The following is a 72089-nucleotide window of genomic DNA, read 5'->3' on the forward strand; positions in this document are numbered from 1 at the left end:
TTCCTTTTTGCTAGATCTAAGGTTTTATGCATATTTATCCAAGATCTTAAGAGTTAGAGTGTTGGGACTCCATAAAGTTGGCAACTTGATGGGTCCTTAGGGTCCCTAGATGCTTATGTATCATGGATCAGAAGTTTGAATGATGTTGGAGTTCATGCATGAGAATTTTGTTGGATTAGGTGTCTAAGCCCATAACTATAATTGGTATGTACTTGACCCGAGAGTAGCATGGTCCATTTCGGGTTACATATCACCTGGACAATTTGATAGGATGGATATTTGAGTAAGAGGTTATTTATGATTTACTAATATATTATAAGTATAATATATTAATGGAGAAATCATATTATTTAATTAGTATTGATCAAGAATTAATTTGGAATTAATTTAGTGATCAAAAGAGACTAATTAAATTGACGAGGACTGATTATGTAAATCAGTGATATATATTGTTTGGGTTATTGATCCATGATGGGCTAAGTTTATGTAAGTATCCATGAAGAGTTAGCCCACATGAGATATGGATCATAACCTAAGTGTATGGATTAGGGTTTACCCATGACTCTTGGATTCCTACACTATATACATAACACCCCTTAGCCTAAAATTGGTGACACTAGTGTTCTTGGAGTTCATATAGCCGATTTTGTGCCTAGTAACCTCTCTCTCAAAGTCCTCCTTTGTTCATGGTGTGTTGTGAACCGTTTGAGGCATCACACTTGGGGTGCTATGTTCTTAAAGGCCAAAATTCAACAAGCTACAACAAGAGGTAATCTTCTAACTTACTTTTATGGTTCATATGCCAAATTTTATGCTAATTGTAGGCTTCATGCTTTGGAAATTTTATTGCACATATAACTAGAGAAAACTTAGATCCAAAGCATTTAGGGTTGTATGTGCACCATAGGATGTTGTAGTATACAAAACCAACAGTGGTATCAGAGCCATGGGTTGTTTTCTGTTATATTTGATGAATGGCTAATTGATAAAAGGTGGAAAAAAAATGAAATTTTGCACTCTGCCAGGGTGAACTCGGCGAGTCCGCTCATGAACTCAACGAGTTTATTATGAACTCGACGAGTCCATTATTCGACTCGACGAGTTCTGCAGTCTGTAGGCAGATTTTTGGTTTTTTTATTTTGCCAGAATTGGATTTGGATCATTACCATAAAACTGTTTTGTGTCATAAAATCTATTTTTTTGTGATATGGTAATGATTATCCCATCCAATTAAAATATAAATTGTTAAATCTTGAAATTATTACTAGTTTATATGATATGCTAATTGTTTGTAATATTTTGATTTGAAGTTATCTTGCTATAAGAGTTGCATTATGTCAAATTTGTAAAAGATAAAATTATGATTATTTTATTGGTTTTAAAATTTGATCTAAATGTTTTTAGGAGTTACAAAACTTGCCATCAGGTTTTGGAACTCAAAAGTTTTTTATGGAGTTACAAATCTTGTCATCAAGTTTAGAACTCAAAATATTTTCAAGAGTTACAAAACTTGCCCTCAAGTTTTGAAAAGTTGAAAAGTCACATTTATGGAATATTGAAATGTTTTTCAAAAGGTGTAACTCGGGGGTTCATAACTTAAAAAAATTAATTAAATAGTTTTAATTTTGAGTTTTTATATTTTGAACCTTAATGATTTTCTTTTGAATAGTTCAAGTTAACTCTTATGGATTGTATTAAATTGATTAAGTGTTTAATTAAAAGAGAAGATTAATAAATCCATAATAACAACATGGTTTAAGTTTAATTAGATTAAGAGTATAATTTATTAATAGAATTAAACCACCAAGTATTTTAAAAGTTTAAAATACACCCTTATGCTATATAAAATTAAAATTTGAATATATTATATATGTATAAGTAAAAGGTCAGTCTTACCGTTTGTAGGCCCCATTCACAAAGCCGGTCTATAAATGGGATATAAGGTTACTGCCTATAAAATGGTGGTTTAATGGGTGTCCACTCTCACCACCGCTTCCTTGACTGGTGGAGGGTCGTTAGCCGAACGGGTAGGATAAGGCACTAAACCCTCATTAAAAGTATAATGAATTATCAAGTAACTAAATATTTTATAAATTACCAATCTTAGTTACTTTAGGAAAAATGTGAATTTGATGCTAACCCATGAAATTGCACTTTGCACCTTGCCATGTCGTTAGTGGAGCGTGTGTGGTTAACCGACACACTAACTTGGACTAACAAGGGTGGCAAAGGGTAGCTCGATGTTTGTCATAGATCAATGGAGCGTGTGTGGTTAACCGGCACATTGATTAGGTGAAAAATGACATCGAAAGTACCAAGCTAATTTGCATGGTTATTCACACCTTGTTTGTGATCCTCGGCTTCCGAGTCACAAACCTGAAGGGCACAATCGAGATTTAAACATGCCATTGAAAAGTTCAATGAATCTAAAAAGAATCTAGGAATTTCAATTCATTTAAAACTTAATAATCAATTTAGTTTTTATGGTGGAAATTGGTAAATCGTCATTTACCTACCTTCAAATATTTTGCAATTGGATTACGGTATCCTTCTTCCAATCTGTAGAATATTGTGTTGGGTCCTAGCCTTAATATTTCATTTGGGTGTTATATTAAGGACTTAAATAAACTAAACTTGAATTTCTCCCTTGTAGATGCCTAGTTCAGACAATTATGGTCTTTCCGAATCTTTTGAAAATAGATTTCCTTATAAAGATGATATTCCACAAGACGATCGAGGTGAAAGATTAATCCCTTCTTCGTGTTGTAGTGGAACTTCTCTTCCTACACCTCCTCTAATGATTGTCCCTGGCCCACAAGTTCAAGGTCATTCAAGCCCTATTGGCTAGCAAACACTAAGATGGAAGGTCTGTGTGTGCACATGTCTTGGAGAAGAAGTCAGACATTGACAGGCTGGGAATGTTGGGTGTCGTTGTTTCAAGGAAGTTGGCTATTGACTTGGTTTTTCAATCACTTCCTAAGTCATATAGCGGGTTCTTTAAGGACTACTATATGGGAGATCACGTCAAGACCCTTATTGATCTAACATATTTTCTTGTTGTTGTTGAATCAACAATGATTTGGCGCACTGGTAAAGCAAATTTGATTGGAAGATCTACTTCCCAAACTTCCATGGACATTGACAATGGAAATATTCGAAGTCCAGAAAAGTCTTCTCTTCCCAATGGAAAGGGATCGGCCATGGTCAAGTTAATTGACCAAATGGTAAAGAGAAAGGCTAAGTCTGAGATAGTCTCATGTACCATTCCCAAAGAGTCCATATGTTTCTATTGCCAAGAGAAGGGGGCATTGGTTGCGAAGCTGCAATATTTACCTAAATGATCGCAAGGATGGTAAAGTCAAAATGTTTGACTCTTCTTCAGGTAAGTCCACTATCTAAATCCATTAAGTCCTATTTGGAGATTCTTAATGCATGATGTAATGTAATTACATTTTGATGTTTTGTAGGATCAAAGAAAAGAAAGGAAGCTTAAAGGAAGAGTAAGCTGATTCGGATCGCGAAGAGATGGATTTCGATCGCATGGTTCGATGATCAGAATTTTGAGCTGCTGCTTAAGAGTTATGATAGATTGCTTAGGCATAGATAACAACATAATAATTGCATTGTAAGGAAAAAATTTTCCGCAATTTTATAAATAAAAGAAAAAATTTTGATTTTATCTTATTTTAAGTTTCTTTGCAATGGCATTTGTGAAAATTGTTGTTTATGTGTTTCCATTGATAGCAATATTGGAAAATGGATTTGATTCTTTCATTTGTGGTAGCGTCAAGATTTACCAAATAAGGAAAGATTCTCATCACCCAAGTTTCAGTTGGATAGAAACTTGGAATCATGCAACTTGTCTTGTGTGATGAATGAGAACCTTCGTCTTTGGGAAATTAAGACTAATTCCTTGTTCACATTTATATGTGAGTCAAGTGAAGGACTAGGGGATCGGGTACACTTGGTTGTGCACTGGTCAGGTCCACCACAAAGAACGATGAGACTATTCGTTATGATTTACTAAAAGTTTAGTAAACATGGTTATACATATAAGATTAAGTGTAATTTTGAATCATTGGAAAAGTTTCAATGTGTGGCAGAATGAATAAGAAGAATCAATTAGGCAGAAAGATAAAAGTTTCTCCAATCTGATAAGAAGGGAGAGTACTTTAGTATCGTGTTTTATGATCATCTTAGTGATTATGGAACCATATCACAGTTGATCCTCTAAGTGCACTTATATGGCTAAGAAGAGGAATCGGGAATTGTTGAAATGGTTAAATCAAAAGGTGAATCATACTTCGTTCCAAAATCAAGTCTTATAGTCATACTCCAAAATTGTAACTTGAGTGACATAATCTTACGAAGGGTTTATAACACTTATCAAATGTAGAGTAAAATGTTTCTTACTCTTGTACATTTGAAATTGGTAAGTTGTGATGTCTTGGATAAGACAAAGACCAACTAAGACCAATTGTGTGAAGTGTTTGTCTCGATAAGAAACCGCACTAACTCTTGAATATTTGTTTGTTAAGGAATGATTCTTAACAAGGGAATCTTATATGTCAAGAGGTCAGTGGGAGTCTTAAATATCTTGAAAAGTTTCAATAATTAATCAAGACTAACCCTATTGTTAATTACTAGCCCACGACTTGAGGGTTGTAACCTATCGTGTTGACATACTCTTGTTTCTGTGCCCATTCTAGTTAAAGTTGACTATGCATGCGAGTTCTATGAGTGCTCAATTGTTTGCATAACAACTTGGAAGAAATGGTAGGCCCCTGAGCTGCCACGTGGCAAGAAATTGAACACATACACCATAAAATCAAAGTGTCATAAGGTTTCTCTCCAATTCATGAAAATGATTGTGAGGAAACGCTTTCACTAAGTAGATTTTAAGGAGATAGCATTTGTGATATTTGCATTCTCAAATTCGATTATGATTACAACATCCCTCTTCATAGTTCGAATTGTGAGAAATTGCAAAAGGTCTAAACATTCGGGGCTTATTACTATAAGTTCTGAAATTATTTAGACACACATGTGAGCTATCTAAGGAAAGGTGTATGAGTTTGAGGAGCCTAGATAAAGTCATATCGAAGCATCTTGTATCATAAATCTGAACTTTGGTAAGAAAGTCAACAAGTATTGATTTCTAAAAGTCCAACTGATTTCTGGGTACATGTCAAAGCTAGTGGGAGCATAACTGTTATGCCAGTAAGATAATAATTATTATGCTAGTGGGAGCATAATTATTATGATAAGTGTTGCAATTTAGCAATGTTAAATATAGAAAACAAAAGTTTCAATTCGCACAGTTGCAGGGATTGAAAAGTTGTTTTGCTATAATTAAGGGAGAGGAATTCATACTTCATTTCGAATCTAAAAGCTTAGATTGAGATTTTAATCAAATTTAGTCATGGACATATGTGAATCTTATGTAGAAATGATTCAACATAAGGAAATTCTATATGTGGAAATATTATAACGAAAGACTGGTAAAGTATCATGTTTCTATGTGAGACATTATGAATCGTATTCCATATGCTTCGGATATAGGATCGATTACATAAGCTGTAATATTAATCTGTTCTAATTTTCCATATGCCCAGGCATTATGAGGGAAAAAGGACTAGAACGAGATATAACTAAAATGGTTAAGCAATTGTCGAGGACAATCTGACGTTTACCAAAGATTGGTTGCTCATGGACAGTTGGAAGTAAAGTGTAAATTTTGGAACGACCATATTGATATGTTCTGAGAAGAGGTAACTCTTTTCCAGAAGTGATAATCAATATGGGAATATGGAAATGTTACCATAATTGGAAGTTAATAATAAAATCTATGTAAGATTAGAAACCTTAATGCAAGAAGGATGTTCAAAGGAATGTACTTTGAATATGAGACTTCGCTTCCATGGAATTGGTCCAGTAACCAATGTCCAAAGGGAATACTTTGTAATATCATTGGCATAGTCTTTGTGAACTTTGTGCATTGACATTACAAAAGGATTATTGCATTTAATTTTCAAATCTAACAGATTTTAGCAAATGGCATGAATTTGGTATTCTTACATTTACGATAAGGATTTGGAATTGTGAAATGAGCATCATTGAAATGTTGTCCATTGATCTATTTCACAAAGAGAGGACCATAGGCAAATGTAGTGTGCATGTTTGGAGCATGGCATAATTATTGTTATAATTCAAGTATTAAGTTCATTAATCGAAACATTATACAATGAATAATGTGTAATCAATATGGTGATTAAATAAAAGGTGTTTTATTTATATTCATATGTTCTGAGACCATATTAGATTCGATTATTCTTGTGTTTTACTTTGCATGTTTTGACTTCCAGAATCATAAGATTATTCAAACTATCGACATTCGATCATACTTTTGACGTAGGTATTGAGGCAAGACTATCATGAATCTGACTGTAGATTGTCTAGGTGTTTTAGACATAGCACAAGTTTGCTGCAGTGTTCATGAGTACTCCTGGAATAAGATTCAAGTATTGGATTAAACCTACGCTCATCTGAATCACTTCATGGATTTTATCACGACTGATTGTGAGACGATAATATCTTATATTCTTAAAACAGAGACGTGTGAGTTATAGCTTACAAATCAGTTGCACATTGATGATGCCTAAACGCACCAGTAACTTGGTGTTATAAAACGCATTGTTATGTGTGATTTGATGAGTAAATATAGCAAGAATATGAGTTGAAGTTTATCCATTCCTTTTACCCTTAGAGGGATAAAAGTGATATCGGTGGGGCCCTCGATGATTTAGTGATGACACCCGAAGTGCTTGGCCAAGCCTGGACTGATTTGATTTGTTCAATTAGTCAGTTGTCATAAATCGGAAATCGTGAAACAACAGATGGACAGAGAGAATGATTATAATACATATCTCACTCCATATGATATCTTGTAGAATGGAGGAATATATGATCCCTTATCTAATGGACGCGTCACTGACTAGGTCAGAGTTCGACAACGGCTTTTAAGAGCTACGATTTCTAGCCGGGTTGTGGAGTCGTACTAGAAATAATAGTTATTAGACTTATCCAAGTGGGAGACTGTTGGATTAGGTGTCTAAGCCCATAAATATAATAGGTATGTACTTGACCTGAGAGTAGAGTGGTCCATTTCGGGTTGCATATCGCCAGGACAATTTGATAGGATGGATATTTGAGTAAGGTGTTATTTATGATTTACTAATATATTATAAGTATAATATATTAATGGAGAAATCATGTTATTTAATTAATAATGATCAAGAATTAATTTGGAATTAATTTAGTGATCGACATAGACTAATTAAATTAACAGGGACTGATTATGTAAATCAGTGATATATATTGTTTGGGCTATTGATCCATGATGGGATAAGTTTATGTAAGTATCCATGAAGAGTTAGCTCACATGAGATATGGATCATAACCGATGTGTATGGATTAGGGTTTACCCATGACTCTTGGATTCCTACACAATATATATGTCACACCCCAAAACCGGAACGGCGGAAACGTTCGGGGGCGGAGGACGTCATGTACAGTATCACAACAAATCATAGTAGTAAACAAGCAACAACATCATCCATTGCATTAATAATATAATTTAATACAAGTGTGTTCTGTGAAGTTTATACGACACCAAAAATGTTAATCAAAATAAGAGATGAGTCTTGAACGAGCTCCATCTTCTCAAAACCTGGCATCGGTACCTGTCTACTGATGACCTGAGAATACAAGTTATTTGAAAAGAGAGTTTATCAGCTTTAAAGCTGGTGAGTTCATAAGCATTTTAGTGTCATTGATTGTATGAAAATGTTTGTAAGTGCTTGATGTATAAGTTTGTAAATGTTTGTAGTAAATTTTTGTATCTCCTAAAAAATCCTATATTTTCTACTAAACGTAGCCTTCTACCAAGGCATCAAATGTTCTGTATGTTTGTTTCTTGTTAAAGTGCGTATTTTCCCAAGTGTGACTATCATTAACTAAAAATATAGTTTTTACATTACTGTTTATGTGAGAAGATCACAATGTGAATGCAATGGGGAAATAATAAAGTACTGTAGTGTTGTATTATAGTAACTACTGCTGTACTAACTACCTTAAATCAATTGTTAATTAAGGTATAATTTGATATGATTGCACCATACTATCGACTAAAAACACGACGATGAAAGACGTCAGAAGAAATGACATTTGGCACCCGTAGACTTGCAAGTCCCACTGTAGCGAGCAGCAAGGTGTAGGATAGTCAACCCAGTATAGATCTATACACAAATTCACGCTCTCCCTCCAGGAGACTCTGGATACAAAACGAGCCATGGCAGTGATGCCATGCCCCGAAACCATGGATCACATTTATGTTATAGTATTCTTGTATATGTATTGTATGTACTAGTGAAATGTATGTTCTCTCTGTCTAGTATGTAGTATGTTCTCTTTGTTTCTCATCATAGTATGTTCTCTTGTATAGTGTATAGTATGTTCTCCTAGTTTCTCATTATAGTATGTTCGTTCTGTTTCTCATATAGTATATTCGTTATGTTTCTCATATAGTAAGTTTGTTATGTTTCTCACATAGTACATTCGTTATGTTTCTCATATAGTAAGTATTGACTCATGTATGAACTGACTCTTTGTATGTTTCATTGTACTAGAAGTACTGAGTAGTGTTTTCCTAAACTATACCTATTATAGTTTACTAGTAAAGTTCTTTGTATGACTGAGTGTATTGAACTGAGATAAAAGCTTCAATGTCTTGTACATATATACATAATATATAACTAAGGATCAAACGAAAGTCGGACAAACAACAACGTACTCTATGTCCACAACCAAACAAGGAACAAGAAATAAAGTGAGTTATCAATCCTAAGTCCTTCAAACCTTACTTATATAACTATATATATGCATTAGACATGGTTTTGACAATATATAAGTTTAAAAGAGTTAAAAGAAAAGGTTTGGTATGTAAGAACAAGTTTGATAAAGAGTTTAACATGTAAAAGAGTTTGATAAACATTTTGAAGCAGTTTGTTTGATAAAACAGTTAAAAGTATGGTAAATCTATTTGTTTGATAGTTATTAATCGCATGTGATTGATATAATAACTATAATGTTTCAACTTGTATTCCCTCCATAAAAGCATTTAAAATCATTTAAAAGATAGATTAAGGGGTATGAACTCACCTATAGTGAGTGGTTTGGATGAACGATTGGTATAGGATGCTAAGTGCCAAGTGAAGACTTGAGCACACACACGGATCCTATTTATTATATAATGATACATATAAGCATCTAATTAGTGTTTAAACAACTAATTATGCAAGTAAAGACACCCTAGGACATGGAAAACACTTTGATTCAAGTGCTAGAAGTACAAAGGGTTGCATCTAAGGGTTGTAGGGCCTCACATAGGAGTTTACGACCCAATGGCAAGACCCCCATGAGTTTACGGCCCATGGGTTTACGGCCCAATGAGTTTACGGCCGTAAACTCATGGTAACTTGTACCATTTTGTGTGTTAAGGTCCTATGGTCTTCCATGAAGTGTTCTAGACTTAGTTCCAAGGCTTAAGAAGGAGTTGTGGCAACATTGCACCACAAATTAGGGTTTACGGCCCAAGGAGATTGCCTTGGCCGTAAACACCTTATGTTCTTGATGTTCTTGATGTTTTCAAGGTGTTTAACAAGTGATACAAGTATATAACAAGCTAAGGGTAGTGTACTTACGTATTAGAAGCTTGTAAGGGTGATTAGGATCCAAAAACACTAGTGTGTGTTCTTGGTGTTCTTGGTGAAATGAAGAACACTTGAAGATCTATCAAAATGAAGAGATTTCATGGATGAAATCTTGTACAATCACTAGATATAGAAGGATATCAACAAAACAAGGTAAGAAACACTTACAATCTTGAAGATCTAAGAGAAATATCGGATGCTACTTGAGAGAGAATGAGTTCTTTGGCTTGAAATGGTAAAAGTGACTAAAAATGACTAAGTGACATATATATAGCATAGAGTTTACGGCCGTAAACTCCATTTTATGGCCGTAAGCTCCAATTCTTTGCGTTTTGAGGCTTGAATATTGTACATTGAACTCTAGAGTATACTTCCTATAATTACCTCTTGAAGGTACTAGGCTTTAGAACACTCAAACAGACTCTAAACAGTGCTAAAAGTTAGCAGAAACAAGTCTGACTTTGATTGAAGTGAATGGTTGTACAAGATAGAAATTTCGGGTTGTCACAATATATAACACCTCTTAGCCTAAAATTGGCGACACTATTGTTCTTGGAGTTCATATAGCCGATTATGTGCCTAGTAACCTCTCTCTTAAAGTCCTCCTTTGTTCATGGTGTGTTGTGAACCATTTGAGGCGTCACACTTGGGGTGCTAAGTTCTTAAAGTCCAAAATTCAACAAGCTACAACAAGAGGTAATCTTCTAACTTACTTTTATGATTCATATGCCAAATTGTATGCTAGTTGTAGGCTTCATGCTTTGGAAATTTTATTTCATGTATAACTAGAGAAAACTTATATCCAAAGCATTTAGGGTTGTATGTGCACCATAGGATGTTGTAGTATACAAAACCCAACAAATTTATCTTCTTTTTCTCCATGAATGACCTAGTTTGAGCCCAAATCTCTTATTGTACATACAAGACCTTAAAGCATCAATTTTTATGATCCTTGGAGAGTTAGGAAGGCACCTGGAAGAGATTGATTAGTGGCTTAATTGATTAAGAGGTTTTTGATTCAAAATGACATTCAGATGGACCTCACGACGTGAAGAGATGCATGCCACGTTGTGAGGGTGGTCAGAATCAAGTATTTTTTCCTGTAGTGTCTCACGATGTGAGCCATAGATGGTCACGTCGTGAGGGTCTGCTAATCGTTGACTTTCGATGACCGTTGACTTTTTGACCAAGTTTGAATTTGGGTCAAACTTGAGGATTTTGGGCTGTTGATTAAGATTCTATTTGGTTCTGGTGTTAGTGGATTTGAGGGAGCAAGCAGTGCTGAAAAGGAGTCATATCACAATGTTCAGAGTTCTTTGATTCTGGTGAGTTTCACCTCATTGTACTGTGGGTCGAAGGCACCAATGCCGACCCACTAGTTTTGGTTATCTATCAGTAGAAGGATGCCTTAGGGACTGTATGTAGTCATGTAGGATAGACCGATGACTCTTGGTCTAGGCTCTCTTACCTGTTCCTTGTTTGGTTGTGGTTCTAGAGTAAGACCACCTGTCCGGGTGGCTATCTCACCTCTGAATATATACGGTCATGCATTCCTTGGATTGTTGATACTTAGGATGTTTCTATGTTGTAGTGATCTGTTAGATTGGTATCCTAGTATATAGAATGTTGCTATGTTGTAGTGATCTGCTAGATCGGTATCCTGCTTTGTAGGATGTTGCTATGCTATAGTTTACTGTTAGATCTGTATGTTATTTGTGCCTGCTGATTATCATCTAGTGGAGTGCCCTAGGGACTCTCTATGGTCATGTAGGCTAGCCTAAGAACACTTGATCTTGGCTTTCTTGCATGTTCCTTGTTTAGTTGTGACTCCAGAGTAGGATCATCTATTCGGGTGGCTATCTCACCTCTGGCTACTTATGGTTACACATTTCATGGAGGTTAGCTGGTAAAGGGACTGTATGCTGTGAGAGGACTAGTAGGCGGGAGTGAGCTGTATGATTGTTGTTTGTCTGTATTATGTGCCTACTAGATTCTTGTTTGTTTATATGTCGACATTGTTGGGTTTTAGTGTACTACAACATCCTATGGTGCACACACAACCCTAAATACCTTGGATCTATGTTTTCACTAATTATACATGTAAAGGAGTTTCCAAGGTATTAAACCAATAACTAGCATGAAATTTGTCATAAACAATACAAGATACTAGTTAGAGTAACATACCTTTTATGTTGCTTGAAGTCTTGATGTATTTTGGTGTTGCTTGAAACACTTTGGCCTTTAAGAACTTAGTGCCCCAAGTGTTGCACCTCAAATGGAATCACAACTCACCTAGGACAAAGGTGACTCTTGAGAGAGAAACTCCTTGCACCAAAAACACCATCATTCTCTAAGAACTTCTAGTGACGTTTTTAGGCAACGGACTACATATTTTTATGTGGGATTTCAAGAGTCATGGATATAACCCAAATCCATACCCATGGGTTTTATGATCCATGGTTCATGTGGCCCAACTCTTTATGTATCCATACATAAACTTGGTCCAACATGGATCATAAGCCCAACACATATAAATATAACTAATTACCATAATTAGTCCCCATAGATTTAATTAGTCTCTTTTGATCACTAAATTAACTCCAAATTAATTCTTGATCAATACTAATTAAAACATATGATTTCATGTTAATATATTACAACTTATAATATATTAACAAATCATATATAACCTTCCTCTCAAGAGTCTATCCTAAGAAATTGTCCTGGTGTTATGCAACCCAAATGGACCATGCTACTCTCGGGTCGAGTACATACCAATAATAGTTATGGGCTTATACACCTAATCCAACAGTCTCCCACTTGGATAAGCCTAAAACTATTATTGCGTATGGCTCCAAGATCCCGACTAGCAATCGTAGCTCTTAAAAGTCGTTGTCGAACTCTGACCTAGTCAATGATGTGTCCATAAGATAAGGGATCATATATTCCTCCATTCTAGATATCATATGGACTGAGACATGGATTATAATCATTCTCTCTGTCCATTTGTTGTTTCCCGATTTCTGATTTATGACGATGGACTAATTGAACAAATCCAATCAGTTCAGGCCCGACCGAGCACTTACGTTTGTCATCACTAAATCATCGAGGAGCCCATAAATATCGCTTTTATCCCTCTAAGGGTAAAAGGAATGGATAAACTTCGACTCATATGCTTGCTCTATATACTTATCAAATCACCCACAAAAATGTGTTTTATAACACCAAGTTACTGGTGCGTTTTCACATAATCAATGTGCAACCGACTTGTAGACTGCAACTCATATCTCTTGGTTTGAAGAATATAAGATATTAGCGTCTCATGATCACTCGTGATAAAATCCATGAAGTGATTCAAATGAGCGTGGGTTTAATCCAATACTCGAGTCTCATTCCAGGAGCACTTATGAATACTTGCATCTATGTCTAGGCCATCAAGACAAACTACAGATCCATTCATGACAGTCTTGATTCATACCTACTTCCAAAGTATGATTGACTGTGGAGAGTTTGAATAACCTAATTATTCGGGAAGTCAAAACATGCAAAGTGAAACACAAGAATAATCGAATCCAATATGGTCTCAGAACTTATGAATATAGATAGAACACCTTTTATTTATCACCATATTGATTACACATTATTCATTTCATAATGTTTCAAATAATAAACTTAATACTTGAATTAAAACAGTAGTCATGCCATGCTCTAAGCATGCACACTATGTTTATCCAAACTATTGTTATGCCATACACCAAGTATGCACACTATGTTTTTCTATGATCCTTACTTTGTGGAATAGATCAACTGAACATAATTTCAATGATTCTCATTTCACAATCCCAAATCCTTACCGTATATGTATGAATTCCAAATTCCTACCATTTACCGAAATCATATAGATTCTAAACTTATATGCATTGATCCTCTTGTAATGACTATGCACTAAAGTCACAAAGACTTGGCAACAGACATTACAAAGTATTCCAATGGAGAGCAATTCCATGGAAACGAAGTATCACATTCAAAGTACATTTCTTTGAACATCCTTCCTGTATTAAGTTTTCTAATCTTACACAGATTTAATGAATAACTTCCACCTATGGAAACATTTCCACATTCCCATTTTGACTATCACTTCTGAACAAGAGTTGCCTCCTTTCAGACTATGTCAATATGGTCCTTCCAAAATTAACACTATACTTCCAATTGCCCATGAGAAACCAATCTTTGGTAAACCTCAGATTGTCCTCGACAATTTCTTAATCATTTTAGTCATATCCAGTTCTAGTACTTTTTCCCTCTTAATGCCCTAGGCATTAGGAAAAATTTAGAAAGGATAAATATTTAGCACATGTAATCGATCCTATATCTGAAGCATATGGGACACAATTCATGATGTCTCACATAAAGACATGATCCTGCACCAGTCTTTTGCTACAATATTTTTTTTATTTGCCATGTTTTCATAATTCGACTATGAAGAGGGATGCCGCAATCATAATCGAATTTTGAGAACGCAATATATATATAGAATTTCCTTATGTTGAACCATTCCAACATAAAATTCATATATATATATATATATATATATATATATATATATATATATATATATATATATATATATCCTTGACTAAATTTGATTAAAATCTCACAATCTAAACTTTTAGATTTTAAATGAAGTATAATTTTCTCTCCCTTAATTATAGCAAAACAACTTTTTAACCCTTGCAGCTTTGCAAATTGAAACTTTTGTTTTCTATAATTAACATTGCAAAACTCAACATAATAATCATGCTCCCACTAACATGATAATTATTAGCATAATACTTATGCTCCCACCAGCTTTGACATGTATCCAGAAATCAGCTGGACTTCTAGAAATCAATATTTTATTGACTTTCTTACCAAAGTTCATATTTCTGATACGAGATGCTTTGATAAGACTTTATCAAAATCATACACCTTTCCTTAGATAGCTCACATGTGTGTCTAAACAATTTTTAGAACTATGAAAGGGATGTCGTAATCATAGTCTCAATTGTTTAGACCTTTGCCATTTCTTACAGGTCCATGTTAGTGTGCCGATTAACCACACACGCTCCACTAACGACTTTGAGAATGCAAATATCACAATTTCTATCTACTTAAAATCTACTTAGTGAAAGCGTTTCCTCACCATCATTTTCATGAATCGAAGAGAAACCTTATGACACTTAGGTGCTGTTTGTTTTTTGGAAAAAACCTCTTCAGACCTCTTATTGCTGCGCGGCGCAGCACACGCGCAGCACTTTTCATCTCGCAGCTGTTTGTTTTTCAGAAGTCTTCGGATTAAAAAACCTCTGCGCGTGCTCTTCTTGGCGCAGCACTTGTTTTGCCTCTTCCAACCTCTTCTTCTTCTTTTTTTCTTGATAAAATATTGATTATATATTATTGAAATCTTATTTCACATTTTTTTTTGTTTTTTTGTTTATTCTTGTTGAAATTTATTTTTCTTTTTTTTATATTGAATAATAATAATTTGTTGATGAAATATCATTATTTTATGCTAAAATATCTTTATTTTTTGTTAAAATATAATTATTATTTGCTGAAATATCATAAATTATTGCCGAAATGTCATACATTATTAAATTTTCGGTATTAAAAAACTATATTCGGATTATAAAATCAGTTTATTTTAATTTTTTAATATCTGCAGCAGTATGCAGATGTTAAAAAAACAAACACGCTTCTTATTACAGTCTGCAGCCGTTTGGTCCACCTCTTCTACTGCAGAGGGCTGCAGAGGTGGTCCGCAGACTTTATGAATTTTTGCTTCAAAAAAACAAACAGCACCTTAGATTTCTATGGTGTATGTGTTCCTATCCATGTGAACTTGTCATAACCGCAAGAGGAGGTTAGTGACAAATCAAAACTCATATGGATTGAACTTGTTTCAATCTTAACTTCTTACCACCTGGCAACACAAGGGCCTACCATTGCTTCCAAGTAGTTATGCAAACAACTGAGAACTCACAAAACTCACATGAATAGTCAACTTTTAACTGGAATGGGAACAGAAATAAGAATATGTCAACACGATAGGTTACAAGCCTCAAGTCGTGTGCTAGTGATAAACAATACCCTTGATTAGTTCTTGAAACTTTTCAAGATCTTTAGGACTCCCACTGACCTCTTGACATATAAGATTCTCTTGTCAAGAACCATTCCTTGACAAAACAAATATTCAAGAGTTAGTGCGGATTCTTATCAAGATAAACACTTTACTCAATTGGTCTTTTTTTTTATCCAAAACATCACAACTTACCAATTTCAAATGTACAAAAGTAAGAAAACATTTTACTCTACATTTGACAAGTGTTATAAACCTTCTAAGGATTATGTCACTCATGTTACAATCTTGGAGTATGACTCTAAGACTCATTTTTGGAACGAAGTATGACTTATCTTTTTGATTTAACCAATTCAACAGTTCACGATTTCTCTTCTTAGTCAAACAAATGCACTAAGATGTCCTTAGAGAATCAATTGTGATATGGTTTCATAACCACTAAGATAATCATAAAACAAGATACTAAAGTACTCTCCCATCTTTTCAGATTGGAGAAACTTTTATCTTTCTGTTTAATTTGATTCTTCTTGTTCGTTCTACCTTACATTGAAACTTTTCCAATGTTTCAGAATTACACTTAAACTTGTAAGTATAACCATATTCACTAAACTTTAGTAAATCATGACGAATAGTCTTATAGATCTTTGTGGTGGACCTTGACCAGTGCACAAGAATGTGTACTTGATCCCTTAGTCCTTCACTTGACTCACATATACATGTGATCATGGAATTAGTATTAATTTCCCAAAGATGAAAATCCTCATTCATCATACAATACAAGTTGCATGATTCCAAGTTTCTATCCAACTGAAACTTGGGTGATGAGAATCTTTCCTTATTTGGTAAATTATGAGACTGCCACAAACGAAAGAATCAAATCCATTTTCCAATACTGCTATCAATGGAATCACATAAACAACAATTTTTCACTAATGCCATTGTAAGGATATTTGAAATAAATAAAATTAAAACCTTTTCTTTTATTTTAAAACTTGCGGAAAAACTTATCCTTACAATACAAATGCATATGAAAACAATGTTGCTATTTATAACTAGGCAACCTATCACAACTCTTAAGCAACAACTCAAAATTCTGATCACCGAACCATGCGATCGAAATCCATCTTCGCGATCAGAATCAACATATTCTTCCTTTAAGCTTCATCTCTTTTCTTTGATTCTTAAAACATCAAAATGCGACCTAGTCACATCATGGAATAAGAATCTCAAAATAGGAACTTAATAGAGTTAGATAATGGACTTTACCCGACGTAGAGTCAAACTTTTCGACTTTACCATCTTATGATCTTTCAGGTAAATAGGGCAGCTTCGCAACCAATGTCCCTTCCTTTGGCAATAGAAACATATGGATTCTTTGGTAATGGTACACGAGACTATCTCAGACTTAGCCTTTCTCTTTACCATTTGGTCAACCGAGTTGACTATGGCCGATCCCTTTCCATTGGGAAGAGAAAGCTTTCCTGGATTTCTAATGTTACCATGGTCAATTTCCATGGAAGTTTGGGAAGTCGATCTTCCAATAAAATTTGGTTTACCCGTGCTCCAAATCATTGCCGATTCAGCAGCATCAAGCAAATAGGTAAGATTATTAAGGGTCATGTCATGGTCTGTCATGTAGTAGTCCTAAAGGAACTCACTATGTGACTTAGAAAGTGATTGAAGAACCTTGTCAACAACCAACTTCCTCAAGACCTTGACACCCAACTCTCCCGACTTGTCAATATGTGACTTTATCTCCAAGATGTGAGCACACATAGACTTTGCTTGCCAATAGGGCTTGAGTGACCTTGAACTTTTCATGAACTTGTGGATTAGGGAGAATAATTGGAGGAGGTATAAGAAGAGAAGTATGATTTCCATGATCCAACCATGGGACATCATCTTCATTAGGAAAGCTTGTTCCAAGAGATTTGGGAAGATCATAGTTGTCTGAACCAGACATCTACAATGGGAGAAATTCAAGTTAGTTGATTTAAGTCCTTAATATAACACCCAATATGAAATATTAAGGCTAGGACCCAACGCATAATTTTATAACTTGGAAGAGGGATGCCGTAATCCAAGCTACAAAATATTTGAAGGTAGGCGAATGACGATTCACCAATTTCCACCACGAAAAACGAAAAACGAATTTTAGGTCTTAAGTGAATTTTTCAATGGCATGTTTAAATCTCGATTGTGCCCTCTCAACTTTGTGACTGGGATGCCGAGGATCACAAACAAGGTGTGAATAAGCATGCAAATTAACTTGGTACCCTTAATCTTTATCACCTAATCGATGTGTCGGTTACCTACATGCGCTCCACCGATCTATGATAAAAATTAAGTTACCATTTGCCACACTTACTAGTCCATGTTACTGTGCCGATTACGCACACACGCTCCACCAATGACTTGGTAAGGTACAAAGTGCAATTTCATGGGTTAGCACCAAATTCACATTTTCCTAAGTAACTAAGATTGGGAATTTATAAGTGTTTAGTTACTTAGTATTTATCATTATTCTTTTCATGAAGGGAGAATTAATGTCCTGTCAAACCCGTTCGGCTAACGACCCTCCACCAGTCAAGGAAGCGATGGGTGAGAGTGGACACCCATTAAACTGCCATTTTATAGGCAGTAACCTAATACCCCCTTATAGACCGACTTCGTGAATGAGGCCTACTAACGGTAAGACTTGCATACTCTAATACATATATATAAATATTAAACCTATAATATTATAATAGTATAAGGGTTGAATTTTAACTTTTAAAATTCAAAGGGTTTACTTGGAATCAAAGTATTCATGGGGGGAAACTTTACAAATTCTAAAACTTGAGGGAAAGTTTTGAACAATTCAAAAACCTTAGATTTCCATAACTTATGAGTTTAAAGTAGTTTAATGGAAAAACTTTTCAAGTTCCATAACTTGAGGACAAGTTACAAAAACATATATTATGAACAACTTTTAGATCAAATTGAATCGAAAACAAATTATCACATAATTTTTCTATTAATCTAAACTAACTCATAAGAACAAGATAATTCAAATCATCAATCTTCAAGAAATTAGCATGAACATATAAACTAATACAAATCTTGAAATTATGACAATTATCTTTGAAATTGGATTAGCATGAACATTACCACATCAAAAATAGGTTTATAAGTTCAAAAACAGCTTAGGGTAATGTTCCTAGTCCAATTCTAGCCAAAAAAACTCGAATATATGCTGTCAGGGGCTCCAACTCGTCGAGTGCAAGAACAAACTTGACGAGTTCGATGAGTTTGTTCATTGAATCGTCGAGTCCCTCAATGGACTCGTCAGGTCCCCTGTCCAGACAGCATAAGACTTCGATTTTCAGTCATTTGCATCAAGTATAATTGAAAACAAGCCTTGGCTCTGATACCACTGTTGGGTTTTAGTATACTACAACATCCTATGGTGTACATACAACCCTAAATACCTTGGATCTATGTTTTCACTAATTATAATTGCAAAGGAGTTTCCAAGGTAGTAAACCTATAACTAGCATGCAATTTGTCATAAACAATACAAGATACTAGTTAGAGTAACATACCTTTTATGTTGCTTGAAGTCTTGATGTATTTTGGTGTTGCTTAAAACACTTTGGCCTTTAAGAACTTAGTGCCCCAAGTGTTGCACCTCAAATGGAATCACAACTCACCTAGGACAAAGGTGACTGACTCTTGAGAGAGAAACTTCATGCACCAAAAACACCATCATTCTCTAAGAACTTCTAGTGACATTTTTAGGCAATGGACTACATATTTATATGTGGGATTTCAAGAGTCATGGATATAACCCAAGTCCATACCCATGGGTTTTATGATCCATGGTTCATGTGGCCCAACTCTTTATGTATCCATACATAAACTTGGTCCAACATGGATCATAAGCCCAACACATATAAATATAACTAATTACCATAATTAGTACCCATAGATTTAATTAGTCTCTTTTGATCACTAAATTAATTCCAAATTAATTCTTGATCAATACTAATTAAAAATATGATTTCATGTTAATATATTATAACTTATAATATATTAACAAATCATATATAACCTTCCTCTCAAGAGTCCATCCTAACAAATTGTCCTGGTGTTATGCAACACAATGAACCATGCTACTCTCGGGTCGAGTACATACCAATATTAATTATGGGCTTAGACACCTAATCCAACATACATATGGTAGTGGTGGGTTGAGGCGGTCATGCTTTGTGTTGTAGGCCAAGATACGTAGTACGGGCCGGTTGTAAGTCGTAGGCACGGAGGCTCGGGAAGAGCGGTTGGGTTGAGGCGACACGCCAACAAACCCTGGGTATTCCATCGGTATGGCTGATTGGACCCGTTGTATGTTGGCATTACATTCCGAGGATTGATTGGGCCTGGGCATTCTAACCGGGAGGTTGTGGGCCATTATTGTCACACCCCGACCGTCGGTGGAAACACCGGGTAGTGTAACGTCATTTCTCGTATCATAGTTATCAACTTCCTGAAAACACATGCATTTAAAATACGTCAACATAAAGTTGGTGAGTCCACGGGTTTTGACTCCATATAAAAATAATACATTTTCCAAGTTCAAAAATATAGTTTTGAAAGTATTATTTTAACTTCCCAACGTTTAGTATATATATCCTAGGTATAATGGTTACTTACCAAATAAGTATATACCTATAAGTCTCATATATTATAAATATAAATGTTTGTAATTCCATACAAACTAAGTTGCTACGTATAAATCTTATTTCAATTCTATACGAGTAAAACCTCTACGTATAAATCTATTTCAATTCTATATGAGTAAGTAGGATAGGTATAGTGGTCTACTTAATATACAAGTGATATACCTACTAGATTCTTATACTTAGAGTATAAGTCTTTGGGAAACTTATACTTAACATTCATACTTGTATATCGACAAAGTATAATGCTTCTAAAGTTGTGCTACCATGAGTCTGTAGCTGCGACTGTATGACTTAGTTTTACACCTCTTATTATTATTACAAGGATCACACATTGCGGTAGTACAAGGATTACACCTTGCGGTGGTACAAGGATTACACCTTGCGGTAGTACAAGGATTACACCTTACGGTAGTACAAGGATCACACCTTGCGGTAGTACAACAGCTATAATTAGAATTAAAACCAAGTTTTATCTTGACATAAAACCAATAACAACAACATATAACATACCTGGTTTTATCTTGACATAAAACCAATAATAACAACATACTTATCAATTAACATACAGAACTTCTGAGTATAACTCTGGAACTATATCGCACACAACATATATATAGAATCCTAAGTATAACTCAAGATCTACATTAGTATACTACTATAACAATAACATGCTAACAACTTTACGATAGTTGTATACTTTCAGATACGAAATAACTATATCCCGGTTATTATAACTCTCTACGTTGATACTAATATACTATCATATAGACATAATAATAACGTATATATAATATTTAGAATGCGTTTTCAGTGGGGTCGTGAAACTCACCTTAGCAGTGTGATTTTATGTAATCTAAGCAGAAACGGTCAGCGTACAAGGTCGTCGGGATGCAAGAGGGCTTCAGCAAAGGAGAGAGGAGAAAGGGAAATGGTGTAAGGAAGTGTCAAGGTCGGACCTGCTATTTATAGGAAGGATTTTGGACCCTCACGACGTGAGAATCTCATTGTTCACGTCGTGAGTTTCGAGCTTATCTCTTCGTAGACTTGCCATCCGTCTTCTAGCTTCCGAAGGTGGCCATATGACTCCTCACGTCGTGAAATATCAATGTTCACGTCGTGAGTTTTGATCTTATCACTTTGTAGCCTCGTCACGCACCTTCTAGATCCGAAATGTGGCAAAATGACTCCTCACGTCGTGAGTTCAGTCAAATTAGGGTTTCTGACAGCTGAATCTTCGGAAGGTCGTAACTTTCGCATACGAACTCCGTTTTTGACTTTCTTTATATCCACGCGTAGGTATTCACGAGTACTACAATTATATTTTAGACTCCAATAGCTAATTGTAAGTCTATTTTTAATTCCTCTTATTATAGAGATTTATAGTGTTTGGTTTATCTTAACTTCTTCTCGCGAAGTCAGATTCAGACGTTCTCTATATTTTTTGAATCGTATGGACGTATACTTTGATTTATACTATAAAGTATGTATGAAAGTTCATATTTATATTAGAATTATCATGAAATACATAGTGAGTTTACTACATTATTTGTTTTGACAAAATCACATTACATGATTGGTATAATCACATGTGATTGTTATTGACCTAGTTTTGACTAGTGTTACATTCTCCCCCCGTTGGGGTAAATTTCGTCCCGAAATTTATTTTGTACCAGGTACCACCGGAGGGTCCTCGATAGTTTCCCTTCTTCCTATTATGAATTCCCTGCCACGGCCTAACTTCCTTGACTCCTTAACTTTGGACATTCCTTCTTGATATGTCCAATTTCACCACACTCAAAACACACTCTTCCTCCATCATAGCCTGTTCCAGTGTTTGTTCCTTGAGTTTCTGTTATAGGTGTTGTGCTCCTGCAGTAACTGGCAGTGTGTCCCTTCTTTTTGCACTTCATGCAAATATAACAGTCACCTGTATGCTGATGGTTGCATTGACTGCACCATGAACAGTTACCTAGGTGATGACGATTACACTGAGTGCACCATGGGAGTTTTCCAGCATACTTCCTTGGTTACATGGGTATTGTTGTTGTGGCTGCATAATTAGTTGCCACATCTTGTCTTTCCTCAGATGATTGTATGGGATTCTTCCCATTAAATTTGCGCTTGTTCGTTCCAGATTCGGGAGACTCAGCTATAAATCCCACTTGGATTTCTGTGCTGGTTAGCTGATGAGCTATACACTTTGCACTGTCATATGTTGTAGGCTTCGATGCGATCACCATTCCTTTGATTTGCGATGCTAGACCCCAGATATATCGCTCAATCTTCTTGTATTATGGGGTTACAAGTGCCAGACACATCACCGCAAGATCATTGAATCTAGCGGTATAAGCATTTATCTCTGAACCCTTCATGGTTAGGGTCCACAATTCTTGTTCCAGCTTATGTATTTCCTCCCTGGGACAATACTCCTCTACTAGCATCCTCTTCAGCTCTTCCCATTGCATGGAATTGGCAGCATCAATACCCGTTGTATTCACATGGCGGTTCTACCATGTAAGTGTTGCATCAGCGAAGGTACACGCAGCAAATCGTACCTTACATTCGTCCGGATAGAAGCTTATTTGAAATACTGATTCTGTCTTTTCAATCCACCGGGTCAAGCTAACAACCCCTTCCGTTCCATAGAAGCTCTTAGGTTTGCAATTCATAAAATCCTTGTAGGTACACATTCTGGCAGTCCCTACATTACATTCATTTCTAACTCCTCCTCTTGTGACATTAGCAAGAGCTGCAACGATTCTCTGGGCTATGATTTCTTCAAGTTCTACTGAACTTATTAGAGGGTTTGTTTCTTGTGGTGGTGGTTGCGGTTGTTGTTGTTGTGGTTCTGGTCGTTGGTTCAGGTTTAGACGAGCGCTACTTCTTCTAGGCATTTTGTTTAGTTCCTATACATTTTGGATCACCAAGTGTTTAGACTATCAAATATTACTCCTAATTTAAATAGTTCATATGATCTGATCATAATAAAATATAGTTGTACACCTACACCTAGTTGTGATAAGATCTATGCACATATGAACTTTAGTTGGAATATCTGATCTAAATCCTTGAGATCAAAACCATTCCGGGTATTTAGGTGTATTCTCATCACGGGTCTGAGTCTTCATATATGACTCTATATTTATTATTCGTTGTATTCATGCTCTATTAATTATTGTTTGTTACTTCAGGTCTAGCTGATAAGGCTCCGGCCAGTCAGGACAGTCGGTGGGCAGGATCATTTTAGCATATAGCCGTTCTGAAATCCAGCAACCCAAATCGACATGTCTATCCTTGCGGTACTACAAGGATTACACCTTGCGGTAGTACAAGGATTACACCTTACGGTAGTACAAGGATCACACCTTGCGGTAGTACAACAGCTATAATTAGAATTAAAACCAAGTTTTATCTTGACATAAAACCAATAACAACAACATATAACATACCTGGTTTTATCTTGACATAAAACCAATAATAACAACATACTTATCAATTAACATACAGAACTTCTGAGTATAACGCTGGAACTATATCGCACACAACATATATATAGAATCCTAAGTATAACTCAAGATCTACATTAGTATACTACTATAACAATAACATGCTAACAACTTTACGATAGTTGTATACTTTTAGATACGAAATAACTATATCCCGGTTATTATAACTATCTACGTTGATACTAATATATTATCATATAGACATAATAATAACGTATATATAATATTTAGCATGCGTTTTCCCCCGAAATATTAGAAAGTGGGGCCGTGAAACTCACCTTAGCAGCATGATTTTATGTAATCTAAGCAGAAACGGTCAGCGTACAAGGTTGTCGGGGCTCGGGATGCAAGAGGGCTTCAGCAAAGGAGAGAGGAGAAAGGGAAATGGTGTAAGGAAGTGTCAAGGTCGGACCTGCTATTTATAGGAAGGATTTTGGACCCTCACGACGTGAGAATCCCATTGTTCACGTCGTGAGTTTCGAGCTTATCTCTTCGTAGACTTGCCATCCGTCTTCTAGCTTCCGAAGGTGGCCATATGACTCCTCACGTCGTGAAATATCAATGTTCACGTCGTGAGTTTTGATCTTATCACTTCGTAGCCTCATCACGCACCTTCTAGATCCGAAATATGGAAAAATGACTCCTCATGTCGTGAGTTTCTATGCTCACGTCGTGAGTTTCTGTGCTCACGTCGTGAGTTCAATCAGATTAGGGTTTCTGACAGCTGAATCTTCGGATGGTCGTAACTTTCGCATACGAACTTCGTTTTTGACGTTCTTTATATCCACGCGTAGGTATTCACGAGTACTACAATTATATTTTAGACTCCAATAGCTAATTATAAGTCTATTTTCAATTCCTCTTATTATAGAGATTTATAGTGTTCGGTTTATCATAACTTCTTCTCGCGAAGTCAGATTCAGACGTTCTCTATATTTTTGGAATCTTATGGACGTATACTTTGATTTATACTATCAAGTATGTATGAAAGTTCATATTTATATTAGAATTATCATGAAATACATAGTGAGTTTACTACATTATTTGTTTTGACAAAATCACATTACATGATTGGTATAATCACATGTGATTGTTATTGACTTAATTTTGACTAGTGTTACAGTTATGCATGCTTGTATGTTTATCGTATGGGGGTATTTAGGATAAAATCACTAAGATTTGTGCTTAGCCAGTTGTTTTATTGTTTCAGGTATCATCGATCATCATGGGAATGGGAAGGCGTAACTGTACACATTCATTAGCAACAATGAATCCCACACTTTACTATTAGTCTGATTTTTAATAAATGTATCTGAATTAAATGTTTTCTTCATAATGGATTTTATAATTGGTAAGTTTTACTTAAATAAAAATGAAAAATTTTTGTTGTGAAAATGAGATATACTCTTGAGGTAAAGATTTCTCCTTTGATTAAGCTTTAAGTTTAAAAATCATGAAATTGCTAGATTGGTTGGAATGGTTGAATTGATCAACTTATAGTTTATCTATGATGTTATTGAGATTGTCTAGAAACTTAAATCAAGATTTGGAAGTGATTTCCATAGTGAAATACATCCATGGAAGGTTAGAGTTTGAAAGCCGAACTAATGAGAGTGGTAAATTGATGCAATAGATTAAAGTGAAATGAATTAGGTAGTATGAGATGCTTAATTCATTGGGTGAAATAGGTTTAGAAGTAGAAATGAGAAGATAAAATTATGATCCATTAAGAGGTCATTTTGACATTGAGAGGTCATTTTGACATTGAGAGGTAATTTGGACATTGAGAGGGATTAAGCTCTTAATAGGCTAATACATGTTCTAAGGGACTTGGCATGTTTTATGAATTGGCCTTGAGCAAAGAATATGGATCAATGGAAGAATGGAGCCGAGGGTAGTTAGTCTCCACTAACTAATAATGTGATTTATCAGACTCTCTCTCTCTCTCTCACTAGATTATGTATTCATGTTTATGTGTGTTTATATTACTATGTATGTATATTTATTATTATATGTTAGAAGGAAATATATTATGGTTATATGTTTAAAATCATGTATCTGAGCATGTACGTATATTTAGAGTATGAATGAGTCGTTTAAGATTTAGTATGTATGTATGCGTATATGATAATGATATTGTGTAGAATACCTATGTGTATGAGATGAAGATAAATATTAAGTACTTAATGAGTTAAGTACTAGAAGAGAAGTAGGAGGTCTCTTAACGAGAACATTATATAGAATGTACATGGGACAAGTGTTATGATAGACTATGGTGAGACCATATCATGCTTAAAGGAGAATTTGAGAAGAGTAGAAAGATGATTTCCTTCGGGAATAGGATTATAATTCCTTTGGGAATGTAGATAGACGATTCATGTGGGAATGAGATTGTGGTGGCTAGAAGAGGTAAAGGAAAGGTTCCATGAGTGGAACAAGATAGGATAGCTCTGTGAAAGAACTTAGATGTAACCCGTGATGGATTAAGAGTAAGGAATCTGTGAGGGATTTAAGAGAAGAAGAATGTTTAAGGATCCACAAGGGATCAAAAGAGAAGGGAGCAAGTCCGGATGAGTGTACCCAATAATATTAGTAGGATGCCATTTCCCTTAGATGATAGATGAGACTAACATATGATATTGAACCGTTGGGTCTAGTTGAGAATAGAGTGCTAAGGCATGCAGAGTTGAGAATAGTGTGGTAAGTGTGAGAAGAGTACGAAAAGGCATGCTAAGAATAAGAGTTCTAAGAAGAGCATTCGTGGGGTTTGAGAAGAGCAGAAAAGAGTAAGGGACAAGAAAATAGATGAAATGGGAAGAATATGAGAAAGGTAAAGATAGAGAAGAATTGAACATGAGAAGGATACGAGATGAGCTGATGAGAGGTGAGAATAGAGTATGAACAAAGTATCAGATGAGTCTGAGAAGAGGATAAGAAAGAGTATAAGATGAGAAGACAATATTAGAATAGAAGAGAATGTAAAGAGTAAGAATAGTTGAGTAAGCTAAGAGAAGCAAGAGATTAGAATTATAGAGTATGAGAAAGAAAAGAAAAGAATATTAGAATATGTAGAGAAAGAAATATAAGAAGAAGATGATGATTTACATGAAATCATATAGAATATAGCTCACTAGAAATGTGGTCTGATGTTGTAGATATTTTTAAATTTTTGTAGGTTCAGGTGTTAGCCGCTATACGACAGGAAGTAGGAGCACAAGGACTTAGATTAGGAGTAGTTTTTTTTTCTTTGTATATTCCTTGTTCCTATATATTATGTTTATGATTTTATTGTAAACCCAAATATTACCTAGGATGTAAAATGATTTTATGAATTAGAATTCCGCATTTGTTAGTAAACTCTAATAATTCCCTAGATAATTAGATGAGAAAAATTTTGGTCGTTACAATGTTGCCTTCTAAAAATCCAACGAAAAAATAAAATAAAATTGATACGAATCCTAATTAAGTCGGGGTTTATCAATAAAATTATAAATGCTACAAAATATTTGAATCCAAAAAAACACAAACTCTATATCTATCACAATTTTTATAAAACCAATTAAAATTTAGGAAAATAAACCTAGAAAATCAAACCCTAAGAAACCCTAACCGTTGGATACATTCTCGCCTCTCCCGTCATCGGTGATTTCGGCAAAAGTAAGTGAGAAACACTAGCTCCTTTCGTCTTGATATCTTGTTGAACATCATCTCTAGTTCTTGGCCTCTTGTTCTACGTGTTAGTTTGTAACGCCTGCAGATTCGGGCTAGTAAATTTAGAGATAATAAGCGTTAAAAATGACTTTTTGATAGAAGATTATTTCGGATAAATAATCTTAATCAAAGTTATAGTATATGTCACAAGGATTTCGTACATATAAAGAACGGTGAAATCTGACTTATAACAAAGAAGTTATGACCCGTTGAAGTTTCACGAATACACCCGACACGACTCTACGTATTGTAAAATGTAAGTTTTTGATTAATTAGTTTTTAGCCTTAGTAGTCTAAACGAAAGTCGTAGTAGTCGTTAAACTGAGAGCGTGTATATAGAGAACGTCCAAATCTGACTTCATTTGAGGAAGTAATGATTTTTCTAAGATTAAGCGTAGCAGTGTGCAACTTGGAAACTGAATTTTAGATCGGTCGATTTTAGCCCGAAACAATCTAAACGAGAATTGAAGATCTTATTAATAGGAGCTCAACGATATAAATACAGTCGAAAACTGACGTCGAACGACAAAGTTATGAATTTTTAACAGACTTTAACTATCTACGACTGTTAAAATATAACTTTAAAAATAAAGTCAAAATTAGCCAACGGAGTCTAAACGAAAGTTGAAGATCTCATCGACAGATACACGTGGATATAAAGAAAATCAAAAATGGATCTCGTATGCGAATGTTATGAATTTTTGAAGATCTGTAGTTTTACCTGCGTTTTTGCTTGCCGCCTACGCAAGGTTACGACGTGGCAAGATGTGCTACGATGTGGGGAGGCCCTGAATAGCCTATAAATAGACAATTTTACCTCATTTCTTCATCACAAATCACTCCCAAACATTCCTCTCTTTATAGATCCCATTTTCTGATGTTTTTGGGGTTTTGGAGTATATTAATGAGACTCTGAGGCGTCAGAGAGCCCGACAAATAGAAGCTCTCGAGTCGGAATTCTGCTAGTACAATTCGCGAATTTTCGCTAGTAACTTTGTAAGTTAAGCTACACTTATTATGCTTTAATTGTAACTTAAGTTTAAGTTCACTATCGTTATTATGAACCTATAAACAAGATTTATTAGTGACTCCAAGTCGTTATATTGATTGATCTACTTACGGGGATGATGTCTAGGCTAGATTTAGTGAGGTGCTTAAAGTGGAATTTCCAAACAATATACTTTGTATTCCAAATGGACCCTACCTCCGATATGATCCTACCTGGTTGTTCCTTATCAGCTATAGATTAGTAGACTTTGAATTAATGATAAATCTAAACTAATAATTAGTCGCAATAAATATTAGACTAAGACTTAGTGATAATGATACTAGGTTAAGTCAAAAGAAAAGACAGATGCTAGAAGCGAAGCGCTGCCTGAATTTTGAATCGTCACTTTAACAAGTGAGTGCATAGTCCCTTTCATGAGCATAATTTTAATACAATTATTAATTAAAGTATTAAATATCTATTAAAGAGTCTATGTATGAGATCTTTTCTATTGCCTGGAATACATATTAAGAACACATTTGATAATATATGATGATTTAGGACTTATAGAATATACCTAAATTAATTAAGATGAATATCGGGTAGTATCTCCTTACTAGTATGGGTGAGATATACACAGAGGGTAGAAATCTAACATTTTTCTTTGATCCGAGTGCATGGATTATACATAGTCATTTGTCTTTGATCCGAGAGCATGGATAAGACATAGACATTCATCGCTAGTCCGAGAGCATGAATTGGGCATAGTCAATTGTCATTAATTTGAGAGCATGGATTAGACATAGTCATTCGTCCCTAGTCCGAGAGTATGGATTGGAAATAGTCATTTGTCATTGATCTGATAGTATGGATTAGCCATAGTCGTTCATACCTGATCCGGGAGTATGGATTAGGTAAAGTCATTCATTTTAGATCCGAAAGTATGGATCATGTAGTTGTGAGAATCGATGGGGCAGGGTAAATTGCTTTTATGAGGTGAAATTGTATCTTGTGAGTTAATATATATATATATATATATATATATATATATATATATATATATATATATATATATATATATATATATATATATGTTATAATATTGTGGGATTGAAATCCCTACGTACTCGCCAGGTTTCCCAACCTGACCCACTCATTTTATTGTATCACAGGTAGCAATACAAAAGATATATTCTACCAATATATTCAAGGAGTATTAGGCCACTAGTTTAGTTACTATAAGGCTTGTAATATTTCGTTATGCTTATGTTTCTGTATTGACAATGACATACCAACGTTTTAATATAAAAAAACATTTATTCGGAAATGCTTTGATAATATCATTATCATATTTTTGGGAACAAATTCCGCAATATTATTCTTCAAAAAGGATACTCTGATTTTTAAGTAAGCATAAACAAATCTGTCTTTTCTGGCCGAGAAGTTGGGGATGTCACAGTTGGTATCAGAGCATTAGTTTAAGCAAACTAGGAATTTGTATGATTTCTAGACTTAAATTTAGAATGCTAAGAGATGATTGTGAGATGAGTGTCTGCTATATTTAGGAAATATACCTGAATAGACACGAGCACTAACTTTTTTTTTAGGAAAGATGCCTAAATTGCTTTTATGTGCTAAATGATTTATGTTATAGCTATAAGATACCTTATATGTCTTATGATGCTATTCTTTGATCAGATCTATTCTCTATTGCCGACCGGATCTGGAAACTTTATGTGTTCAGATTTCTAAACGTTTAATTACAGTATTAGTACTGGATGTAACTTTTCGAAGTGATAAGGAGATTTATATGTCCATCATAAATAAAGTTTTCCCTATCTTAATTCTAGTCACCATACACTAGACGTTTGATTTGGTGTATAGATCGACATGGTGAGAACCCGAAGCGGATTAGGAAACACAAACATGAATCAATAGCCTAAGCGATATATCACTGAGCATGCACCAGTCGTTGCCCCTACACCCGAACCTATCACGTTGGCAATGATACATGCAATGTTAGATCATCAGATAGAAGAGACAAGGCGTCTACTTCAACAGAATAGGGATGAACCTACTATGCCTGTTGTGCAACCCGAACTAAATGAAGAATTGTCAGAGGAGGGAAATTACAACCGAGCTGTGAGTCAAGCTGAACCTCAAGTGGTAAGGAGGAACGATCCGGACAGAGGGATTGACAAGGATGGCCGTAAGTATAAGAAATTCTTGGGTGCCAAGCCACCAAGTCTTTCTGGAAGCCCAAAGCCAGTAGAGATTATGGATTGGATCTCCGAGATGGAAATTGTATTTGAAAGCTACAACTGCAACAACAAGCAGAAAACCGTCTTTGTAGTTAGACAATTGAAGACTAGGGTTTTAAGTTGGTGGAAGTTGTTGGCAGATACAATGCCATAGGGAGAAGCCCTGAGGATGTCTTGGGAAGCATTCCTGGAATAGTTGAAAATGCAGTACTGCTCGGAGGTAGATCTGATAGACCTAAACAACGAGTTTCAGAACCTAAAAAAGGGAAGATGAGTGTAGATGAGTATGCCACCACATACACCGAGAAGATGAAACTATTACCCTACTTGGTGCCTACTGAACTCTCCAAGATAAAGAGGTTTGCTAACAGATTTCCAGCGGAATTTGGTCCAATGGTAAAAATGGAAACTACTTTGAAGACAGCCGTTAGAGCAGCTATGAATGTGGAGACCCAACTTAAGGAGAAGGGTATAGAAAGAGCTGGGGTGGGAGAGAAGAGGAAGTTTGAGGGGTATTCAAGATTCGGCAATAAAAATAGGTTACTGAAGACCAACCCCAAAAGCAAGAGGTATGGGGGTAGCAATGAAGAAAAGTGGTGTGACAAGTGCAGAAGGAAACACATTGGAAAATGCTCTAAAGATGTGACCTGCTTCAAATGCGGGAGGACTGGTCACTATGCCAATGAATGCACGACCAAGAGAGAAGTCTTCTTTAAGTGTGGTGAAGAAGAACATGTCAAGCAAGACTACCCAAAGAAGGATGGAGCTACAAAGCCAAACATACTGCCGAAGCCAAAAGCAAGAGCATTCCAAACGATCCTTGATGAAGCAGGTGACGACGCCAGGGATCAGGAGTAAGGATATATATATATATATATATATATATATATATATATATATATATATATATATATAAGAAGATCGAGATATAAAGTAGCCATATAGATAGTATCATGTGGTGTAGCCTAAAATAATAAGCATAGTATAGGGTGAGCTTGAATATCTATGTAATCGTTTCCAGAAATAATATAAACCTTAGTTATGTTATCTGAGGTGTTACATGACTATGTGAAATTCTTGTATGGTGACTTGGAAAACTAAAAGGCAATTCTTGGTATGAGTATGAGTAGGTGCGAAATGTAGCAGAGGCCTATACTACCGGAAGCACATGGCTTACACTTGGATAAGGGAAGTCACAAGGTTACCAAGGCATTAGTATTTGATTTCGTTTGGTTTATGTCTGTCGTTACCATCGTTTCGGTAATGACTAAGAAGATGATGGTTATTCCAACCCTAATGGTCGTATCAAATCGAGTCCGGCTAAGATAAGTATGTTACGTTGTTCAGAGAACCAAGTTTGATGTAACATCCGACACAAGCTAAAAGATTAAAGTAAATAATAATAATAATAATAATAATAATAATAATAATAATAATAATAATAATAATAATAATAATAATAATTGAAACGATCAATATAAGTATCGCGATCGCCGTTAAAGTAAGAAGCTTGTAGCTAGAAGTGTTACATGCTTGAATGTGATTATATCACATTAGAGCATGAAAGAAGGTATCTTCCATTATGGAATATGACTCAAAAAGACCTGAGTCTAAGCGTTGCATCAGACGATGAGAGGTCAATAGGACATGACCCATCGGTATATTACGGTAATCAAAGTACATAACTTATCTTAAGTTAAGTCTGTTTAAGAAGGAGCAGGAGTCTCCAATAAGGATCGAGTTTGTCACTCGAAGGTTATGATTGAAAGTCTAACATAAGATAAAGAGCAGGTGCAAGATTGAGCATTGCCAGTAGCCAAGAAGTCCTAGACTTAGATACTTATTTAAAAGACTATAAGAATTACAATTACCAAATAGAATGGAAAGGTAACATATGGAGTCATTGTACAAGCCCTGTTTTGTTGATGATTCCGAGACATAATAATCCTAAGGGGGAGATAATTGTAACGCATGCAGATTCGGACTAGTCAATTTAGAGATAATAAGCGTTAAAAATGATTTTTTGAGAGAATATTATTTAGGATAAATAATCTTAACCAAATTTATAGTATATGTCACAAGGATTTTGTACATATAAAGAACGGTGAAATCTAACTTATAACGAAGAAGTTATGACTCGTTGAAGTTTCACAAATACACCCGACATGGCTCTGCGTATCGTAAAAAGTAAATTTTTGGTAAATTACTTTTTAGCCTTAGTAATCTAAATGAAAGTCGTAGTAGTCGTTAAACTGAGAGCGTGCATATAGAGAACGTCCAAATCTGACTTCATTTGAGGAAGTAATGATTTTTCTAAGATTCAGCGTAGCAGTGTGCAACTCGGAAATCGAATTTTAGATCGGTCGATTTTAGCCTGAAACAATCTAAACGAGAACTGAAGATCTTGTTAATAGGATCTCAAATATATAAATACAGTCAAAAACGGACGTCGAATGACAAAGTTATCAAATTTTAATGGACTTTAACTGTCTAAGACTGTTAAAATATAAATTTAAAAATAAAGTCAAAATTAGCCGACGGAGTCTAAACGAAATTTGTTGATCGTGTCGATAGCTACCCGTGGATATAAAGCAAGTAAAAGATAGAGCCTGTATGCGAAAGTTATGAATTTTTGAAGATTTGTAGTTTTACCTGCATTTTTGCTTGCCACCTACACAAGGCCACGAGGTGGCAGGATGTGCAACGACGTGGGGAGGTCCTAAACAACTTATAAATAGACGATTTTACGTCATTTCTTCATCACAAATCACTCCCAAACATTCCTCTCTCTATAGATCCCATTTTATGAAGTTTTTGGGGTTTTGGAGTATACTAGCAAGGCTCTGAGGCGTCAGAGAGCCCGACAAATAGAAGCTCTCGAGTTGGTCTTTTCGCTCTTTCACTTCGGTGTGTGTTTGTCAATGTGTGCTAAGAAAACAATGAAGTTACTTTCTTTATTATTGTATCACATCAAGCTCAAAAGATTTCAAATGCATTTTATGATGGTAAACTTGAAAGTAGATGTGACAACCCGGAATTTTCATTCGTACAAACTCTAAAGTCAAGCACTTCAATTAAAAGTCAATTACATTTTCTGATAATTGTTAGCCAATTTGGAGTCCGTTTGAGTGTTTTTAGTATTTATTCTTCAAACGAACGAATGAAAGGAAGTACTGTCTCGGGTCTTGGAGTAGCAAACCTACACTTAGCACCCTAATAAAGAGTTCACGGCCAAACTTTTGGAGTTTGGGCCGTAAACTCTTGTGTGGCCGTGAACTCATGCCTTAGGCATGAGTTTACTCCCCAAATGGTTCATTTCTCACTTTCACCCTCAAGAACACTTACCTTTCTCTCTCAAGTAGCATCCCGTTCTTCACCCGATCTTCCGAAAACGTAAGTTTTACTTGACTTGATTTGTTGTTATAACCTATCACCTAGTATTTATACATCATTTCATCCATTCATTATTGATTTTCATTTAGATCTTCAAAACACCAAGAACACCAAGAATACACACTAGTGTTCTTGGACCTTAAACACCCAATCAAGCTTCTATCTTGTAAGTACACTTGCCCTAGCTTCTTATGTGCTTAATATGAACTTGATAACACTTGAAAATCACCAAGAAACATAGGATCAAAGGAGTTTACGGCCAAGGGAGGTTCTTGGGACGTAAACCCTTCTAAATGGGGTTAAATGAACCCTAGTCCCTTCCTAAGCCTAGGATACTAGTCTTGATCTTTCCTAGAAGTGTTTAAGACCTTAAACAACAATCAAAACATGTCCCCATAAGAGTTTACGGTCGTAAAGACATAAGGATATGGTCCTTAGGCCGTAAACTCTACAAAGTAGTCTTATTGTGCCCCTAATGCTTTCCTAAGGCTTGGACTTGATCATAGAAGGCTTAACCTTGACTTATAAGACCTTAAATCACACAATGGCACTTAGTATCATGAGTTTACGGCCGTAAACTCATGGGGGAAGTGACCTTAGGCTGTAAACTCCATAAGGAGTGGTTCTTGGGCCATAAACCCCAATGTCATGTTATACAACCCTTAGATGCAACCCTTTAGTATCAATAGCACTTGAATCAAAGTGTTTCCATGACCTAGGGTGTTTTAACTTGGTTAATTAGTTGTTAAATGACTAATTAGATACATATATGTTTCATTATATGTTAACTAGGATCAGTGTGTGTGTTCAAGTCCTCACTTGACACTTAGCATCCGTTACCGATCCTACTATCGCATCACTCACTTCAGGTGAGTTCATACCCCTGAAACTTATCTTTTAAATGATTTTAAATTCTTTTATAGGGGGGAATACAAGTAGATAACATGCTAGTTATAAGCTCAATCACATGTGATTTATAACTGTGTTTCAAATCAAGATTTCATATACTTCAAACTGTGTTTCAAAACAATCTACTTTTAAATCGTTTTATAAACTGACATCAAGTCATTATTTATTTATTGTTCAAAACTCTTTAAATGTATTACAAAACCTCTTTTCAACTTATATGTACTGTCAAAAGCATGCCTATATATGTATAGTTATATAAGTAGTGTTTAAAGGACTTAGGACGGCTAACTCGCTTTATTTCCTTTTCCTCGTTGGGACGTGGCCTTAGGGCATCGGTTATTCGTCCGAATGTCATCTAAACATTAGTTATATATCATGTACACATATATAGACATAAAAGTTCTATTCAATCAGTTCATTACCTTTGGGTAGCAAAGGTATACATTCATCTATTCATATACATAACTTACTACTAAACTATAATAGGTATAGTTTAGGATGATACTATCATATACAAATACTATAACAGAGAATACTATAACAGAGAATACTATAACAGAGAACACTAGACAGAGCATACTATAACAAGGATACTATTCAGAGAATACTATACATAGAATACTATTACTATAACAAGTATACTATAATAAGGTTCAGAGATAACATAATGTGAGATACTACTTCATGACACATCGACCATTTCGTTATGTCACGTTCTGTAACCAGAATCTCCTGGAGGGAGAGCATGAGTTTGCGTATAGATCTATACTGGATTGACTATCCTACACCTTTGCTGTTCGCTACAGTGGGACTTGCAAGTCTACGGGTGCCAAATGTCATTTCTTCCGACGTCTTTCATCGTCGTGTTATAGTCAGATTAGCATGGTAACAATCATATCACATTTTGCCTTAATTAAACCATTGGTTTTAAGGTAGTTATGACTTTAGTAATTAATACAAATAATACTGTAGTACACATGTACATTTTTCCCATTATATTCAACTTGTGATCTTCTCACATAAAGGGTAATATAAAACTATATTTTGATAATGATAGTCATACTTGGGAAAAGCTTTCACTTTTACAAAGAGACAAACATTCAAAACAGTCGGGTCTTGGTAGAAGACTGCTTTTTATACTAGTAGAAAATATAGGATTTTCTAGGAGTTTTCAAACATATACAAACATTTACATTGTTCAACTTCAAACATTTTCATCAAACTTACGCAAACATTGACACTAATTACTTATGAACTCACCAGCTTTAATGCTGATCTACGCTTTCAAAATAACTTGTATTCTCAGGTCACCATTAGACAGGTACCGATGACCAGGTTTGAGAAGACGGAGCATCTTCAAGACTCGTCTTTTATTTTGATTATTCTTTTTGGTGTCTTATTACTATTAAAGAACACACTTGTATGAAATTTATAATATTAATGCAATGGATGATGTTGTTGCTTATTTACTACTTTGCATTGTTATGATACTGTACATGACGTCCTCCGCCCCAGAACGTTTCCGTCGTTCTCGGTTTTGGGGTGTGACAGTAGAAAAGGATTGAATCAAGATCTTAGTTTGGGAAGGTCAGATGATACTCGTTGGGTATCCCACTATAAACTAATTGTGAATGTTATTTCCTTGTATCTTATGATACGCGAGGTTCTTGATAAGATTGGAGATGTATCTTCAAGTTTGGATGATTGGCTAAAAGCGGATGTTGTTGGTTATTCACTTGAGTCTTTTGATTTTATATTCATGAAACATTTGATGAAGACTATTTTTGGTGTGCCGAACGATTTGAACAATGCTTTACAAAGAAAAGATCAAGACATAGTTAATACCATGTCGTTGATGACATTGACCAAACAACGACTACACCAAGTAAGAGATAATGGTTGGGAACCTCTCTTAAGTTCATTCATATTGTTTTTGTGAAAAAAATTGCCTCTAAGTTCCTAATATGGAGGATATATATGTTCTGAGATGTAGAAAAAAAACACAGTAAACTACACACCACAAATCTTCATCATTTCCGAGTTGAAGTCTTTGTTGAGATCATTGATTTGCAACTTCACGATTTGAAGAACCGAGTTTGACGAGGTTAGTATGGATTTACTTGTTTATAAGCTAGTTTGATCCCTGTTGATGATTCTAAATCTTTTGATAAAGAAAAAATTATCGCACTTGCAAAACTTTAACCTAGTGAGTTTTCAAATGTTGAATTTGTTCATCTTGGTGATCAGCATGATAACTACATCTACGATATGAGAAAGACGACACATTTCAAAGATTGAAGGATCTTTAATAACCCTATAATAAGATGGTGAGATCAAATAAAGATAAAGTTTTTGATCATGTTTATTTACTTATTAACACCACTTGGTGTTGATCCTCCTGGTGGCGACAACTAGTGTAGAAATAGCATTTTCGGCAATGAATTTTATGAAGAACAAGTTATGTAACATCATGGGTAATCAATTACTAAATGATTGTTTAGTAACTTATATAGAGGAATATAAATATTTTTAAAAGTTAGTGATGAAGTTATTGTTAGTCACTACCAAAATCTAAGTGATAGACGACAACAGTTATAAGTTTTGTTTCGATATGAAAAGTTTTTTAGGCTTTTTTATTATTAATCAAAGTTCACTATCGACATACCCAATTTTTTAGATATGCCAGTATCGGAATTAAACTGAACCGGAACGGGTAAGAACCAGTCCTAGGTTCTTAGTTTACTGCTTATTCTGTTTTCGGTTTTCAGTTCCGGTCCGTTTCGATCCGTTTCGATTCCAAATACTTTCTTAGATAGCATTTTTCTTAGTAGAACCAAATCGAACCAAAATTAGAAATGCTTCATGGTATTCGATTATTAGTTTATAGCTTTTTTGGTTCTTGGTTTTTCGGTTCAGATTGTGGACAAGTTTAGATACCTAGCTTATGGTTATTTAAAAATCATCGACACCAATGATCAACGACAAATCTATATGTGTTGAAGGCGGATCACTTCACCCACCTATTTTTTCTTTCTATAAGAGGGTTATATATATATATATATATATATATATATATATATATATATATATATATATATATATATGACAAAACTTCAAAAATGGTCCCTGTGGTTTCACAAAATATGAAGTTTGGTCCCTAATTTACAAAAACCTTACGGATGGTCCCTGTGGTTTCAAAACTTTTAATGTTTAATCCTTCCGCCTAACTCCGTCAGCTTTCTACCATTAAGTGAGGGGCATTTTCGTCATTTCAATAGTCAGGGACCATTTATGAGGTTTTCTCTATTTAAAAAAAAAAAGAAAAAAAATATAATTATTTAATTGAAGGGCCCCACCATCTCTCTCTCTCTCTCTCTCTCTCCCCTAGATCTTATCCCTATGGTCTTCTTCTTTGTGTTCACCTGCATCTTTCACACACATACACACTTGACAGGCCTTCATAAAGCCACCGATTTAACACAATGAATCTTTGTTTAAACCCACGATTACAAGTTCATCAGCAAAAGAATGTTCATCAAGAAGAGAATGACGAAACATCGTCTCCAAAAATATTTATATGAATCCATGATTACATTAACAAAAACAGGGGAACTAAGTTTAAATCAGTCAGGAAAATGATTTCTTGGCTAAGTAAAAACTCTTTATATGCACTAGGTTTGATTTATGCTTAAGCATTTCAACAAACACATCGTGTGCATAAGTTATCTGACCAGTTCTTACCTGCTCTGCACCACCCATTGACTAAATTGGTACATGAAAATAGACAACATTTGATTCAAATTATGCTTTTTTCACCTATACTTTGTTTAATTCAATTTTGTAAACTTCCTGTGAATGATTATGTAACAATAGTGAAGAAGACGACTTGTGATTTGTTTCACCAGTTAGGACAAGGTAGTAAGTTTTGTTCACCAGAGAAGAAAGGTAGCCGAGAACCTCCGACTTCCCTCCTGTTTCCTTCTGTTTTCGAATCCCACGCAGATCCCTCGCCATATCATGCTTCATCCATCAAGTTTCAGTTGAGATTCTCCTGCGAAATCACAGGCAACAGCCCATCTTGTTTTCCCTTTTTTTCACTGATTCCCCATAAAGCCAGAACAAAACCCCTCACCTGTTGCTGCCGATTGTGTCGCCCCACCAGACCACTTTTCCCCTCCGCTTTCACATTCCTTTCCGAGGTAGAAAGAGAGAAGCCTCGCTGCTTCGTCTATTCTCTTTTCTTCGGACCAAATGAGCAATAGAGGTGCTACCTCCTATTTGCAATTAAATCCCTCCATGGATCCATTTGATTGGGCCTCTAGTTTCCTCTTCCCTTTTGCACAAAAGATGAACCACCGGAGGCGCACATTTGTTTCGATCGTATTTATTTTTCGCTTTCCTTTCCTTCCTTTGATCGATTCTTCGATTTGGAGAGAGAGAGAGAGAGAGAGAGAGAGAGAGAGAGAGTGGGGCCCTTTAATTAAATAATTATATATATATATATATATATATATATATATATATATATATATATATATATATATATATATATATATATATATATATATATATATAGAGAGAGAGAGAGAGAAAACCTCATAAATGGTCCCTGGGTATTGAAATGACGAAAATGCCCCTCACTTAATGGTAGAAAGCTGACGGAGTTAGGCGGAAGGACTAAACATTAAAAGTTTTCAAACCACAGGGACCATTTTTGAAGTTTTGTCTATATATAAACTATTTCAAAGTTTTTGTCAAAAAAAAATATGTATAAATCAAAATTTCTAAACCCCATATTTTATACTATTTCAATAGGACAAATATCTAATTCGTTTAGGGTATAGTCTAATAAAAATAGTCAAAATACACATTAAAGATAAATAAAGGAAGAAAGAAGAAAAAAAAAGCGTGTTCACCATGTCGTTTCTTCTCCCTCTTTACACCGGACAAACATATGGCCCGACCCAGACTTGTAATTGTAGTATTTATTTTTATTTTTATTTATTTTCTTGATTTTTTTGGTTTTCCATCTATATGAATTAAATAGTAAACCATTTAGTTGTATGTTCTAAACTCGCTAAGTGCCGATGTTTGACTCATTGCAAACAAACTTCCAACATCTAATCCTCATTTCTAGCAATAACTTTTTTCATTTCACAAAATGAAATCGCCGGTCACCCGTCTCATCACCCCATAAATACATACGTTTTTAGGATTTAAGCACCTTTGAAATTCTAACAAGAACCTTAAACATGCAGAAAAAAAAAAACAAATTACGTAAAGTATTAAGCACCAATTTTTTAAGTGTCAACCTCCTTCCAACTAGACAAATCTGTGAATTTCCTACACGAAATGTTTTCTTGATTTTTCCAATAATTGGATGCTAGTACTGCTATGTCGACATATTACAACCAATAGGAATGCGCGAATATTTACAAGAAAAATTTATGTAAAAACAATTAATCCACAAGCCTAGTACAAAACATCCAAAGTCCGAATAACGACCATAAAATTCTTATTGGACCATTCTCCCAAGCAGATTGCATGGTCGACAAAAATAAAAATAAACGAGACCATTCAAAGTCTACTCCTCCTATGTTAACTCCATTGAAAACCACTTTACGTTTAGCTTATAATGTGGCAACATTTAACCCTTCATAACCAAGATAAAAGAAAAAGAGATAAAACGTCTCCTTGCCAGAAACCTTTAGAAGGGATTTTGTTAACCAAACTAGAAGACCACAAAGACTGTAAAACACATTTTATCCAACTTTTCTATTTCTAACAAATCCCATGAACTCTATTATTGAATAGGGATATCTCTGATTCAAATAACATAAGCCTTACATTAACAAAAACCGCAATCTCTTCTTCATGCTCTTAGACAAAGTGATCGTTTCACTTACCAATAAAGGAACATCTAAAATTTATAATAGTATTTCCTTAATGAACATGTGTTAAACCAGACTTAGGACCGATGATATACCATTAAAAGAATGATTGGATAAAATTTTTTGAATAAGAGCAATAAAAGAGGATTTACAACCCTTTTGTAATCCAAATAAGACTTTTAATTTTTTCACAAATCAATTCTAAAATCTTCCCAAAATTGCTTTAAACACAAAAGAAAAACAATAATGTCCAAGTCACTTTTTCCTTTTATTTCCAAACCAGTAATAACTGTATCTAAAATCCCAACCTTTTGAGTCGATAATATATTAAAAATTGGCTAGATTGCACTTTGAATTGTTTCAATAAATTTAAATGAAAGTTTCATGAAAAAAGCATCTTCATCAAACTTGGATCAGTTGTCTAGTCACCCTCAATCAAAATACCCCGAATATGTAATTTTCGAACCTTACTTCGACTGACACTCTTTGCTTTTCAATTTGAACAAGAATATTAATATTTCTTAATCTTTCTATCATTTCATCACTTGAAGCATCCCTTTGTTCATTTTCTAGTCCATCTCCACAATCCTTTTCATCAATTCAATCAAAAGCACAAACATCAGAATGATAGTTAAAAGAGCCTTATCCAAATCATCAAATATGACTACACACCCTGCACATCGATTTTCAAGTTGTAAAAATCTGGTCTAGAGATTTTTTTTCCAATAATTCTTGTGGAGCATAAACTTGAACAAAAATGTATAATATTTTAGCATTCAACCACACTTTTTTTCAAAGGTACATAACCATCCTCATTCCTCAGAAACAATGCTCCTCTTTTTGTAAAGGACAAGGACGACATATGGGAATTTTTATATATAGATAATAATATTAGACCTCTTTGGCGATAACTTTTTGTAAAAAAATTATCAGTTGAAATATTCATCGAAAAGTTTTATTTTACCGAAAAAACATATGTTTTTTTAAAATTTACTCCAACGGCTTATGAAACTCTAGGTGATTACCGAAATAATAATGTTTGCCCTATATTTGTTTTAATGTACTATAATTATATTAAAATACTAAGCATACAAATAAATAATAAGTGTTGCTTATAGACAAATGAAATTAGTGTAAAACCGAATGGTATACACATTACGAAGGGGTTTCATGGCCAGGTAGCAAGGACAACATGGCTGTACACACCAGCCCATCTCCCAAGACCGTGGTGCTCCGTGCCAATTACCATGTCATGCAATGACTCAATGGTTTAAATGTGCATTATTCCAAGAAGCTAACAGATATATTTTTAAGCATTTACCTACGTTTCAACCATGAATATACTAATTTTACTATAAACTATTTAACACCATTTTTTATTTCTCTGCTAAACAAACCACAATATATTTACATATAATTTCTTACTCCCTACCATATATGAGCAATTTCCACAACCATCAAACTTCCAACCTTAACAACCCTGGAAGAAAAAAAAACTCATGTTAGCTCGTGCTTGGATTTAGGTGTCCGAAGACCCTTTGAAAAGCAGAGAAAGTTTGTGGCAATCTATTGGAAACCACTTCCACAATGATATGTGACAAGGTGTTTCTCGGGATCTTCACATATTTTCGTAAAAATGGTGTGATATGAAGTTAAAAATAACCGAGTCCGACCACATTCACAAGGAACTAAAACACATACATCCAAATAGGAGTAACAACTCTGAGGTGATCGATGCGGTGCTGGAACAACACCAAGAATCTCAACTTAACCCAAAAAATTTTTGTAATGTCCCAATTTTCACAGTAAAATTTTCAATTTTTAAAATAAGATAAAATTCATTTTCATAAAAACAATTGTTAAATGTGACATGCATGAGCATTTGGAGCTTTCATATGGAGCAACTGAGTTCAATGGAACATTTGGAACTCAATGGAGCACTTGAGATTCATGGAGCATGTGACAAAGTAATGGATCATCCTAGAAGGGAATGGATCTCCAAACAAAGGAATGAATCTCCTGACAAAGGACAGGATATGCCAAAGTGATAGGAGATGCCACGGAGTGACTTGATATGCCACCAAGTGACATGATATGTCACCAAGTGATTTGATATGCCACCAATTGACATGATATGCCACCAAGTGACAGGATATGCCACCAAGTGACATGATATGACATTCATGAAGAGGATGCGCCATTACGGAGAGGATGTGTTGAAGGAGAGGTGCCAACTAGGAAGATGATGCGACAACCTAGTAGAGGATATGCCATCCCTTGATCAAGAGGCGTAATCCACATGCCTGATACGCCATCTTGATGTAAGGATGTGCCACTTGGTTCCTTGATATGCCAATGTATCACTTGATGATCTGTATGCTATGAAGTCCTCTATGATGATCAAGATTGTCCAACGATGCCATGAAGATGAAGATGTTCTAGGAATACACCTTGATGTGCCACCGTGATAGATGAAGTGCCACTAGTGTTCATGATATGCCACTTGTGCATCATGATGCACCAGTATGGCTCATGATGCTCCATCATGTGTGTTGCTGATGCTTATGGGTTGTAGGACATGGATGAATGTTCCAGAAGATGTTGCATGACGGATTATGATTAGTTGACACCTTCCATGGGTCTATGGACTTTGGGCTTGGCCTATTAGGGTTTTAGGCCTGATCCATCAAGTATAAAGAGGGATGCATCTAAGTCATTCGAAGGGTCTGTAATTTTACAGTGATAGGCGAATCCTTCTGAAATTGTACTTGTGACCTCTGTTTGAGAACTATGAAATAAAGAATATTCACGGGCTTCCCATGGACGTAGGTCACCTTGACCGAACCACATAAATATTGTGTCTTGTGTGCTTTTGGTTTTGCTAGTTATCCGCTTTACTTCCTAGCAAGTGGTATCAGAGCTTGGCAAGTGACATCAGATTTGTTCTAAGTCATAACAAGTATCTTCTGAGTTCCTAACAAATGGTATCAGAGCTTCCGTGTGTATTCTTGTGATTGAAGATGTCTACTTACAAGTTTGATTTGGAGAAGTTCAATGGTTCAAATGACTTCACTTTGTAGAAGGTGAATATAAGGGCTCTCCTGGTTCAACAAGGATGTGGAACGATACTAGAATGAGAGGAAAAGTTTCCAAAGGACATGGCGGATGATAAGAAGGTGGACATTCTGACGAAGGCATATAGTTCCATTCTGTTGAGTTTGACAGATGAAGTGGTGATGGAGGTCGTGGATCAAACAACTACTTCTGGGCTCTGGGAGAAACTTTGTGACAAGTACCAGAACAACTCTCAGACGAACAGGTTCTATAAGAAGCAAAGGTTGTACAATCTCAGACTGCCTAAAACTACCCAAGTGAAAGAGCATCTGGATAACTTCAATCACATCATCTTGGATCTAGAAGGGGTTGATGTGAAGATTAAAGATGAATATCAGACACTCATTCTTTTATGTTCTCTTTCAAACTCATATGAGAATTTCGTTGATACCATTCTCTATGGTAGGATAACGATCATTGTGAATGATGTGATGATTCTCTAATGTCCAAGGAACATAAAAGAAAAGTTTCAATTGGAGAAGAGGTTTCCAGTTCTGGTTTGTTTGCATGGAGAGGAAGGACATAAGAGAGTAGAAGGGGAAATAGAGGGAGATCACATTCAAAATCGAAGTCTAAAGGTTCATCAAATGCGAAATGTTATAACTGTAAGGAGAATGGGCACTTCAAGCAAAATTGTACACAACTAAAGAATGGGAAGTTCAAGAGTGAATCAAGCAGCAATAACACAACTGCTATGGTTAAGAAAAGTTCGGATGAAGGGGACGATAGTGATGTACTACTGTTAGTACATCTAGTTCTGTATATATGTTTGGGTCTTGGATTCTGGAGCATCCTATCACATAACATATAATCGTGACTGGTTTGACTCCTTCAAAGAGTGGGATTGTATAGTCAAGATGCATGATGATTGGGTGAGCAGTATCAAGGGTAGTGGCATGATGCATATTAAGATGCACGACGACATGGTCATAAAGTTAGATTTCTTGTACGTTTCAGAACTTTGGAAAATTTTAATTTCTCTTGGAACATTGGCTAAGAATGGGATGAGGTACACTGGTGAAGGTGACTGGGTAAAAGTCATTAAAGGTTCTCTAGTTATAATGAAAATGGAAGATGAATCATGAAGGTATTTATATCCTAGAAGGTAGTACGATTATGGGAACGGTGACTATTTCTCAATCCTTGAATGAAGGCGATGAAAAGATAGAGTTGTGGCATCGTAGGTTGGGGCACATGAGTGAGAAGGGCATGTCAGTTCTAACTAAACAATGACTGCTTGGTGGAGAGGCTACTGGAAAGATAAAGTTTTGTGAAGCTTGCATCAAGGGAAAGCATCGAAAAGTGAAGTTCGGTACCGGTCAGCACACAAGCAAGGAAACCCTTGAATATTTTCACTCAGATCTGTGGGGTCCTGCACCAGTGAAGTCTCAAGGAGGATGCTTATACTTTATGACGTTCATTGATGATTATTCAAAGAATGTTTGGTTGTACTTTCTGAAGACCAAATATGTGGTGTTTGGGAAGTTGAAGGAATGGAAGACCATGGATGAGAAAAGGATTGGAAAACATGTCTTCTAACATCCCAAAAATACCAAGAAAAAATTTCATTTTTATTAAGTTAAAACCATTCATTCATTATTCCAAAAGATAATCAGAGTAAAAGTATTCTCAAAACATCAGACTAAAATCGTAAACAATTCTTGCGGAATAATCTCCACGGGATACAATGCGATCAAGTTGGACCCTTCCTTTTGAAACCAGAAGTACCTAAAAACAGTTTAAACATAAACCGTAAGCACAAAGCTTAGTGAGTTCCCCAAAATACGACATATCATACATACAGTGGTATACACACAAACACATACAACACAACCAAGAGTCACAAAGACAGCTAGCATACTATAACATAATCCAATGGGTCGGCATTGGTGCCTTCGACCCGCAAGTACTTGTGAGAAGACTCACCTGAACTACTCAACAAAAGCCTAATAGCTACCTCACCATTAGAACAGCCCACCCAAACTTCCTAAAACCAAATCGAGACCAATCCTTAGTCAAATACTCCATTCTACCTAAGTTTGACCAAAAGTCAAAATGGTCGACGGTCAAAGTCCACAAGGTCAATGGTCATCTTAGATAATTTCAACGTCATGTCGTGACCATTCCTTGGTCACATCGTGAGAATGCAACAACAACAATCGTGATTCTGGACACCGTCATGTTATGACACATCCTATGTCACATCGTGACTTCTGGTCAGAAGGCCAAAATCTTCATTAACTGCTTAATCTCTTTAGACCAAGTCCTATAACATCAGATCTAGTTCCTAAATAGCTTCATAATGGATAAAGTTTCCAAGTTTATCCATTAGGATGGTCCAAACTACTTAGATCTAGTCTTTAAGTCTCAAAAGGACCAAAAATGCATATTTCTCAGGTAAATCCATTAAATTCAAGTTTCTAACCTTTAGATCGAAATCAACATAATGTTTAGATGGATAAAGTTTCCAAATTTATCCATAATAATGTCTCAAGCTTTCAAGATCTAAACTTTAATACACCAAAATAGCCTAAATGACCAAGATAACTTGCATGGCTGAAAGGGAAGACAAAAGATCAAAACTTTCCTAGTCCATGAGGTCCAAGAAAACATTCTAAACTTGATCAAAAGGTATTGGAGTCCAGATCTGAAACATACAATGCTCTTGGGACCTTGGAGAGTAATAATGTAAACCCTGTGTTTCTCGCTAAGCATTATTATAATGATGTAATAGTTAGGGTCAACAATTATAACCGATTTTGAAGTAAAGATAAAGAATTATTTGAGTATGATGTGATTTACGTGTAAATTATGTGCAATATATGTGCTTTTAACAATATAATAAAATAAGAATAAAATACACATCTAAAATACAATAATAATTATAACTAATATCCTTGAAGAGAGTTGAAGTAGTCGTAATAAGGATTCCAAAGGTATAAGAAACGCTAAAATCCAACTTATAACGAAGAAGTTATGACCCGTCGAAGTTTCGCGATTAAACTGGCACGGCTCCGCGTATTGTAAAAAGTAATTTTTTAAAAAAATACTTTTAAGCCTTAGCGATCTAAACAAAAGTCGTAGTAGACGTTAAACCGAAAGCATGCATATAGAGAACGTCCACATCTAACTTCATTTGAGGAAGTTATGGTTTTTCTAAGATTCAACGTAGCAGTGTACAACTCGGATATCGAATTTTAGATCGATCGATTATTAGCAGACACAATCTAAACGAGAATTGAATATCCTATTAATAGGAGCTCAACAATATAAATACAATCGAAAACAGACGTCAGATTACAAAGTTATGAATTTTTAATGGACTTTAACCGTCTAAGCCTGTTAAAATATTACTTAATAAATAAATTCAAAATCAGCCGACAGAGTCTAAATAAAAGTTGTAGATATCGCCGATAGCTATGCGTGGATAAAAAGAACATCAAAAACGAAGCTCGTATGTGAAAGTTATGAATTTTACAAGATAATTAATTTTCGGATTAACCTCGGTGTGACACGTGTCGCGATTTGGCATACCCCTTCTTCCTACGGCTTGCCACCAGATGCTGACACGTGGCCCCTAGTATGCCCGATGTACTATGTATGCCCCACGTAAGTTTTTGTATGCCCAGCATACTGGGTACTGGCCAACCTGTAAATAGAACTGAATTTTCACTTTTTTCCTCACACCTTTCCATCACTTCTCTTCCAAAACCTTCCCAAGGTCCCCAAGACATTTCTCTAGCACTTTCTAGGTGTTAGTAGCGATGCCCCGGAGCACCGGAATGCCCTTATAAATAGAGTTTTCGGTTTAGAAGTTTTGCGTGCGTAGAGTCCGGTTTCTCGCTAAACCACCTGTAAGTTAAGTTATGATAATTGTACTTTAAGTATAATTTATGTTTAAGTTCATTATCGTTATTATAAACCTATAAACAAGATTTTCAGTAATTCCAAGTTGTTATACTGATTGATCTACTTATAGGAGAGGTGTTTAGAATGGTCACATCGGCTAGGTTGTTGGATTTCAAAAAAGTTATACGCTGAAATGATCTCGCATCCCAACTGTCCTGCCTGACTGATCTTTACTTGATAGATCTTGAAGTAGACTTTGAATTAATGATGAATCTAGACTTATAATTAGTCCCAGTTGATGTGTTATTAGGTTTACAATTACAATGCTCCAAGCGGAAAAACAATCAAACAATTTAATTGATTAAGGCACATGCAACCTAATAAGGATCTATGTCTTTAACATATTGGCAATATACTATGAATACTAGCATACAAAACTTTCCTACGAAAAACTACTTCATAAGAATAAGAAGCTTACCTTGAAGATTGTTATAGCAAACAATCTTGAATTCCTTCATCAAAACCTTTGGTAGAAATCACCACAAGTGTCGTGCCTCTAATGGTTCACACCCAAACCCTAGCAACCAAGGAACATGAAGAGAGAGAGAGAGAGAGAGAGAGAGAGAGAGGAGTGTAGAAATTTTAGCCCTAAGCCTCTAAGGAATGTCATGGCCAAAATTCTAATGCCAAGGGTCCTTATATAACTAAGGTAGCTTGGTGCCAAAGCTAGGGTTTAAGGAGGAAACCCTAATCCCTTTAGTTGGTGTCGGAGCAGCCCAAGACCCTCCCATCCAAGAGCCTTGGACAAAAATTCTAGGCCATTCCCTAGAAGTTTTCGTCCACCTCTCTCAAAAAGGTTCTAGGCCTTCTCCCCTCAACTATTATAAATAACCAAATAGCCTCTGCACTTTTAATTAATCCTCAAATTAATTCCAATTAATCCTGAAATTAATTCCAATTAATCTCTGATTAATTATTAATTAAATAATACTATTTCCAATTAATATATTATTCTCATAATATATTAACAAGCTATTTATTTTGATTTTCAATTAATTTATTAATCATATAATAAATTAATAAATCAGTCATTCTCTCTAAAAGCTATCATATTCATTTGCTAAGTTTGATGGCAACCCAAAAGGATTGTGCTACTATCAATTCAACTATATACCAATTATAGTTATGGGCTTAGATACCTAATCCAACAGTCTCCCACTTGGATAAGTCTAATAACTATAACTACCAATATAACTTCCAAACTGATCAGCAAATTGTAGCTACTAAAAGCTGCTGTCGAACTTTGACCTAGTCAGTTACGTGTCCTAAGATAAGTGATCAAATATTTGTCGTTGTACAACATATTGTACAGACATGAGACAAGGATTATAATCAATCTTATTCTCCAAGTTTTGTTTATTGATTTTTGATTTATGACGTCTGAAATCAGACTACCATTTGAACACATCAATTTAGTCCAGACTTGGCCAATGACTTTAGATGTCAACATCAAATCATCGAGGGGCCCAAATATATCACTTTTCCCGTTAGGGAAAAAGAAACGAATAAAGTTTGACTTATATGATTGTGCTATTTACTCATCAAGTCATGCACAACAATATGTTTTATAACATCAAGTTACTGATGCATTTCCAAGAATATAAGATATTATCGTCTCAAAATTACTTGTGATAATCCATGAAGTAATTCTATGAGCGTGCATTTATCCAATACTTAAAATCCCTATTTCCTAAGTACTCATGAACATTGTAGCAAATCTATTGCTAAATCTAAAACTTTTCAGACAATCTAAAATCTAGTTCATGACAGTCTTAATTCGCTACTTACTTTCAAAAGTACGAGCGACTGTTGAATTTCGAATAATCAAATTATTCAGGAAGTAAAACATGCAAATTGAAAGACAATAATAATCTAGATAACTATGGTCTCAAAACTATTTAATACAAATAAAACCCTTATTATTTAATCACCATATTAATTAAAACTTTATTTATTGTATAATGTATCGAGTAATCAACTAACCACTTGAATCAAACATCAGTCATGCCATGTCATGAACATGCATACTATGCCTCTCTATGATCCTTCCTTTTGTGAATAGATAGACTGGATACTATTACAATGATGTTCATTTCACAATTCCAATTCGTGTCACTAATAAACGTGTTAGAGTTCAACCTTACATGCATTTTCCTTCTATGATGTTGAAGCTTCAAAGTCACAGACACTTAGTCAACGATATTACAGAATGTTCCATTGGAACTTTGTTACTAAAAACAATTCCATGGTAATGAAGTCTCAAATTCAAGGTACACTCCTTGAACACCTTTCTTGCATTAAAGTTTCCAATTCACACATATATTGCAATTTCCATTATGAAAACATTTCCATATTTCCATATGACCATCAATTCTTATCAAGAAACATCTCAATCTAAAACATGTCACTATAGTCCTTCCAACCAATACTAAATATTTCCAACTGTCCACAAGCAACCAATCTTCAGTAAACCTCAGAATGTTCTTGATAGTTCTTTAACAACCTTTAGTCACACAAAGTTCTAGTCCTTTTTTCCTCTCAATGCCCAAGGCATTTGGAAAAATCAGAACAATATATAATCGCTCCTATATCCGAAGTATATGGGTCTCGATTCATTATGTCTTACATAAGGACCTGATATCTGTTCAGTCTCTTGCTATAATATTTCCATATATAGAATTTCCTATATTGAATCATTTCAATATGATATTCATATATATCCAAGACTAAGTTCTATTAAACACTTCAATCTAAACTTTTAGATTCGAAACGAAGTATGAGTGCTCTCTCTTTTAAGCCTTACTATAGTGAAACAATTTCCAAACTTCACAACTTGCAAACTGAAAACTTTGTTCCCTACAAATAATATTGCCAACTTGTAACTCTTAGCATAACAATGATGCTACCATTAGCATAACAATTATGCTCCCACTAGATTTGACATGTACCCAGAAATCAAATGGACTTTTACAAATCAATACTCTTGACTTTCCTACTTAATTGCAGATTTCTGATACGTGATGCTTCGATAAGTCTCCAAATATACTTCTTAAGCTTACTCACCTTCATTAGATAGCATATGTGTGTGTTCAAACCCTTTCAAAACTTATAACCATATGTCCTAAAAGTTCAAACAATTCTTGCCATTTCTCACAATTCGAACCATGAAAAGGGATGTCGTCATCATATTGCGAATTTGAGAATGCAATTTTCACAACTACTAACCATAATGATATTTATCAGATCTTTAAAATCTACTAGCGAAAGTGTTTCCTCATAATCATTCTCATGAATTAGAGTAAAACCTAGATTTTATGGTATACATGTTCGCATCCATGTGAATCTATCATTTCCAATCCACAATCATAAGACAAGGTTTATGACAAAACCAAACTCAAATTTAGTTTTCCTTTCATGGACTGAACTTCACTTATTCTTAATTTCTTGCCATCTGGTAGCATAAGGGCACTACTAGTGCTTCTATTTTGTTAAGCAGTTCACCCATATTGATCAATGTATTTTCACTGACCAATGTGTTTTGCTTTCGTAGTCAAATGAGAACCATAGAACCCATTAGCATTGCCAACTCAACTGGAAGGTGCACATAAACAAGAAAGTGTCAACTTAACACGATAGGTTATCAACCTCAGGTCGTGTGCCAGTGATAACTAAAATGTTTATTCTCGATTGACTCCTGAACTTTTCGAGATCAATAAGACTCCCACTGACTTCTTGACATATAGGTTTCTCTCTCAAGAAACATTCCTTGACGAGCTAAAACAAATATTCAAAAGTTAGTCTGGATTCCCGACACGAAGCACTTCATGGAATTGGTCTTAGTTCATCCTTTGTTTTAACATCACAACTTCCAATTCCAAATCTGTTAGAGTAAGAAAACATTATTACTCCACATTTCATGAGGTGTTATAAACCTACTTAGTATAAAATAAGTTTCAAGATATGATGTGCAGTAACTAGAGCATGGATCTAAAACTTGATTGGAAAAGAAGTATGGCTCATCTCTTGATTGAACCATTTCCACAATATCCAATTCCTCTTCTGTAACACCGTAAATTTTCAAACAAAATTTTCATTTTTAAATCACATAGTTCTCAATAACACATTTCACAAAATCCCAAAAGTATTAATTTATCAAAACACATATCCATAATGGTTGAATAAAAATCCAGGATCCTCAAACATAACTCCATCTTGTATGTACAATCAAGCCGACGCCTTCCTGCGATCCTGAGAAGTACCTGAAACACATATCACATAACACGGTAAGCACGAAGCTTAGTGAGTTACCCAAAATACCATATACACAAATAATAAGCCTCTCATGGCTATAGGTCGTCATGGACCCTCCGGTCATGCGTCTCAGTGAGGACCCTCCGGTCTCACAACTCGGTATAGACCCTCCGGTCTCATAGCTCGGGTTGGACCCTCCAGTTCGATCTCAAAATGCACAGAGTAATAGAGCATATATCACAAAGAAAAATACATAATATCACATAACTCAAATAAGACCCTCCAGTCACTTAGTAGTACCACTCAGGTATGTATAATGAAAAGACTCACCTCGGATTATGAACAGCTCCTATAATGCTGCTGCTGCTACACACCGGCCTCTAACACTCGGCCAAAACCCACAATTAACCCAATTAAGATCTAAGTCCAAATGGCAAGCCCAACACAAAGGCCCAAGACATATATATATATATATATATATATATATATATATATATATATATATATATATATATATATATATATATATATATATATATATATACATATTTCTCTTATCAAAATCTCCAACACAATAAGCCTAAAATCCAGACCCAACACTTAAGGCCCAATGTGAGATTTAGCCCAAAAATCCCACAGCAAGATTACGTAGGGCGTACCTCCCTTGGTATGCTCAGCGTACACACGAATCTTGATCGGGGACACTTGATCAGTACGCGGGGTTTACTAGAATTACGCTCGGTGTACGTCCAGACTTGCTTTTCCCACTCTCTTGATCTTAACCCATTAAGACCATAGCTATACTCTCAGATCTGGACTCCCTAAAGGCTCATACTCCATAAAGTTCGTGACTTTAAGCCTTTGCATGGCTGAGGAAGTCCCAAACACAAAAACTCTCATTCTTTACTCCCAAAAATTCTCATATCTCATGCATGGGGTGGTTTTAACATCCAAGACCTCATTTTTATGAATCCACTCCATTAAAAACACTCTAAGGGACAGATATTAGGCATGGAGTTCAACAACTCATAAAGCTTCAAGCTTTGGGACCAAAAACCCTAAAATGGACCATAATATGCACAAATAAAAAAGGATGAGAAAGCTCTGAGCTTTATAACTTCAAATGATGCTCCAACCACAGAAAAGCTCAGATCCAAACCTTGGACTCCAACTCTATTCACTTCAATGCTCCTTCTTCACTCAAAGAACCCCACAAGAACACATATAAGCTCACAAATAGCCACTCAAGCTCAAGGGATGAAAATTAGGGTTTTGATAGAGTTGAGGGCTGGAAATGGTGGCCAGAAATGAGGCTATCATGTTCTTTAAATAGGGACACACCCCTCATTCAGGGTTTTCACCCTGAGCCTAGTATGCCCATCATACCCTCTAGTACGGCCAGCGTACTAGGTGGCTCCGCTTCCAAATCACGCACATGAGTACGCTGTGCGTACAAACGTGTACGCCCCGCGTACTCAACTGCCACCTTTTATCAAATAAGGGACTAAACTTGCCAAAACTTCAAACTATCATATCGTCTTCGCTATAAGTCCGTTTCTGATGAACCTCATATCCATGGAAAGGTGGCGAGAAGCCCTACACTTCTAGTAACTCATTACAGTCTCTAGGCTTCCGCATGCCCGAGTTGCAGCCCACAAACCCTAAATCACAGACTATTCGAAACAGGATGTTACAATTCTCCCCTACTTGAATTTGATTTCTCCCTCAAAATCGCTCCTTATCATTACTCAGATCCCATCAATTAGCCCGAGAAGCGCAACCGAATATTCGTAACATAACTGACCCCCCCAATACAACCGAAACCAAACAGAACCCTCTAAATCGAAGAAGAACGAACCCTTCGCCGTTGCAGAACCAACTCTGCCTCTCCAAAAACATGGAAATCGAAGAGGTATGTCTCCCCAACTGACCTCCCATGCGGTATATCTCCATGTCATTCTCTCTTTGAAATAACAGACTCGATAAAACACCTCCAACTCTGATTACTTTGTCGCAACTGATGGAACAAGTCGTTGACCATAATTAGCTGCTGAACACTTATGCCCGACACACCATTCGACTTCGAATGAAACCCAAAGAAACGGGGGTCATCTCGCACCAATGACCAACCTCACATATTGGTATCAGAACCCATCTGAAGAGTGAATCTCAATACTCGGTCCTCAACAGTAACTGAAGACATGCCAATCCACATGGGAATCGAAACTCTACACTAGGTCCGACCTCCCGTCAGACAAAATCATTTCAGTGCCGACCCCAGGATGATTCAGCTCTGACCCCAAATTCAACGTCCATGCCTGTCTGAAATATCCACTGATATTCGAAAACATAACTACAACTGCCCGTCAGTTCTAGAAACCAATTCTGAATACAAGATCGACTCCCGACCCAGCAGTTGAATCTCCGAGGCTACCCTACCCCATTCGGCATTAGGACTTCACATTAGTCCTATCTAACCGAGCTGACTAATGCAGTCACACTGAACTCTACAATTTCGAAGTTTGATTTTCCCCAAGCGATTTCTATACCTGATTTGAAATCGCACCCCACACATGACCTCGGTCGTCTACCATATGTTACCTCATGCGCATCGTGGTCCTCCTTAAACCAATGAACAGGTTCACCCAAGTCTAAAACATAAAATGGGAAACACATCCCTCTCAGAATGTAATCCACCCTAAATCCTCATTGCTCGTCCTCCACACAGATAAAGCCAAACTCACCCACAAGAGTCTAGTCCGACACAGAGTTGGAACCACTAGTCCCAACCCAGTACTCAACTCAAGACCCATGTTCAACGAATATACGCATGCATTACACCTCGATCTTTCCGACTTGCAACAACCCCTCTCTAACTCAAAACACTATGGGTTCCGACCATTGCTGAGACCCCAGTCTCGCCCCTGGTTGGCTACTAGGTTCCCACAGAGTCATTTGGCAAGGCTACCCCGGCCTAAGAGCCCCTCTGCGTCACATAAGACTGCGGCTCCCCACAGTTATATAACACTCTCTCATTGACTAACAAGTGTTACGACTCCCCGAAGTCGTACAATACTTTCTCTCTGATTCACGTATGCTACGGCTCTCCGCAGTCACACGATACTCTCTCTGACTCACGTATGCTTTGGCTCTCCGCAGTCACACGATACTCTCTCTCTGACTCACGTATGCTACGGCTCTCCGTAGCCACACGATATTCTCTCTCTAACTCACATATTCTACAGCTCCTTGCAGTCATATGGTACTCTCTCTCGTACTGACATCGTGAATGCTACGGCTCCCCGTAGTATTACGACACCGTCTCTTACTCTCCATGGGTTCTCTCCACGGTCTCCCTGAAAGTCCTCAGTGATTACTCCCACCCAGACTCGTTCATTATCTAATCACCCCATAATCTCATCCTCAAGTCGTCACCATACTGAATTCACTATCGAATACTCCATGGTCCAACATAGTTAGGTGCTCACACCTACCCAGATTATGCATCGCTACTCTTGACTTAAGTTCTTGTAGACAGGGCACTTCCCTCAGTACAGTCACACTCTTGAACAATTCCTGCCTGGCGACCATTAGATGAGGATCTCACATATGAAAATATAGTCGCTTGATGATCCACCTGCCGTCGGACACACCCAAGTCTCATAATAATCCAACAACCTAGGGCATCATACTCGGATACCTCGATACACCCTTATAGAATCTTATAATGTCTTGCCACAACCACTGGTCTTCCACTTACACAACTCAAAACCGTGAAGTATTCCAACTCACAATTGGAAGCACGGCGGAATCGTCACGACTGAGAACACGTTGACAACAATCCAAAGCCCCACCTGCTAATGATCAAGCCCATGCGGACTACTCATATCGACCCTGTAGTTGATTGACAAATCAACTGCTATCCCTCCTGGAGTACAACTAATAATTCATACATCGAACTATTAGTCTCTCCAAAATTAAATCTTGACCTTGGCAACCCAACCATCTCGAAACTCATACATTGGTACACCCGAAGAACACAAACCATAATCTGATTCCTATCTACCAACCACCTGCCGTGAAGTCACTCATTTTCTCCTGAGAATATGCGACATGCATCATCTCGCGTTGTACACTGTCTAGACTGTTGCATGACTCCCGTCTCATATACCCGCACCACAGATCCTCATAACCCAAACTTCTATTCCACATCAGAGTGAGGATCCTCCCCCATAGAATACCCAATTCTCCCCCACTTAGGGTTCGAACCATCGTCCATTGACATGCCAAACAAACCACACTACCGACTGGCTCACCAGATGTACCATTTCTGACTCGTTGAATGTACTACGCAACACTCGATGATCTTCCAGATGGTGACCACATAACTCTAAGTATCCCGTATCTCAGATGAAAACCTCGGAATCCTCTTAATGTGACTGCCTCTAGTAATCCTGAAATCCCATACCGACACATCGCCGGATATCCCAACTGTCCCGACTTAGTCACGACTCTCAATATGGAAATAATGCACTATCACACACTTCGTATCTGATCCCTCAAAAAACATTCCATCACGGAAATTATCATAGGAGCAAGAGACCTCACTCTCACATTCGATACACAACGTAGGCAACGAGAGCCGCCGCCCCGGTATGCTCGTCTTGATCACCTGGAACTGCTGCTAAAAGTATGCCTTACTCAACTAAGGCATCTCCTTGTCCTCATCCATCTCAGTCCCCGCTGATGACTCTCACACGGTATAAGAAATACCTCGCAACAATATATTCTAGTGAAAATATCGCAATTATGTGCTACCCCTCGGGGTCACCTCCAAACTTTGTAACCGGAAGCTCATTACCTCTTTTCACTCCACACGAGAAGCGAAACTAGTGAAATTCTTGTCACAGAAAGTGACATTTCAATCATCGGCCGATCACTCAACCCAGACCGCAATCCTCCACAGCGTATCATCTCCACTTTTCCTCAAGTCCCGCGACTCCAACTGGTAGCTCGTCAGTCAAACTCATTGAGATCTAAACGTAATTTTCTTCACATGGTATACTTTGTCGAAGCTTAACCGACATGGCCCTCTGGCCCCACAGTTTACCATATCCGTTCTCAGTCTAAATACCCGTTGCTGGATAACTGGTAAGATGGAAACACACTCTGCTATGAATCATGGTACCCGAACCATGTTATCTCCCCTTAACCTGCTATTTAGAACCTCTGGATTTCTCTATGTTTCAAGTATGGGTCCTCTGCTTTCAGTAGTACGAGCCCATACTACCTGCCACATCTACCCATACTTTCCACATGGATCGTCCCAGATTTCCTAAGTAGCTGCTCAACCTTCTCGATCACCAATCCTGTTACACATGTTCGATCTCCAGCGAATACTCTCCTCTATCAGCATACTCATCTGACTAAAGTCACTCCCTAGGCTCTTTATAGGTTCTCACACTTCTCTACCATCAGTTGCTGAAGAACTCCTCATGATGCCAGCCATCTACCTCCTGAATATCGTCATTTTCACTTAGTAGCCGTCTCCCATCATCAAGAGTTCCACAAAGCATAAAGCAAGCAACATTCGGGCATCGAATCACCTCCACCAACACATAAAACCACTCTAGCATACAACTCCACTCGCTCTAAAAGGCTTTACCAAACTCAGGCAACCCTACCCCTCGTGGATATCTCACTACTCTCTCAGTAGATTCCTCAAATGCACATCTAGGTATCTCTCCTAGATTACTCCTCTACTCAAAGCTCTCTCTAAAAGATTCTTGCTAGGTACTCCTACTCAGCACATACATAGAGCAAATAGCAGATAATATCAATCAATAGCATTCCATAGGCTATGGCATCACAAATCAGGCAACTCTAGCCCTAAGATATGAAATACTTAGCCTATCCTCTAGCATCCATCCCTAATATCTCATGAATAACTCTAACACAATTAAGTATGGGTATTTTGGGAAATCACCGTTCGGGCTCTGGCTTATTGTACACACTACTCCAACTCGTTTTTCTCTTAAAACTCTTTCTCATTTTGAAAAATCATTTCTTTTGAAATTTTTTCTCAAATCCTCAGTTTGAGTCCAAACACACCCGAAGGTACATCCGAATCTCTCAAACCAAGGGTCTGATACCAACTTGTAACACCATAAATTTTCAAAACAAACTTTTCATTTTTAAATCACATAGTTCTCATTAATACATTTCACAAAAACCCTAAAGTATTAATTTATCAAAACACATATCCATAATGGTTGAATAAAAATCCAGGTTCCTCAAATATAACTCCATCTTGTGTGTACAATCAAGTCGACGCCTTCCCGCGATCCTGAGCAGTACCTGAAACACATATCACATAAAACGGTACACACGAAGCTTAGTGAGTTCCCCAAAATACCATATACACAAATAATAAGCCTCTCATGGCTATAGCTCGGCATGCACCCTCCGGTCATGCGTGTTGGTGAGGTCCCTCCGGTCTCACGACTTGGTATAGACCCTCCGGTCATGTGTCTCAGTGAGGACCCTCCGGTCTCACAGCTCGGGTTGGACCCTCCGGTCCGATCTCAAAATGCACAGATTAATATAGCATATATCAAACAGAAAAATGCATAATATCACATAACTCAAATAAGAACCTCCGGTCACTCAGTAGTACCACTCAAGTATGTATAGTGAGAAGACTCACCTCGGATGATGAACAACTCCTATAATGTTGTTGCCGCACACTGGCCTCTAACACTGAGCCAAAACCCACAATTAACCCAATTAAGATCTAAGATCAAACCCTCACTCATTAGGTCTTAAGATAGCCACTCCGTGACTCATAAATAACCCAGGCCATTGGGCCCACCAAGGCCCAATACTAAATGGGCTCTCCCAAGGCCTAATTCCTTAAACTTAAGTCTAAATGGCAAGCCCAACACAAAGGCCCAAGACATATATATATATATATATATATATATATATATATATATATATATATATATATATATATATATATATATATATATTATATATATTTCTGATCAAAATCTCCAGCACAATAAGCCCAAATTCCAGGCTCAACGCTTAAGGCCCAATGTGAGATTTAGCCCAAAAAGCCCAAAACTAGATTACGCGGGGGTGTACCTCCCATGGTACGCTCAGTGTACACACGAATCCTGATCGGGGACACTTGATCAGTACGTGGGGCGTACTAGAATTACTCGCGGCGTACATCCATACTTGCTTTTCCCACTCTCTTGGTCTTAACCCGTTAAGACCATAGCTATACTCTCAGATCTGGACTCCCTAAAGGCTCATACTCCATAAAGTTCGTGACTTTAAGCCTTTTCATGGCTGAGGAAGTCCCAAACACAAAAAATCTCACTGTTTAATGCCAAAAATGCTGATATCTCATGCATGGGGTGGTTTTAACATCCAAGACCTCATTTTTATGAATCCACTCCATTTAAAACACTCAAAGGGACAAATATTAGGCTCTTGAGTTCAACAACTCATAAAGCTTCAAGCTTTGGGACCAAAAACCCTAAAATGGTCCATAATATGAACAAATAAAAAAGGATGAGAAAGCTCTGAGCTTTATACCTTCAAATGATGCTCCAACCACAGAAAAGCGCAGATCCAAAGCTTGGACTCCAACTCCATTCTCTTCAATGCTCCTTCTTCACTCAAAGAACCCCACAAGAACAGGTATAAGCTCACAAATGGCCACTCAAGCTCAAGGGATGGAAATTAGATTTTTGATAGAGTTGAGGGCTGGAAATGGTGGCCAGAAATATGGCCATCATGTTCTTTAAATAGGGACACACCCTTCATTTAGGGTTTTCACCCTGAGCCTAGTACGCCCAGCGTACCCTATGGTACACCCAACGTACTAGGTGGCCCCGCTACCAAATCACACACATGAGTACACTGAGCGTACAAACGTGTACGCCCCGCGTACTCAGCTGTCACATTTTCTCAAATAAGGGACTAAACTTGCCAAAACTTCAAGCTATCATAGCTTATTCGCTATAAGTCCGTTTCCGATGAACCTCATATCCATGGAAAGGTGGCGAGAAGCCCTACGCTTCTAGTAACTCGTTGTAGCCTCAAGGCTTCCTCATGCCCGGTTTGCAGCCTATGAACCCTGAATCACAGACGATACAAAACAGGATGTTACATCTTCTTAGTCAAACAATTGTACTAAGATGTTCTTTGAAGATCAATTGTGATATATTTACACAATCATTAAGATGATCACAAAACATGATACTAAAGTACTCTCATTTCCTTTCAGATTGGAGAAACTTTTATCTTTCTGCCTAATAGATTCTTCTTATTCGTTCTGCTACTCTTTGAAACTTGTCAAAGCATCAAAATTATGCTTAATCAAATAAACACAACCACACTTACTGAAACATCAGTATATTATGATGAATAGACTTATCGTCCTTTATGGTGGATCTGAATAGTCCATATCAACATGTACTAGATTCATTAGTCCTTCACTTTGACTCACATAAACATGTGATCAATGAATTTTCCATAAATTTCCAACGATCAAGATTCTTATACATCACACAATTCAAATTGTATGACTCCTAGTTTCTATCCAATTGAAATTTGGGTTATGAGAATTTTGTATCACTTAGTTAATTATGACATTACCACAAGCGATATTATAAGAATCAAATCCCAATTAACGTTTCTAATAATAGAAATGTAACCTACACTTTTATAAATGCCATTGTAAGGAAATATGAAGTAAACCAAGTAAATAAACCAAAATTTCACTCTAATGGATAATAAACAAAAAATTTAGAACTTGTCCTTACAACACATAAAATGAAAACTATGTTTCTAGATATCTCCTAAGCAATCTATTAAATTGTCCTAACTCCTTATTACCAGCTCCAAATTCTGATCATCGAACCGTGTGACCGAAATCCATCTCTCACGATCAGAATTACCCCACTCTTCTTAAGATTCCTTCTTTCTCTTAGATCCTGCAATACCATCAAAATGTGATCATCACATCCTGTATTAAGAGTCTATGAATAGGAACTTGTTAAGACAATGGATGTACCTGTATTAGAGTCACATGACTTGAATTTACCATCTCTAAGATCTTCCAGGTAATCGGAGCAGCTTCACAACCAATGTCCTTCAATTGGAATAGAAACATATGGACTCTTTAGTATTAACATATGGAAGTATGTCATAACTATCCTTTCTCTTTACCATACAATCAAACAGTTTGACCTTGGCTGATCCCTTTCCATTGGGTAGAGAAATCTTTTTTTGGACCACCATTGTAACCATTGTCATTGTCCATGGAAACTTTAGAATTAGATCCTTTAAACACTTTTGCTTCACTTGTGCTCTTAAACATTTCTGCTTCAACAACAACAAACTTATGTGTCAGATCAATTAGGGTCATGTCGAGGTTCCACATATAAAAGTTCTCAATGAACTGACTATATGACTTAGAAAGAGAAAGAAGAACCAAATCAATGGCTTACAACCTTGGGAAAATGACACCCATTCTATCTAATATGTAAATGTGCGATTTCATTTCCAGAACATACACACATACATATTTTCCATCTTGATGTCTACATGCCAATAGGGCTTGAGTAGTTACGTATCTTTCAACTTGTGACGTGGGGAGAGTTACTGGAGGAGGAGGAGGAAGAGGTGGAGAATTATGACGTCCATTTCCACCATTACTCGAAGAAGGGAGCATACTTTCACCTTGATCAGAATGTGGAAGATCATCTTCAGATGGTAGAGGAAAACCATTTCCAAAAGAATTAGGAAGACCATTATTGTCTTGACTTGACATGTATAATAAGAGAAAAGAGAAATCAAGTTAGTTGATTTGAATCCTTAATTATTAACCCATAAATTTAAATTAAACCTAGGATCCATATTTTCGATTCAGACTTTGAAGAGGGATGTCATAATCAAATTCAAATATATTTTAGGTAGGTAAGGCTTTTACCAATTTCAATCGTATGAAACTACTAGATCATTTGAGATACATTGAATCTAGTCAATGGCATGTTAAATCTCAGATTATGTTCTCACTTTTGTGACTGGGATGCCGGGGATCACAAACGAGATGTGAATAACCATGGAAATTAGCTTGGCACTCTCGATGTCATTTATCATCTCATTTTAATGTATCAGATAACCACATGTGCTCCATTAATCAATGATAATTTTCGAGACACCTACTACCACCCTTTATTAGTCCCCCATTAGTGTGTCAGTTAACCACACACGCTCCGTTAATGACTTATAAAGTGTAATGTGCAATTTTATGGATTAGCATACAAATTCACATTTTCCTAATGTAACTAAGAGTGAGATTTGTAAAATAGTTTAGTTACTTTTTAAACGCATTATAATTATTAATGAGAATTAATTGTCCTATCAAACTCGTTCGGCTAACGAACTTCCATTATTCAAGGAAGAGGTGGGTGAGAGGGGACACCCATTCAACTACAATTTTTTAGGCAGTTTCCTTATACCCACCTTATAGACTAGCTTTGTGAATGAGGCGTACTTGCGGTTTCACTGACTATTCTTATACATATAGTATATATATATATATATATATATATATATATATATATATATATATATATATATATATATATATATATATATAAGTTCAATTAGTAATAAGATCTATAAGGATGTATTTTAAACTTTTCAAAATACCAAGTATTATTTGACATTAATTATTAAGTTCAATTAGTATTTATTATTTATACACTCAAAAATTATCATATTAATCAACAAAAAAATTTAATTAAGTCAAATAATTATCTTCTAACTGCTAGGTTTTTATTTTGTCATAATAGATACACCAAAATCAGATTTGGAGGATAAGTATAGCAAGTAATCATAAAAAAAAAGCAGATTACGCTGAGAACATCCAGTTTTCGGATCTCGACTGAGTTCACGTTGCAAGCTGCAACAAACCAAAAAACAGGTTTCTTTTTATCAATTCACCAATGTGCAAATACATGAAAGAAATCCCTAGGCTCTGATACCACTGATCTGTCATTAGTTTTACAATCACAATGCTCTATGCGGAAAAACAATCAAACAATTCAACTGATTAGGGCACATGCAACATAATAAGGATCTATGTCTTTCACATATTGGCAACATACTATGAATACTAGCATACAAAACTTTCCTATGAAAAACTAATTCATAAGAATAAGAAACTTACCTTGAAGATTGTTATAGTAAACAATCTTGAATTCCTTCTTCAAAACCTTTGGTAGCAAGCACTACAAGTGTCGTGCCTCTGATGGTTCACACCCAAGCCCTAGTAACCAAGGAGCATAAAGAGAGGGATAGAGAGAGAGAGAGAGAGAGAGAGGAGAGTAGAAATTTTATCCCTAAGACTCTAAGGAATGTCATGACCAAAATTCTAATGCCAAAGGGTATATAGCTAATGTAGCTTAGTGCCAAAGGTAGGGTTTAAGGAGGAAACCCTAATCCCTTTGCTTGGTGACCAAGTAGCCCAAGACCCTCCCATCCAAGAGCCTTGGACGAAAATTCTAGGCCCTTCCCTAGATGTTTTCATCCACTTCTTTTAAAGAGGTTCTAGAGCCTTCTTCCCTCAACTATCATAAATAACCAAATAGCCCCTGCACTTTTAATTAATCCAATTAATCCCAAAATTAATTCCAATTAATTTCTGATTAATGATTTATTAAATAATACTATTTCCATTTAATATATTATTCTCATAATATATTAACAAACTATTTATTTCAATTTCCAATTAATTTATTAAGCATATAATAAATTGATAAATCAGTCTCTCTCTCTCTTTCTCTCTCTCTCTCTCTCTCTCTCTCTAAAAGCTATCATATTCAATTGCTAGGTTTGAGGGCAACCCAAAAGGACTGTGCTACTATCAATTCAAGTATATACCAATTATAGTTATGTTCTTAGACACCTATTCCAACATCAATAAATATTAGACTAAGACTTTGTGATAATTATACTAGGTTACGTCAAAGAAAAGACAGTTGCTAGAAGTGAAGCATTGTCCGAATTTCGAATCGTCACTTTAAGAAGTGAGTGCATAGTTACTTTGATCTTACATACATATGTGAAGTATTAAATATAAATTACATGCTATATGTGCCTATTATCTGTGTTCCTGATATCTATGTTGGATGAACGAATTATTCATGTTTTACTTGATTTAAACTGTATTTGTGTTTTATACGTATAATTATGTTGGGTAAAGATGGGTAGATGAAAGATGATATAGAAAATGAAAGATGAAAGATCGGATAAATGATAAGAGACCTTGACTTTAAAGATGATCCAGTCATCTAGCGAAGTATAGATGACGACCACAAACTATTCCAGACAGCCCAGTGGAGCGCTAGTAGACTCGCAACCTGTAGATATTTTTAAACTAAGTGTTCACCAGGTGTACTCCATCTCCCTCCTGGTTGCCTTAATGACCTATATTTCTAAGGAATCCCCTAAACATTATTGTCTATACCGAAGATAATCCTTAGGATAGGTCCCTCTAGTTAGATTCGTTAGGGAAAGAAAGTGAGGCTAACGGGAATAGGTAATCGGGTTGAATGATTTGATTAAAATAGAGAATTTAACTATTGTGGGTTGAAAACCCTATGTTGTCTCCAGGATCCCAAGCCTGACCCACTCAGTTTCTTGTATTACAGGTAGTGGCACAAGAGCACAGGTGTGATGATCAGATAAAAGATTTATGGATTATAGGCCATTAGAATGATAGATGTTTGTAAGGCCTATGTTATTTCCGTTTATTCTTATGTATCGTATTGACATTGCCATCCCAACGTTTTTAATATAATTAAAATAAATTTATTCAGAAATGATTTGATAATATCTTTATTATATTTTTGGGAAAAAATTTCGCAATATTATTGTTCAAAAGGATACTCTGATTTTAAATAAAGCCTAAACAAATCGTTCTTTTCTGGACGTGAAATTGGGGATGTTACAAATAAAGTTGCGAACTTTATTCCCAACTCTCACTCAAAACTCATTAAAGTGGACTAAAACACCAAATACACTTAAATCCAAAGACGAAATACAATAAATCTTGGAATTTTATAACATACAAAGGTCTAGAAGGTAGATGAAAGTTGGGATCTTCAATTGCAAAGCTTCAAGGATCAATATTGCATGAAGCATTGCTCTAAAACCACAAAAAAAAACTCAAAAAATTAGATGAGAGAAGAGAGGGGAGGCTCAAATCTTGAAAATAGAGGCTTGGGTTTCTCCTAAGAGGTTCTAGATATGATGGAGGCTAAGAAAATACCCTAAAACTTGAGTCCTTACCTTTAAATATCTTGAAATCCTAAAAATGTTATGGGGTTTGGGCTGCACAGTTCTCATGTCACGAGAATATATTCTCACCATGTGAGCACTTCTCACATCATGAGAATTACTTCTTACCTCGTGAGAACGGGGTTTCACCCATTTTCACTCCAACTTCAACCAATCATAACTTCTCCGTTTCAACTTCGTTTTTGGCGATCTTTATATCCACGAAAATGTATTGACGAGCCCCATACTTCTATATGGTGATTTTGGCTAAACACATGTTGAACTAAAAACAATAATTCATGAAAGAAGTCTAAAACATCACTCTTCCTATTTTAGCCTTTGACTCGAAGACACAAACCAAGGCTTTTAATCATTTATACAACATTGTCATCATCCAATAAGGTCTAAACGCCATTCCCTTGAACCCCAAGATCTTTACTTAATCCATTCATTTTCCATAATCCCGAAAATAAGAAACTTCTCAAAACAGGATATTACATGTCAATAATCTAAGGATTGACAATGGGTTGTAGTTCTGCAATGCTCCATTTGATAATTTCTACAAGGCAAAAGTTATTGTGAGGCACCGCACTATACGACACACATCACAACAAAATGGAGTGGTAGAACGGATGAACCAAACAATCATGCAGTGTTCTAGGTGCATGCAGACATTTGCTAACTTATCCAAGCAATTCTGGGCAGAAGCAGTTAACACTGCTTGCTATCTGGTGAACAGATCACCATCAACTGCAATAGATTTGAAGACGCCTCAAGAATTATGGTTTGGGAAACCTTATGACTATTCTGGCTTACGTATATTTGGATGCCTCGTGTAAGCTCATGTGAATGATGGTATGCTTGAGCCAAGGGCAATGAAGTGCATATTTCTAGGATATGTAACAAGGGTAAAAGGTTATCGACTGTGGTGTATAGAAGAAGGAAGAATTCCTAAATTTATCATGAGCAGAGATGTAAACTTTAATGAATCTGCCATGGGTAACCAGGGAGGAGGTGATGCAAGTTAAGTATGGAACAAAGATCAGGGCGCTAACTAGAAGGTGGAGTTTGCATCTGAAACTCCAACAGAGTTGTGATAAGTGATGAACAGCAAGGTGCTAGTGAACAACTTGGACAAGATGAAACCCAATAACAACCCATGGGATCTTCGTCCAGTGGTGCTGATGCCGGGAAGGATGATGGGTATGAATCTATAGCAAGGATGAGATCGAAGAGGGTTATATGACAACGTAATAGATATGTGGGATGTGTCAATTCTGGTGATCTTGTGTTAGGGGTGTCAAACCCAACAAATAAAGGGTACAAATGACTCCTTAAACACTACTACTATGCACTAAAAACGTAGTACAAGGTAAGTAAGGTCGATCCACAGAGACACGGGACAAGTGTTTATACCTTTTTGTGTAAGGTACAAAAATGGTCACAGAATGGGGGGAATTTATAAGCAATGATTTAAACTATAGAATAAAGCAATAAGTAAATGATTGATTAAGTGAAATAAGTTCAAGATTTGTAAGTACTCCAACTCTATGCAAGACAAATTAGCAATGTGATTCCATGGATGACAAGATATTTATTTAATTCTATCTAAGTTGGTACTTGAAAGTGTTAACAAGCTCTAACACTTCCCATTCACCACAATAATTAACCAAAACAAGCTCTTTGATTAATCCTAACCTTACCAATCTAATCTAAACAAACTCTTAGAATTAGGTTGAAAGATTGCATTAAACTTTATGTGAATGTTCCCAACAACACTCAATACTCCTCATAAGCTCGGGAGCATAAGAATGTGTGAATAAGATTTACACTAAATTCATTCAATAGAAATCAGTTTAGTGCTTGTTACCTAGTCCAATTTACAAAACAATTACGGATTTTGCAATTAGATAACTTGAATGATCTAACCCTAATTCAAATGGCCAATAAGAATCACAATTAGAATCAAACATTCGATTGAAACAAAATCAAATTCACTAGATAGAAAATTGAAAGAAAACATCAAGTCATATGATTGAAATCACAACTAAGAAGTCAATACATGAAGTTGGAGAAACTAGGGTTCTAGTCAATCATGGCTAGAACAAGATCACAAATCTAGAAAATGAAATTAAAGTTCTTACAAAATGAAATCAAATGTTCCCAAGTGTTAATCTACTTCCAAAAGCTCTGAAAATCGCCTTCTCTCTGCCCAAAAGTCGACCCCCCCCCCCCAAAAAAAAAAACCGATTGTCCCAATTATATGAGAGTAAAACTACTTTAAAAACTGTCGAGACGTTTACACGGCCCGTGTAAATTAAAGGGTGCAATTTACACGACCGTGTAAACAAGAAAAGTAGAATGCTCCTGTATATGCGTTTACACGGCCCGTGTAAATTATAGGCTTCCATTTACACGGCCGTGTAAACTCCTGTAAAACCAAAATCTTCATTTTCTTCATAACTTCCTCCTCGATGCTCCAATAGCCCTGAAATTTTACCCTCAACTCTTTTTAACCTCCTAAAGCAAGATTCAACCTCTAAAAGTCCCTGGAATATTACAAAAGTGTGTGAATGGAATTGCATCATGAAAAATCCCGAAAATATGCAAAATGCATGAGTTTAAACCTAAATGCAATGTACTTTTATGAAATAAAGCTACAAAATGGGTACATGAAATGCACCTAACAAATCTCCCCAAGCTTAAACCTTTCTTGTCCTCAAGAAAGAACAAGAAAATTTAAACCGGTGAAAATAAAATAAAAGAGAAGAAAAGAAAATCAAAGTTAAACTTTTTTTTTTTTGAAACTTGATGCAAGAAATGAAAACAAACATGAAAAAATATATCCAACCCAATTAACCCTGTTTTGTACCATAGTTGAGAATGTACCTGTCATGCCTTTAGTCAACTTGGCTTTAGTCTCAAAATATTATATGATAATAGAAATAAGACTTTGGCCACTCCCTAATACAACTCAACAGAATCACGGATCACAGCACTAATTCCCTTTCAATATCATCAAGTCAATTTCTGGAACAAATTATGGTCTTACTCTCGTGAAATTATATGTGACAAAACATGCTCAACCATCTTTGTTTCATAAAATATAACAATGCCCGATTCCAGCTATTTGTTGATCAACAACAATCTTTTTCTGAAAAATCTTTTCTAAAAATTCCCTAATATTTATCCAAATTGGTTACAAACTTCAAACCACTTACACCAGTCAAAGTAATTAACATTCAGTCCAATGTCATAAGTTCAAATCCAAGTCCAAGTAAATCTTTTGACAGCCAAGTATTTTTCCTAAACACAATATTCAATAAACTATAAACACAATTATATACAAACTTCTTAATTATATTTTTTTACAAATAAAGCTCATGGCTTTCTTTGAAATCCGTGTAACGGGCTTCCAACCAACACATCCAAATCAAATGACCTTTGTGTGCTAGATTTAAAGAGATCCCTCGGGTTTACTTGCCCGAACCTCAAAGGCCACAGATTAGCTTTATTTGCTATTATTAAGTTCATGACTTTCTATGGAACCCATGTAACGAATTTTCAACTCAATCAGTCCCAAACAATTTAGCTTTAGGCGATTAGATGTAAAACACCCCTCAGAGTTTACTTGTTCGAATCCCAAAGGTCACAGATTAACTTAATAATAGTTTTTTTTTTGTAAGTAACACAAATACAAATAACTAAGTTAACACATAACACTCTTATTAATTTATTTATTTATTTGGCCAATTTCTTTATATTTTCGTCCTTGACTTTTCTATTGTGGGACATCTCACGGTCTATTACCGTGAGGACTTCTAAGATATTTTTCAGGGGACTAAAGGTTAACATGCAAAGACCCGTAAGTATAGTTGAAAGCTATGTCCCCAAGCAGGGTATATAAAAGGGAATGAGTAGAAAGGACTTTTTAGAGCGCTGGAAGGCTCGGGACATTGAAATTTTGCATTTTTTTTTATTTGGCATTTTTAAGTTCAATTGAGCACTTACTACTCATAAGACCGGTCATATGTCCCAAAGAATTGACTCATACCTGCTGTTATGCTCAAATGTTGACAATCTTCTCACTTTCTGTTTTGCACAAGTAGCTTCGGGAAGTGTGTTCGTGTGTGATTAACTTGCTTTTAGATTTTTCAATAAAAAGAGCAAGCCAATTTCAAGGCACATGATTCATTTACTAGCTCAACTGTTTTGAAAAGATTCGGTTGCTTGGGATTGGATCGTTTTTTTTCTAATTATGCAATGAATGCAATGCAAAAATTTAGATGCAAACAAAATGCAAAGAAAATAATAAAAATTAGAATAGAAAGAAAATCTTTTGGTTTTTGAAAAATTTTCCATGCAGAAAAAAAAATGAAAAAGAAAATGAAATGAAAATTAATGCAATATGTACAAAACTACATGCAACCTACATGCAACGGGATTTATGCATGGATGGATGCCCCTCCCCAAGCTTAAAATATAGCATCGTCCTCGATGCTTGGAGAGAGGCATAGCCGGCCTATTGAGAGTCGGATGGTGGAGGATGGTAGCTGATTTGGGAATGGGTCTAAAACATTCACAAATGCACACCAATTGAATTTTAAGTAAAATATGAACGATTAAAGATATGGAAAGAATTTACCAAATCTTTCTTGGTGCCTCACAATTGTGGTGTGAACCTCCTCTTCATCCTCCCCAAGCTATCCGAGAAGTATTCTTGGAGCCGGAGATTCATTTTCTAGGCATAAAAAATAAGTTTAACCCCATTTGGGACATTAAAAAAAATTGAAATTTACCAACGACAAAAAAGTTTTAAAAGAAAGAAAAAAAAACTCCGGGTTGCCTCCCGGTTAGCTGCCCTTGTTTTAAGTCGTTGGCTCGACTTGGCCCCTGAATGTGCTTTGTTCTAAGTAGGTGGGCCTTTACAACACATTAACCTTCTCGCCACTTCCTTCAATTGAAAACTTATATTCTACCTGACTTTTTTTTCTTTTTTTTTAAAGCACCTGCTCACAAAATGCTTGGCATAAACAATTAGTAACACCATGTCCCCGGCAACGGCGCCAATTTGTTAGGGGTGTCAAACCCAACAAATAAAGGGTACAAATGACTCCTTAAACACTACTACTATGCACTAAAAACGTAGTACAAGGTAAGTAAGGTCGATCCACAGAGACACGGGACAAGTGTTTATACCTTTTTGTGTAAGGTACAAAAATGGTCACAGAATGGGGGGAATTTATAAGCAATGATTTAAACTATAGAATAAAGCAATAAGTAAATGATTGATTAAGTGAAATAAGTTCAAGATTTGTAAGTACTCCAACTCTATGCAAGACAAATTAGCAATGTGATTCCATGGATGACAAGATATTTATTTAATTCTATCTAAGTTGGTACTTGAAAGTGTTAACAAGCTCTAACACTTCCCATTCACCACAATAATTAACCAAAACAAGCTCTTTGATTAATCCTAACCTTACCAATCTAATCTAAACAAACTCTTAGAATTAGGTTGAAAGATTGCATTAAACTTTATGTGAATGTTCCCAACAACACTCAATACTCCTCATAAGCTCGGGAGCATAAGAATGTGTGAATAAGATTTACACTAAATTCATTCAATAGAAATCAGTTTAGTGCTTGTTACCTAGTCCAATTTACAAAACAATTACGGATTTTGCAATTAGATAACTTGAATGATCTAACCCTAATTCAAATGGCCAATAAGAATCACAATTAGAATCAAACATTCGATTGAAACAAAATCAAATTCACTAGATAGAAAATTGAAAGAAAACATCAAGTCATATGATTGAAATCACAACTAAGAAGTCAATACATGAAGTTGGAGAAACTAGGGTTCTAGCCAATCATGGCTAGAACAAGATCACAAATCTAGAAAATGAAATTAAAGTTCTTACAAAATGAAATCAAATGTTCCCAAGTGTTAATCTACTTCCAAAAGCTCTGAAAATCGCCTTCTCTCTGCCCAAAAGTCGACCCCCCCCAAAAAAAACTGATTGTCCCAATTATATGAGAGTAAAACTACTTTAAAAACTGTCGAGACGTTTACACAGCCCGTGTAAATTAAAGGGTGCAATTTACACGACCGTGTAAACAAGAAAAGTAGAATGCTCCTGTATATGCGTTTACACGGCCCGTGTAAATTATAGGCT

This window comes from Lactuca virosa, chromosome 4 (assembly GCF_052849685.1).
Source record: "Lactuca virosa cultivar CGN04683 chromosome 4, Lactuca_virosa_CGN04683_v6, whole genome shotgun sequence".
NCBI lineage: Eukaryota > Viridiplantae > Streptophyta > Magnoliopsida > Asterales > Asteraceae > Lactuca > Lactuca virosa.